Source organism: Scyliorhinus torazame, chromosome 21 (genome assembly GCF_047496885.1).
Source record: "Scyliorhinus torazame isolate Kashiwa2021f chromosome 21, sScyTor2.1, whole genome shotgun sequence".
In the NCBI taxonomy this organism is placed as follows: domain Eukaryota; kingdom Metazoa; phylum Chordata; class Chondrichthyes; order Carcharhiniformes; family Scyliorhinidae; genus Scyliorhinus; species Scyliorhinus torazame.
The window spans coordinates 10,138,594-10,207,654 of NC_092727.1; the positions used below are offsets into that span (position 1 = coordinate 10,138,594).

A 69,061-nucleotide genomic window follows, 5' to 3' on the forward strand; every position below is an offset into this window, starting at 1 on the left:
TAGTGTCCAAAAGTTAGGTGGGGTTGCTGGGTTACGGGGGTAGGGTAAAGGTTTGGGCTTAAGTAGGGTGCTCTTCAGGAACCGGTGAGGACTCGATGGGCCGAATAGCCTCCTTCTGCACTATAAATTCTATGTAAATTCCATGATCCAGCTCAACAAGTCTCTCTGACTAAACAAAATACTGTTGATGCTGGAATCGCAAACAAGAACAGGAGATGCTGGCAAAGTCCAGCACTTCTGGCAGCATCCATTAGGAGTGAAATAGAGTTAACGTTTTGAGCCCTTTGACTCTTTAACAGAATCTCTCTGAAATTTCTGTGTTCTTCCAATTCTGGCCTCCCCGAACAGGTGCCGGAATGTGGCAACTAGGGGCTTTTCACAGTAACTTGATTGAAGCCTACTTGTGACAATAAGCGATTTTCATTTCATTTCATTACTGATTTCCATTGCTCCTCCATCAATTGATTGGACTCTGGAATCCCTGCCCTAAACCTTTCCATTGCATTCTCTCTCCTTCAACATGCTCCTTAAAACCTATTTCTTTCACCACACTTTTGATCACCTATCTTATTAACTCCTTCTGAGGTTGTCAATTTTTCTTGATGATGCTCCCGTGAAGTGCCTTTGAATTTTAAAAAAACTACTTCAAAGGTGCTACACAAATGCAAGTTGTGGCTGGTCAAGAAAAGCAAGATTAGTTCAGCGATATGGCAAATACCGTGTTGAAAAATGCCAGGCAGATAAAGTGATGTGAGGCAATGTCAAATGTAGTATTTAGTACTGTAAATTCTGGGGGATCACTGAGCTTTGTGCAGATGGGAAAAGAATGATCAGTCAGGTGGTAACAAAGATCCATAAACAGATGATATATAGTTTGTAAAATTGCCAGTATTGAGAAGCATAAATTAAACCAATTTCAAAGATTTGGTCAGCAGTAGCACTGATTGATGTCCAACATTGAAAAGTTCCTGTGCTCTTAAATATCAAAGCAGCAGGTCACTAATGTCCCATAAATCAACCACTTGGCAACGTCTAGAAGAGACTGACTGAAGAATGATGAAACATTATTTATAGTTTCCATTTGGGAGGTTATCCCAATAAATCAAGGGAGGCAAAATCCAGGGAGACCTATGACACACCCACAGATCAAGGAACGTCTCCTAATTTTCCAGCCAAAGTTTCCACAGGATTGTTCCTGACGGTCTGGTGTAATTCCCGCGGAAGATTGACGGAAACTCTCGAGAAGTGGCAATAGGGGGAGTCTTTAGCAGAAATTCCACCCTGGGTTCAGAACAAAAACCCTACTCCTGTTTGTATTAAACTTTGTGAAAATAGCTAAGAGGTTGTACAGGAAGTATTTTAGGATTAAATGTTATCTGATCAAAATATCTGATCGGGCAGCACGGTAGCACAGTGATTAGCACAGTTGCTTCACAGCTCTAGGGTCCCAGGTTCGATTCCCGGCTTGGGTCACTGTCTGTGCGGAGTCTGCACGTTCTCCCCGTGTGTGCGTGGGTTTCCTCCGGGTGCTCCGGTTTCCTCCCACAGTCCAAAGATGCGCAAGTTTGGTGGATTGGCCATGTTAAATTGCCCTTTGCGTCCAAAAAAAGGTTAAGTAGGGTTACGGGGATAGGGTGGAGGTGTGGGCTTGGGTAGGGTGCCCTTTCCAAGGGCCGGCAGACTCGATGGGCTGAATGGCCTCCTTCTGCACTGTAAATTCTATGATTCTATAAATAGGCTCTTGAGGGTTCTTTTTTTCAGAATGATTTGATGAGGAACTCAAGATCCTTCATCCAGGATGATGGAAAGGGGTACCAAATAAATTAGGAAAAGGGAGATGAATAGTGGGCCAGGGAGCAGATGGAACAATGAGTCTTGAGTTTAACATTGAGGGGTGCGGAAGGGTTTGTAAGATGCTGTATTTAGAGTTGAGGAAGAGAAAGACAACAGAGCTTCTGAGCAATTACCAAGAGAAGTCTTGTAGGACAGAGGTAGATAGGACAATTTGCAACAGAGATAGTTTGGAGGTTGGAGATAACACAAGATCATCCATTAAATGACGTACTTTTCCTGAGGCCCCTCTGGAGTTTGAGTGAGGTGTTCGATGAAACTTCCCAGGCATAGAGCTGGGCATAAATCCTCAGCAGGATTTCCCCTGAAGAGGAGGAGAAATGAAGTGCTTGCTGTGAAAGAGGAAACCAAACTCTTCTGGCGGCTTATTTAGCAATGAAGGAGAAGTGTGTATGCCTTTAGCGATGAGAAATTGTGGCAATGCATTTATAAAGCAAAATTGTTGTAGTTCCTCCATTCCAGCAAAAAGTGATCAAAGAATTACAGACAAGGAGGTCATTGACATTCTAAACACTAAGTACTTGCCAGCATTCAAGACTGGTGAGATTGCCAAAAATCTACTCTCCAATTTTAATCATTGGACAAACATCTTTTCATTCATCCAGAACTCTGTTGCTCTGTTTACTTGCTATAAATATGGCAGTTAATAAGGTCGCCTTTCTTAATCCTAATTATGAGTATGCTTTCAGAGTCGCCAGGTATCTCTCGATACCGCCACAAGGTTTTAACCCGAATACCAGTCAAAGAGCCAATACACCAGTTAGTTAGTTCAAAGTCAATACTACTTTATTTACACACAGTATGATTTACTCATGCACAATAACACTACAGGCTAAACTATATCTATCACGAGCGCCTATACTTAACTTCGAGTGCCCACTTAGGTCAGAGGAACAATGGCCGTTGTTCGAACATGAGGCTGTTGGGTTCGAAGAGGTAACAGGAGTACAGCTAAGGTCGTCCGTCTGGTAGCGAGCGTTGACCTTGAACTTATTTGCTTCTGGTGGTTCTGGTGGAAGGGTCTCTCCGCTTGAGAGCCGAATCAAAGAGAGCGAACCTTTCGCGGGGGTTCCTTCTTATACTTGGAGGGGCTTTGTGCGCTTTTAGGCGGGCCTTAAACTTGGTCCCAATTAATTGGGATGCTTCTTGATTATTGTCATCGATCTGAGCCAATAAAGGGGCGGGTGCCCTGATGGCTGGGCGTGTCCTAAGTGGCCATTGGCCTTGCTTTGTTTGTGTCTTCTGGTTGGGGTAGTGGCCCCGGACTGTCTGGGACAGTATCGGCTACCTGAGCACTCGTTCTTTCTTTCCCGGAGATGGGCCATCAATATGTAAATCGATCCAGAGTTTCGGTTCCGTCTGCTGACTGCCTTCCAAATATACATTCAGGCTCTGTGCCTGCTTGTTACTTTGCATTGTCCATTTTTCCCCATAGGCTCTGCGAGTGTCCATTTTGTATACTGAAAGTGGCCATCCCAGATGGCTACAACTCAAACAGGAGAGCTGTGTGATGAATGGCCAGGCAAATATGATCATGCAAAGAGATGCTTCACACATTGCGATGTGACTGTGCCATCCCAGCAAAGGCAGTGGACGGCGAGATAACGAACTGCTCAGAGGAAGGAGCTGGATAAATATTTGATTGGAAAATGACCGGAGGTTCTGAGCATCATAAACTGAGATTGCCAAATATGCCATGGTTATGTAGCAGCGTCTGGAGCTAGGGAGGAGTCCTCTCGAGAGGGCAGCGGACCAGGTCTTCACTCAGAGGCTTGTGAATCTTTGGGATTCTCTCACCAAAGGCTGTGCACGCTCAATTGTTCAAGGCTGCAATCAATACATTTTTTTGAACCCTAAGGCAATTAAGAGAGATGAAGATAGAGCAAGAAAGTGGAGTTGAGGTTGAAGATCAATCATGATCATATTGAATGACGGAGCAGGTTGATGAAGCCATTTGGCCTCTTGCTATTTCTTTTGTTCTTATTGGAAAGATGAAGGTGGATGAACACTCTGAAATGTTTCTTCTTCACCTTTGGGGATCAGGAAATATTCCATGCAGGAGCTGGATAAATACCTGATTGGAAAATGATTGGAAGTTGGAGGGTCATAAACCGGGATTACCAAATACGTCATGGCTACATGTTATCTGGGGCTAGGGAGGAAATATGGAAAAATTTCATACCGGACCTCCTGTCAAGGGATTTAAATAATGGAGTGGAGGATAGATTTTATGAACCAAATTTAATGCAGCTGACGGTAGGCTAGTTCACAGGCTGGAAACCGGTGGCAACCTCACTGAGGTCTTTCTTCCCCACCTTAACCAGATATTGTGCCAATCAGATTGGGCTCCTGGGCATGTTCGAGGCAACTATCTTGCCTTTGAGAGCTACTGGCCAATCACAGGCCGGGATCTCTCCAGTACCAACAGCACCACCAGGAGCGGTAGCCAGTGTCAGAACTGCAGGAGGCCCAGGCTGAAGATCATGTTCTATGTTCTATCGTCACTGGAGTAAAGGCGCATGAATGGTGAATGAAATTAAGATAAAGGTCAGCCATAAACCCATTAAATAACAGATCTGACTCAAGGGGTTGAATAGCCTCCGTTTATTTGTGTGTTCCTAGGTGAAGAGGTTTGCAAGCTGGATCCACCAAGATGTGTGAATTGTTTTTCTACTTCAGGATATGGAAAAGATTCAAAACTACAGAAACAAAATAGCAGATATGAACCTTACCTGATTATGGAATTCAAGACTAAGTGGAAAAAATAGAACCAAGTTACAATTAAAATTGTTTTATTTTAAAAATACAATTTGAAAACCAGTCCTTGTTTCTTAACTCTTTCTTGGAATGAATATAAAAGGATTTTTAAAAACATATTTCTTCCTCCTCTGCAGATGCTGACTCCTACCCCATTGCTCTAGTATCGCACCTCAGAGGCCATTGTTTGTGTGCGGAGCGTAAACTGGCCTGTGATGTGATTGCATCTGAAGGAGACCCTTTCCTCCCTCAATGACCATATAGAAAGTCGAGGGCCAACTGAAAGCAATCAGAAGTGGTACCCCAGGTTGCACGGTCCTCTCTGATGTAAGTGGACACTGCAGTGGCTTAGTTGGCCAAGATTATTGAACATGCAGCATGGGAACTTATTCAGCCCAATTGATCTATGCCAGTGTTTATGGTCCATGCATCACTTCTCCTACTCCTCTTCATTTAACTATATCATCATAACCTTCTACTCCTTTCCCCAGCTTCCCTGTAAGAGCTCACTGTAATGATATGTATATATGCACGCCAGTGAAGGGTTAATTATTACATCTCAGTGTAATACAAACATTAGGGGGCACCACCAGTTCTCAGTATAAATATCAGGCCTCAGGGAATGCTGGGTAGTTAGCAAAGGAGAAAGACTGAGTACACCATGAGGAGTAGAATAGATTAGAGAGAGTTAGCACAAAGATATCATTACTGACTACTAGATTATTGATTATTGTTAGACAGATTCAATATTGCTTTATTATCAATTATAGCTCAGTAGTGTGTGCGAACTTCATTTAATTAATCGTTATCCAATAAATTAGTTTTGATTCAATCTAATGATTGGTGGTTTCTTTGTCATCAATTGATCGGACCATTCTGGATCAAAAGGGAAAGAACAATGACATATTACCACCAAAGGTAATCTAACACTTTCCATTTGACTCACCTCAATTACTCTTGGTTTCTGAGTTCCGCTGGGTGAAGTAGATTCGCCAGAATATTAGTGACTATCTTATACTTATATCCCTAGTCTTGGTCACCATCCACATGAGGAAATAACTTTTCCGCATCTCCCTATGTGCACAGCCTGCAAATTAAACCCAAGCCTTCGAACCTACAGGGGCTGGTTTAGCACAGGGCTAAGTCGCTGGCTTTGAAAGCGGACCAAGGCAGGCCAGCAGCACGGTTCAATTCCCGTACCAGCCTCCCTGAACAGGCGCCGGAATGTGGCGACTAGGGGCTTTTCACAGTAACTTCATTTGAAGCCTACTTGTGACAATAAGTAAATTTCATTTCATTACATCTCTGTCTTCCCCTGTCTGAACAGTGGATTTATTCAGCAGTGCACTGAAGTATTAGCTTATTCCTGCTCAATCAATATCCTGGAGTTTTCCAGTTGGGAGTTAATTGCAGAGTTTGTGCCTTTGGGAGCCATTACTTGGGTTTATTCACTTCCTTGAACAGATTAAACAAATTAGGGAGTGTCCATGATTGTTAAGATTGTACACGGTCGATTGGGGAATAAAAGACTCAAATGAGCAAATTGCCTTTTCTCATTTCCCTACATTTTTACAAAACTTATGTGACATAATGATCCAGCTGCCCAATTGGCCCTTTGGGAGCTGCAAGGTGTTTTTTAATTCATCAGAGAGAGACTGATTTCCCAAATCGCTCAAACACATTCTAGCCAAGGACACGGGAGGAGGAGCTGATAGTAACTACTGAAGTATTAAACCGATGAAGTATTAAACTAACTGAAGAACAATTAACGCAGCAATGTCTTTAAAGGGAAGTCACTTGCATTGTGGCTATAGACTAAAGAAATGTATTTAATCGAATGATAGCGAGGGTGAGTGGTGCTGGGGTGAACCTTCGACACAACGCAATTTGGCCAGGTCCAGTTTTAAGCCAGCAGCTGGGGTGGTTACCCCCTAAATTAGGAGCGCTGCCCATTCTGGACGAACAGGCCATTCAGCACACCTGGTCCATGCTGGTTTATGTGAACCTGCTCAATCTCTACATTTGTCAAATCTCTGCCACATATCTTTCCAGTGGGATACGATGCCTGTGAATTATTGTGCGGGAGTGATATTTTCTTTCTACATTGTCCCAACCACTCCCTCCCCCTTTCCGAACAACCAATGTACACACATTTTATTCTTGCTATGAAAGGACTTTTTCTACTGAGTTTTATCATTCAGCCCAACTGGTCAGTGTCAGTGTTTATGGTCACCTCACCAGTTATTAATGTATCATTTTATTGGAATTAAAGGGAATTAACTCTTGTTTAGTTTGATTTGATTTGCGTTTACAGTGCAGAAGGAGGCCATTCAGCCCATCGAGTCTGCACCAGTCCTTGGAAAGAGCACCCTACCTAAGCCCACACCTCCACCCTATCCCCGTAACCCTACCTAACCTTTTTTTTTTGGACACAGAGGGCAATTTATCACGGCCAATCCACCTAACCTTCACATCTTTGGACTGTGGGAGGAAACCGGAGCACCCGGAGGAAACCAACGCAGGCACGGGGAGAACGTGCAGACTCTGCACAGACAGTGACCCAAGCCGGGAATCGTACCTGGGATCCTGGAGCCGTGAAGCAACTGTGCTAACCACTGTGCTACCACGTCCCCGTCCTCCCCTCGACAATTGACAATGTTTTCATGGTCATCATTAGACCTTTAATTCCAGATTTTTATTGAATTCAAATGTCACCATCTGCAGTGGCGAGATTTGAACCTGGGAGGGCTCTGGGTCTCAGGATTACTAGTCCAGTGACAATACATCTACTCCACTGCCTCAGAGGAAATCTGATTACTTCTGAAGGCAGGCCACTCTTTATTTCATTAACCCACAGGGCATGGGCATCGCTGACTTGGCCAGAATTTTCTGAACATTCCTCATTGCCACTTGAGAAGGTGGTGGTGAGCTGCCTTTTTGAACCACTGCAGTCCCTGCGGGGTAGGTGCACCCACCGTGCTGTTAGGGAGGGAGATCCAGGATTTAGACTCAGTGACAGTGAAGGAACGGACGATATATTTCCAAGTCAAGATGGTGTGTGGATCGGAGGTGGTGTTCCAAGTTTCTGAGTCAAGGAGACCAGCAAGAGAGTGTCCGACATTTCTATAGAGCGTTCCACTGACTGGGACATCCCAAAACACCCAGTTAAGTAGATACTCCCTGCTGCAATGTGTGGGAAATACAGCTTTTAGCACGGACCTTTGGACGGCCTTGCTCTCACACTGATCCCATTCACCCTCGCTTTTCCTAAGGCCTTTATAAAAGCAGCCCCATGTGCTTCAGATGAAACAGGGGAGAAGCAAAATTAAATATATGCGAATCAGCCCAAATTTTCAATGCACATACCCTGAGATTTGTAAGCTCCAGTTTACGTTTGTTCTTGTTCATTGTGTGTTCAGCAGGTCTCACAAAGAGGTTTTGATGGTGAAACATTAACTGTTTATTGATAACACATAGCTATGTACATATATGCAGGGTATAGCCGAAGCTATAAGCTAACACTATGCTTGCTCCTACACGGTCTGTGTGCAATTCCTGGTCATATGTCTCTTAACATTACACCCTGCGGGTGACACTGTTTCTCAGTTCCACATCAACCCATGCTATGCAAAATGCCCATATACTATATCTCCCCACCCCCCCAAGTCTTTACCCATCATTTTTGCATTACAAATCTGCTACCTCTTCTCACCAACACCCCTCCCCTTCAAGTCTCTAACTTTATAAACAGTTTGGATACATTCGGATTCCATTCATTGATTTGGATAACCATTGTTGATCTGGAGTTTGAGTCGGAGTCTGTGTTTCTGGCAACTTGGTTGTCTTCTTTCTGCTCCGTGGAGAGTTGAACTTCTCTTTGTCAGCTCCCCGTCTACTCTGCTGGGGGAACCACCAGCTTGTCCCGTTCTTTCTGGAGGGAGTATTCACTCCGTTCATTCGCGGCACAAACCTGGGGGGGGGGGGGGGGGGTGTTATAGTCAATGGCCTGAGGTTTCTTGAAATTTTTTCCACACAAAAAAATCTTTCCATCGCCCACATCAAAGTTGGTCTGAGGCATTCAGCGTGAATCGTGTGGCTCTGGGTGAGGAGAGGTGAGTGAATAGAGGGCTGTGTAGTTCAGTGAATGCGCTTTGTGTTTGGCGCAGAGGATTTTGTCTTTACATGATCTCTGACCCAGATATGATCTAATGGATAAGAAACTCCACAATGCCAACATGAATTTTGACTCCTTTTAACCCCCCCCCCCCCCCCCGAATTTTATCCGCTCGACCTCTCTGGGGGGTGGATCTGCTCCTTGACGATGTGACCCAGGACATGCAGCCAGTGACTTACAGTGTGGGGGTTATTCCCCTTCCTCCCTCCCCCCAGTGTACGCAAACCAGCATCCCGCCCAAAGCCTGCTGGCTCTCGGTGTGAGAACGGGAGCAATGAATCTGCTGCACAAGAATCGCAAACATCACATTGCCCGGTTGTCCTGACATTGGAATTAATCTCACACCATCACCTCCCCCGCCCCCCACCTCTGCGATTCTCTCCATTCTTACACCTGTACAGGTGAGAACTAATTTCCAGGTAGCTTCCCCCGGGTTGTGAGTGCCCATAGGCTGCTCGACCATGTGGGGAAGGGGGTTTGGCACCGTCACGAAGACAAGTCCTATCCCCACCTGCCCACACCCAGCAGGGAGATAATCTTTATTAGTGTCACAAGTAGGCGTACATTAACACCGCAATGAAGTTCCTGTGAAAATCCCCCTGGCGCCTGTTCCGGTACACAGAGGGAGAATTCAGAATGTCCATTTCACATAAACAGCACATCTTTCGAGATGTGGGAGATTCAGCGAACCTGCTTCCTGCTCTAACCAAAGAGCATTAAGTAATCTCCAGTCTATTCATACAGCTGGGGCTGAGTGGATAGCTCTCCGACATCCCAAGCCAGAAGGCTGTAGGTCAGCGGTGGGCAACCTGCAGCCCAGGGGTCACATGTGGCCCATTTGGGTTCTGAGTGCGGCCCACGAGGCATTTTGTTGACCGTTACCCAGGGGGAGGGTTCCCACATTCCGCTTATTTCCATCCACGGAGTTGTTTTTCCCAACCGGTTTGACTGAAGTGTGTCATAATATACATCAGTACATTATGGTGCAATCACACACACACTGATGGACATGCAGTCGGACCAACCAGCATACATAACACCGCAGCCAATCACCAGTGAGAGCACACGCACTATAAAGACAGGGGACAGGAGAGTTCCCGCTCATTCTAGTAGCAGCCAGCTCGGAGCACAGAGCTCACAGCCTGCAACACAGACATTCACCATGTGCTGAGTGCCTCACCATAGCTAGTGATAGGACAGGGTCCACAGTTAAGCTGGTATTGCTTATACCCACGTTTACAGTATGTTAGCATAGTTGAACAGTTAATAAAATAACGTTACACCACTTCCAGCATTGTTGGCTTGTTTGTGAACCAGAACACCCAACACAACATTATTAAATGTATTAAATGTATTTAATCTTATTCATAGGGTCATGGTTACAATCTTGGGGCCCTTTTGAGATGAGGGAGGGTCATTCATGCGGCCCACTCACTGTTGAGGTGAGAGAATATGTAAGTCACTGTCGCAAGAAGCAACTGAAGTGAATGTATCAAAACATTTAAAGCAAAATGAGAGGGAGACAGGTACAGGTAGGTGAATTAAAATCTCGTGTGCAGCATAAACTGATGTTTACTAGTTGAACCAGTCTCTGAGCTACATGTTCACTGTATTCCCATATCGTGTAATAATATAAATGCAAGTTTTCTTCCTCTATTGGCAATTCCACTCCGCAACATGTTTAAAAGAATGCATCCGACTGCTGTGATCTTTATGAAATGCAGTCAGTCACTGTTTATGATTAGGGAGTTTGTCGCCATCTTGTGGAGAGGCATCTCAGGTACAGATCTCAACTTCACGCCAAGTGGCTGAAGACTCTCAAACACATTCTCCCACCTGTTGGCCTTAATGGGGTGGCGAGCTCCCAAAATGTCACATCTCAGGGTGTGCTAACAACCTGGGCAGGCTTGGGACCCCCCTACCTGGGTCAGGGTCCCGATGCCTGCTGGAAAATCTAGCCCCGAGAAGCAGTCTGGAATATATCTCAATTAGAATCCGTCACTAAATAGCCTGGAATTGGCTTCACTGTCATGGAGGGCACACCTGTTTTGGCCGTCTGGATTTTGCAGCTAGTGCTGGATGAACCTGTTATCAAAGCTGGGTGTGGGTGTTCCGATTGTCAAGTTGAGCTGGAAAGAAGCAAACTGACCCAGGAATAGCTGAGGATCTGGAAGGTGTTACCTGGAGGTTAAGTGATCCAATATCTCCAGGGCGCAGTGCTTACTGCACTGGATGATTGTGCACAGCTCTGGTGGCATGGTGGCACAGTGGTTAGCACCGCTGCCTCACAATGCCAGGGACTCGAGTTCAATTCGGGCCTTGGACGACTGCGTGGAGTTTGCATGTTCTCCTCGTGCCTGAGTGGGTTCCCTCCGGGTGCTCCGGTTTCCTCCCTAAGTGGAGAGCTGTGTGGGTTAGGTGGGGTTGCGGGGATAGAGTAGGGACCTGGATAGGGTGCTCTTTCAAAGGGCTGGTTCAGACTCGATGGGCCAAACGACTTCCTTCTGTATTGTGAGGATTGAATGATTCTGTAATGATCCTATGAGCTCTGGTTTCCATGAACCTTGGTCAGGTCACATTGGAGTTTGGGGAACAGCTCTTGTCTCTGTGCCACTAGCATGGGATGGAGGCAATGGAGGTGGCGTAAATAAGATTTACAGGGATGATACCAGAGCTGAAAAACTTCAGCTATTCGGCATGAGTGAGCAGGTTAGGTTTTTTTTTCTTGACTAGAGAAGACCGAGGAGTGACTTGAAACAAGTCCTCAAAGATTTTGAAAGGGAAGGGCAGCAGGGTGGCACAGTGGGTTAGCTCTGCTGCCTCACGGCGCCGAGGTCCCCGGTTTGACCCCGGCTCTGGATCCTGTGTGGGGTTTGTACATTCTCCCTGTGTTTGCATGAGTTTCGCCCCCACAACCCAAAGATGTGCAGGCTCGGTGGATTGGCCACGCTAAATTGCCCCTTAATTGGAAAAAAAAATGAATTGGGTACACTACAAAAAAGAAAGATTCTGAAAGGGTTGTATAAAAACCTTTTCCAAAAGACTTTTGAGGAGTCCAAAACTGTGAACCATAACTGACAGCGAGTCACTAATAAATCTGATAAAGTATTCAGGAGGAACCTCTTTACAGAGGATGATTAGAATGAGGAACTCACTATCATGTGGTGTGATTGAGCCGGATAGCATGGATGTTTTAGGGAAATTGGATAGGTGAACGAGGAAGAAAGGAATAGGAAGGATGATGTTGATAGACTGAGATGAAGTAAGGTCGGGGAAGCTGGTTTGGAACAAAAATGCCATCATAGACCAGATGGGCAGAATGGCCCATTTATGTGCTGTACATTCTAAGTAAGATCAAGGTTACAGATTGCTTACCTGCACAGGGTTATTGATATAGGCTGGACAAATAATTAAATCAAACTTTGTTACACTTGTTCTGGGATTTTTTATAGGTACCTTACCGGGATCACATTCCCCAATTCCATCTGTTTTTCCAGGGAAATGCAAACCGGTCACTTTGATTATCGGAAGAAATTCAAAAAGGCGAAAGCAGATATGAAGACATCTTTCGAAACACAACAGTGGAAATAACAAGCCTACACTTACAAATTAAGTTTCTCTTCCTGAGTAGCAATGTTCTTTTTTTTTTGATTCATCAAAATTAAGTTTGGTACCCTTAAAGAACCAGTAGTACCAGATACAAATAACTCTTAAACAAAAATGAAATGGAACTTTCATTGAGACAAGGAGCTATTGAGTGGAGAAGGGAACTACCTCAGGTCACAGAGACTCATTGTATTGTATATAATGGTGCTGTATAGGAGGTCCCACTGTATCTTGGATCAGTTTACACAGCCTCTTTACTTATGTTTCCTGTTATACTCTGCAGTACATCAACTCCTGTTAACAGCGCATTTGATTCACCAGGAACAAACATGTCAGGAATTGCCCTTATCAGAAACTCCTTTTTTCACTGTTACTGATTAATCCTGGAGCTGAGCCATCAGGAGAAGTTGTTATTTCACCATGAGCGGCCGATTCCATGAAGACTGGCACAGCACAACCCATTTGTTCCTTGTGTTTTAAAGGGATTGGCGGTGTAATATATTCGGACAGTTTCCATTGATCCCAGGGTAGCGGGTTACAAACGACCAAACACTGAATTCAACAGAAACCGGGAACTTGTCCGATGAGAATAACCGGTGTTTGTAACTCTCCATATTTACTGATATCGATACGCACTCCTTGAACCCATGTCTTATCCCCTCGCTGTGTCGTACCACATCTGACACTAACATCCTTTTCCCCTTCAACTTCAATCCATGAATCTTCTCACCCACTCCCTGACTTCCTGCCTCCTCCTGACTTTTAGTTACAACCTCTTGACTCATCTTCTTTGTTCCAACAGTGGTGATTTTCGGAACTTTGCCCCATGACCTATAAAACAATGAAAACTGTACGAAGGGAGCCCTTGCATTCTTTGTAGCACGTTTCAGCTCAGAGGTGTTACATTTAAATCGTACTGAGCTGTGATCTGGGGGATAGAAGCAGCTCCCTCTTCGGCTTTGCCTCTTCACTGATGTGTATTACTGTGTTTCACATGTTGTCAGTTGATATGTTATGATAGGTTAGCTCTGTAGTTCTATTGACACATTTCTAAAATCAATGCTCTGATTTACTGCTCTTATTGATTGATTGACTACAGCTTCTGTCAATATATAAACAGTAAATAACGTTACATTGATTGAATTTGTCATCTAGAAAAAGAGGATGTTGCTGCTGATCACTCTTTAGTAAAGTTGCCGTCGTCCTCGAGGCTGCTTTCCCCTTTGAGGGGGAGAGCTGACTGGTGGTAAGGGTCACCCCACACTTCAAAGAACAAAGAAAATTACATCACAGGAACAGGCCCTTCAGCCCTCCCAGCCTGCGCCGATCCAGATCCTTTATCTAAACCTGTCACCTATTTTCCAAGGATCTACTTCCCTCTGTTCCCCGCCCGTTCATATATCTGTCTAGATGCATCTTAAATGATGCTATCGTGCCCACCTCTACCACCTCCGCTGGCAAAGCGTTCCAGGCACCCACCACCCTCTGCGTAAAAAACTTTCCACGCACATCTCCCTTAAACTTTCCCCCTCTCACCTTGAAATTGTGACCCCTTGTAATTGCCACCCCCACTCTTGGAAAAAGCTTGTTGCTGTCCACCCTGTCCATACCTCTCATAATTTTGTAGACTTCAATCAGGTCCCCCCTCAACCTCCGTCTTTCCAACGAAAACAATCCTAATCTACTCAACCTTTCTTCATAGCTAGCACCCTCCATACCAGGCAACATCCTGGTGAACCTCCTCTGCACCCTCTCTAAAGCATCCACATCCTTCTGGTAATGTGGTGACCAGAACTGCACGCAGTATTCCAAATGTGGCCTAACCAAAGTCCTATACAACTGTAACATGACCTGCCGACTCTTGTACTCAATACCCCGGCCGATGAAGGCAAGCATGCTGTATGCCTTCTTGACCACTCTATCGACCTGCGTTGCCACCTTCAGGGTACAATGGACCTGAACTCCCAGATCGCTCTGTACATCAATTTTCCCCAGGACTCTTCCATTGACCGTATAGTCCGCTCTTGAATTAGATCTTCCAAAATGCATCACCTCGCATTTGCCTGGATTGAACTCCATCTGCCATTTCTCTGCCCAACTCGCCAATCTATCTATATTTTGCTGTATTCTCTGACAGTCCTCCTCGCTATCTGCAACTCCACCAATCGTAGTATCATCTGCAAACTTGCTAATCAGACCACCTATACCTTGGTCCAGATCATTTATGTATATCACAAACAGCAGTGGTCTGAGCACGGATCCCTGTGGAACACCACTAGTCACCTTTCTCCATTTTGAGACACTCCCTTCCACCACTACTCTCTGTCTCCTGTTGCCCAGCCAGTTCTTTATCCATCTAGCTAGTACACCCTGAACCCCATACAACTTCACTTTTTCCATCAACCTGCCATGGGAAACTTTATCAAAAGCCTTACTGAAGTCCATGTATACGACATCTACAACCCTTCCCTCATCAATTAACGTTGTCACTTCCTCAAAGTATTAAGGGGATGAGAAGCAAGTTTGAGAAGGCGGGGCCTTCACGAATAACCTCAGCCGGTACGGGAATTGAACCCTTGCTGTTGGCCTTGCTCTGCTTCACGAACCAGCTGCCCAGCCAACTGAGCTTGGAAACAAGCGTGTAGAAATCCGGAGCGCCGATAGGATTGGCATCAGCTCTGAAGCTTCCTCATCTCAGGTTGACTTTTTTCCGCCACCTTACGCGAGGGTCACTACAGCCAATGCAGTCTTACACTGTTCCGTTCCTGCATCGGCAGCAGATCAGCAGAGGAACGTTCCATCCTTGTGGACTAGGAGGCTTTGCTGTACACTGAACATTACATTCACATTACATTATGACTCTAATGTTCACCGCTGCATTATGTGTTGAATGTAGACATTTCAGATATATTGTATTACAGGTATTTGGTGCAGTAAGGTTTAAAATCCTAGGTTAGTGTGTGGCTCTACAGTAAATAAATCCGGTGTTGAAAGATAGCAAAGGTTTTGGGAGCCAGCGGCACAATTTAACCATCGTAAAAAGCGTGGACTAATGCAGTTTTGTTTGGATTAAGGGGATTCCCTGTGGAGTTAATTAGATTTCAGCTTGGTAAGATGATGTCATTGCTGGGTGGAGCTAAGGTATCAGGCATTTTGCAGGAAAAGCAGGTCAGGTGTGAGTCAGATGAAGCTGTGAAAAGAAGTCAAGCAGTTAGCTCTCTGCAGTCCAGTTAAATATGTGTTGGCAGAAAAAAGAGCAATGTGGTTGGAAAGGTGAACAAATTAGCTGAAACAGCTTCTGAAGAAATACAGCTAGAGTTTCTGCACGGTTCTGACAGGATTCAGATCTTTTCTTTAAAGCAGTATCACAAGATCTCTTTCTCAAAGAATATCTTTGTGAAGCAGCTTTTCCTATGTGATAATGGTAGTTAAAGTGGATTTAGAGCTGAGATGGTTTTTCTTGTTGTTTGAGTGGGAATAAAGATAGCAGTTAAGGGTATTATGTTGATTGAATTGATTGGCATTGTTTAAAGGGTAATTGTGAGCTATCTTCTGGTGTAATGTTAAATATATTTTAATAATAAAGTGGTGTTTAATATGCCATACCCCTATTTCTTTGTGAAATCATAACTGGGGAGAGTAATCCTTTCCTCACAGTCTTACAAAATTAAAATAAAACATTTGGGTTTCTGGACAGCATCCTAGCCACTGTTGGGATCTGGTCTGGTCAGGGTGGCACAGTGATACAGCGGTTAGCACTACTGCCAGGGTGGCAGGGTGGTGCAGTGGGTTAGCACTGCTGCCTCACGGCACTGAGGACCCGGGTTCGATTCGTGGCCCTGGTTCACTGTCCGTGGGGAGTTTGCACATTCTTCCCGTGTCTGCGTGGGTCTCACCCCTACAAACCCAAAGATGTGCAGGGTAGGTGGATTGGCCACGCTAAATTACCCCTTAATCGGAAAAAAGAATTGGGTACTCTAAATTTAATTTTTGAATAGCACTGCTGCCTCACAGTGCCAGGGACTCTCGGTTCAATTCCGACATCGGGTCACTGTCTGTGTGGAGTCTACACATTTTCCCCGTGTCTGCGTGGGTTTCCTCTGGGTGCTCCGGTTTCCTCCCACAGTCCAAAGATGTGCAGGTTAGGTGGATTGGCCATACTAATATTGCCCAAAAGTTGGGTGGGGTTACGGGGATAGGAGTGGGGGTTGGGCCTAAGTAGGGTGCTGTATTGGAGCAAGGGCCGGTGCAGACCCGATGGGCCGAATGACCTCCTTCTGAACTGTGGGGTTTGTATAATAATTACCCCTAACCATTCCATTAAAGTTTACCAAGTCAGTATTGTTACTCTCCCATCAATGCCTGTTCCTCCTCTGTCCTGTAGTAACAACTGCGCCAATCTTCAGATGTGGACTTGTTAATTGGCTTGAAGATAAACCTTTCCAAAAACAACTGAGAGAACGTTTGCACCGTGGGAAGTGCTGAGTTTGGGGTGAGATGTTGTTGGCTGCTCACTCAGCTGTATAGGAAAGCACCCACAATGTTGTTGTAAAGGAAGGCCGGGAGACGTCCTCGCCAGCTATTTGACCGTGATTCATTCCTCAATCAAAATTGTTCAAACGGATTACCTGGCCATCGTCGAATGTGGGATCCTGCTGTGTGCAAATTGGCTGCTGTGTCTCCTGCATTACGACAGTGAGCACCTGTCAAAAACGTTGAGCCAATCGGGATATACTGATGTTGAGAAAGGCGCTATATAAATGCAAGTATTTTTCTCCCCCCCCCCCCCCCCCCCCGTTCTTTCTAACCAGCTGCAAATATTGAAAAACTGAAATGAAAACCAAAAATGTTGGACATGCTTAACAGCCCGTCAGGGCCTGCAGTGAGCCATCACTTCAGGTGAACACCCCTCTTCAGAATGGCTGCTCTGAGGAATAAACAATTACTGTCAGTACATGAGGGAGAAAAGTACAATAAGATGCTGACAGGATTTGGTGGGAGGAAACTAGTGTGGAGCATAAACATCAGCATAAACCTGTTAGTGCTGTAAATCATATTGTAATTCCATGTAATAATTCTGAAGAAGCAGTACATCTGATACTAACCCAACTCCTCTTCCTCAAATGCCTTTCGTCAAACTTAGCAGTTTAGGATGACTTTGCAGTGCGTTTTAATGGAAGCATTACTCGTCATTTTCCAAGACTTTATTATCATTGTGAGCCATAGAAACATACGTCATTGTCATACACCATTTATTGAGCAGAGGGTTCATATTGTTCAGAAGGACATGGCAGCTACAAAATACATCAAGTTTTGGTTGAGCACGTGGACAGATGCAATTTTCATCAGACAGTGGGATTTTCCACCTCTCCACAGAGAACCCGCCATGGAGTCACATTCGGCGGGACGGGCAGAAAATCCCACCTGAGTAAAATTAGTTACAAATCTTCCCTCGGGAGAAAGCTTGCAAGCCAATCTAAGACGTCATAGGGTTAATAAACTAATAACAACTCCCTGGCTTTTTTCATAAGACGAACAAATGACTTTTTTGGGCCAGGTGGAGATTTATTCTCCTCCCACATTGACCAAGATATAAATATTAGCCATTTAGCCACAAGAAGAATCTATTTAAGTACACGAAGGAGGAAGGAATTGAAGGATACGCGGATAGGGTTTGGTGGAGTGGGTCAAGGATCACGTGGAACCAACATGGACCAGTTTGGTTGAAAGGCTTATTCCAGTTTTGTCAGTTGTTCGTGATCTATGATGGGCAGTCCGTCTCTGGTAAAGTCATAAATTAACTGCTGTAAATGTCTTTACAGAAACAACTCTGTGTAGGGCGGGAGAATTCGATAAAATGGACTACATAATTTCCAACAAATTTGCTGGTCTAACAGAACTCACGTGGAAGTGTAGTCGCTGGGTGATTGCTCCTGACAGAACTGCATGTAGAGCAGAGCAAGTCTCTGTACTACACAATCATACCGAGGAAGGCCATTTGACCACCGTGTTTGTTCAATTAGTCCCACTCACCTTAAAGGAGGTATAGTCCCACTTGATGGTATTACATTGGCCAATCGATCAAAATGGTGAAAAGAAATACAACTTTAATACCTAGTTGTATGAATGTGCAATCTGGAGGGACACAATAGATGCTACCCTTATGGAGAGTGGTTTCCACTTCACATTTTAATTAAAGGATAAATTCACACATCCCATGTCTCCAACAGGGCAATACATTGAAAGTGGTGTTAAATCGTGAAACATAGCAGTCCTTGTAATTCTCAAAACCACATTCTCTTTAATTGTGAGTGGAATTATCCTTACGTCCTTACGTTTTCTATTTAAACAGCAGATAAAATAACATTGAAAATGCATTGAAATTATTGACCATAAAGGTAGAAAATAGTCACAGCGGATTTAAACATTGATTCGCAAATGCTAATCTCTGTATCTGGCATTTGAAATCTCAGCGTTCCTCCAATTCGGGCCTCTTGCTTTCGTCCCTCCACCACTGGAGGCCCTGCCTTCAGCTAGCTGTGCAGACCAGCTCCCGAATTCCCTGCTGGAGCCCCTCTGTCCCTTCACCTCATTCTCTGCTCCTTAAGGCCCGACTCTTTGACCCAACGTTTCGGCAGCTGACCGGGTGTCTCCTTGTCGTGTCGAATTTTGATTATGTGAAGCGCCTTGGGATGTTTTACTACATCGAGGGCGCTATATAAGTGCAAATGGTTGCTAGCATTCCACACTACACTTCAGACAGATTTGTACCATTACTGAACATGGTAGTGCAAGGTTTTCAAGAGTTAATATTTGGTTGTAAAGTTCGACTGATTTGTTTCAATTTTCTCCAAAACTGTAACTCTGTTTTTACTGCACATATATATATTCTTTCTTCACATTAGTGATAAATAACTGACTCGAAACACACAGAAACTGTATTTTCTTTTTATTAATTTAGAATATCCAATTCATTTTTTCCAATTAAGGGGCAATTTAGCGTGTTCAATCCACCTACCCTGCCAGTCTTTGAGTTGTGGGGGTGAGACCCACGCAGACACGGGGGGGAATGTGCAAACTCCACACGGACAGTGACCCAGAGCCGGGATCGAACCTGGGACCTCAACTTCGTGAGGCAGCAGTGCGCTGCCCCTCACAGAACCTGTACAAAGAATCAATCAAGTTCCTGACGCATTACAGAATCACCGAATACTACAGAGCAGAAGAGGCCCTTCGGCCCATCGAGTCGGCACCGGCGCATGAAAGGCCCTGACCTGCCCACCTAATCCCACTTGCCAGCACTTTGGCCCATAGTCTTGGATGTTAGGTAAACAGGTTTACAAAGGTTACACCCTCTAATTAGTGATTCTTCGGCACTTTGTCAACTTTGTGCTCCGAGTTTATCCCGGGAATGTAAATGGGGAATTTTCACTTTCCCAGGCCCAGGTATTTCCATCCATACGATTTTAAACAGGGCCAACTTATTGAAACTTTGTGCGGGGTTTGAGGCTATTGATCCGTACATGCACAAGCTTCCAGCTCATAGCCAGAGGGAAACCTTTCTCATGTTATATGGGCCTTTATATCTGACTAATGCAGCATTAAAAATGCAGGGTTTAATTACCTCGCAAAATGATTAACCATGCCGACAACTATTGGCTGATCCTGCAATAGGGCATTTCTGAGGAGCAGATCAAGAAACTCCAAGCTCGTAACCCATCTATTAAAATGAACGGTTAAAATCAAGGCCTGTGGTTTCATGATTGCCTGACTTGTGCTCTGTTGGGACCAGGGTTCCAAGCAGAGCAAGTCAACTGGGGAAACATATCTCAAATATTAATGGGTTGTGGTGAATGTATAGTGCTAATAATTCACCAGTGCATTTCATAGATTATCATAGAATTTACAGTGCAGAAGGAGGCCATTTGGCCCATCGAGTCTGCACCAGCTCTTGGAAAGAGCACCCTACCCAAGGTCAACACTTCCACACTATCCCCATAACCCAGTAACCCCACCCAACACTAAGGGCAATTTTGGACACTAAGGGCAATTTATCATGGCCAATCCACCTAACCTGCACATCTTTGGACTGTGGGAGGAAACCGGAGCACCCGGAGGAAACCCACGCACACACGGGGAGGATGTGTAGACTCCACACAGATAGTGACCCAAGCCGGAATCGAACCTGGGACCCTGGAGCTGTGAAGCAATTGTGCTATCCACAATGCTGCCGGGCTGCCCTGTATCATGTTCTGCTGTTGTGTTATGTTGCTAACCCTGTGGACTCCGCCTATGGGCCATTGTGTGGCTTCACCCACAGGGGGATATGTTGGGACATGTACGGGCTCCGCCCATGGCTCCTCCCCTTAAGAGGAAGTATAAAGAGCAGCTGACCTGCAGGCAGTTCCCAGTTTGTACCAGTCGCAGGCAGGCACTGTTCTAAGCTGATTAAAATCACGGTTTACGTCTCCTCGTGTCTTTGAGTGAATTGATGGTCGCATCGTGGGCTAAATAGTTGATATACAAATTGTGAACATTTAGATTACACATGGACACTCGAAAGCTATCTCCATTTAGTCCTGTATTTTAGTTAAACATTTTGTCATTTTACTGCTAGCTCCCTGTATTGAGAGGATTAAGGGTGCAGTATGTTTGGTCAGAATATTGATAGAAGAAATGCCTTAGGGAACCGATTCATTCAGGAATCTCTGGCGCAAATATACTCAAAGATGAACACAGGGTCACGTGTCTCCTGCAGGAAGTAGCCTAAATTAACATCTTTAGTGCAGGGGAACTTTATTTTGAATTGAGAAGTGCAAGTCAGGGCCCTCAATACAGGACACCATCGAGGTGAACAAACATGAGCCATATTAATAATGACCAGTTTGATGACGCCAAGCTGGAGTTTTGTTTACTATCCTGCAGATTTTCAGAGGGAGGATATGAGGCAAAGTGAAGAGTTCAACGGTTTCAGGAGAAAGAGCGAGTTCAAGTTAATGCTACAATATCCCTTAGTCTCAACACAGTTAGGGTGTCAGGTCATATAGGATGGAATTTTCTCTTTCGTATCTCATGGGAGGTGGACGCCATTGGCAACCCCTTCCCAAATTTAACTGAGTGAATTGCTCACCTATTTCAGAGGGGCAGTTAAGATGCAACCGTGTTACTGTGGGGTCTGGTGTCACATGGAGTCCGGAACATACAAGGATGACAGATCTCCTTCCCGAAAACAGATTGGGGAACCAAATGGGACTTTACGACAGTTGATGGAAGCCATTATGATCACTGATGGTTACCTTTTAATTCCAGATTTATTAATTGAATTTAAGTTCCACCAGCTGCCGTGGTGAGATTCGAGCCCGTATCCCACGCTTGCGGATTACTGGTTCAGCGATATTACCACTACGTCACTGTCTCGCCCTATGTTGGCAGACAAGGAGCACAAAAGGAACGCTCTGAAGAGGAATGATCATCATCATAATAATAATCTCTTATTGTCACAAGTATGAAGTGACTGTGAAAAGCCCCCAGTCGCCTCATTCCGGCGCCTGTTCGGGTAAGCTGGTACGGGAATTGAACCCGCGCTGCTGGCCTTGTTCTGCATCACAGACCAGCTGTCTAGCCCACTGAGCTAAACCAGCTGTTCAAACATAGTGATTCAATTATATTTTGGGCCATGTGTAATATTAAAAAATGGGACAGGGTCTGAAGAGGTAAGATTTTACGCGCTGGTTATTACCAATATTAACTAACCCTGCCCATCAGGAACACGATGGAATTGGTGCAACATTGGTTTTATTGCACTTAAAATGGGTAGTTGTATATATTGCAATATTTTGTGTTCTGTTTTTGCTCTTCCTTTACTTGGAGGATAGTGGGGGGATTTTTTTCCTGGAGGCTAGGGTCATGGGGGATGATAGAGTCCGGGGGGGGGGGGGGGATTGATATGGTAATGGGGGGGGGGGAAGAGACACATGGTGAGGATGCTGTGATTGGGACAAGGGAGTGGGGAGTATGGGCCCAGTGGAATTTTATAAGAAGTTTGCGCATCAGTTGGGTCTGTTGTTGCTGGGCATGTTTGGAGACTCTTTGGCATGGGGCGTCCTCCCAGAGACTTTGGGGCAGGCGCCCATCTCGCTGCTTCTGAAGAAGGATAAGGACCCCACAGAGTGTAGGTCGCATCATCCGATTTCCCTGTTAAATGTAGATGCCAAATTACTGGGCAAGGTATTGACTTTAAAGTTGGGGATGATCCGACGGGGTTTGTGAAAGGGCGGAAGTCAAACGTGCGTCCGTTTCTGAATGGGGTGCTTACTCCTGCAGCCAGGACGGCACTGGAGGTAATTGTATCATTGGATGCGGAGAAGGTGTTTGACTGGGTGGAGCAGGGGGACATTTTTGCGGTGTTGGAAAAGTTTGGGTTTGGTCCTGGGTTTGTGTTGTGGGTGCAGTTGCTGTATGCAGCTCTGTTCGGCAGTGTTTGTACAAACACCATGAGCTCTGATCTCTTCCGGTTGTATAGGGGTAGGAGGCACTGGTGTCTGATATCCCCCTTGTTGTTTGCATTGACAATTGAGCCACTGGCCATTGCCTGGAGGACCTCAAGGTGGACTTGCAGAGGAGAGATACTCTCCCGCCGCCGTTGGCGGGCCGGATCCAATCAGTTAAGGTGAACATCTAGCCGAGATTTTTATTTTAGTGTCTCCCGGTGTGCCTGCCCAAGTCTATTTTTCCAAAGGGCCGAGCAGCTTTACTTCTGGTTTTATTTGGGCGGGTAAGACCCCGAGAATTCGGAAGGGGATGCTTCAGACAGAGAGGCAGGCAGGAGATCTAGCACTGCCAAATTTTCTGTACTATTATTGGGCGACCAATGCGGAGAAGGTGTTGGGATGGTACGGGGACCCAGGGCTCTCTTGGTTTAGATGGAGTCAGGGCCATTCAGGGGGGCTCGTTTGGGGCCATTGGTAACAGCGCCACTTCCGTTGGCTCCAGCAAAGTCCTCAATGAGCCCAGTGGTGGGATCTGTGCTAAAAATATGGAGGCAACACCACCAGCATTTTACGTGGGGAGCAGCTTCAAGACTGGCTCCCATTTGCAACTGTGAAAATCTCCTAGTTGCCACATCCAGCTAAAGGTAGTGTTTTGAACACACCTTACAAAGGCTAAGGTGAGTCGTATTTTTGAGGGGGTGATGGATAGGTGCGAGCGTTGCTCGAGGGATCCTGCACATCACACACGCATGTTTTAGTCCTGTTCCAAGTTGGTGGGTTTTTGGAGATCCTTTTTCAGCATCATGTCGGCGATCTTATATATTGAGCTGGAGCCCTGCCCCCTGGTGGCTATTTTGGAGGTTTCAGATGTGCTGGAGCATCGGACAGGTGTGGTGGCGGGTGTCCTTGTGGGGTTGGTTTAGCACAGGGCTAAATCGCTGGCTTTGAAAGCAGACCAAGGCATGCCAGCAGCATGGTTCAATTTCCATACCAGCCTCCCCGAACAGGCGCCGGCATGTGGCGACTAGGGGCTTTTCACAGTAACTTCATTTGAAGCCTACTTGTGACAATAAGCGATTTTCATTTCATTTCATTTTTCACCTTGTTGGTGGCGCAGAGGCTTATCCTGCTGGGCTGGAGGATGGCGACACCGCCAAGTGCCTTGGGGTGGCGCGGGGATTTGATGGAGCTTTTGCACCTCATGAAGGTCAAATACACTGTGAGGGGCTTGAGTGAAGAGTTCTACCGGAGATGGAGGCCGTTTATATTGTATGTACTTCAGAGAATTAGCCACTGTTGGATGGGGAGGGATGAATAGCTGGGGGGGCTTTAGTTTCTTCTTTGTTTTTATTGTTTCATGGGTTGGAAAGTTGTGGGGCGATTTGTATGGAGTTGGTGTTTCGTTAAAGGTATTTGTTTGTATGTTTTGTAATTTTGTATAAAAGGTTAAAATTTAATAAAAACATTTCCGAAAAAAAGTGCTCTCAGGCTTCAACAGAAAATAAAATCCGACTAGGCGCAAAATAAGTTCTGCACTCAATCCTGTCAGATTCCCGATTACAGGGTCAACATCGGACCAAAGGAATTCCTCTCCCTTGTGCACAATGACTTAGTCAGATACGCAAATGTTGTCCCCTTGTTCAAGAAGGAGAGTAGAGACAACCCCGGTAACTATAGACCTGTGAGCCATACTTCTGTTGTGGGCAAAATCTTGGAAAGGTTTATAAGAGATAGGATGTATAATCATCTGGAAAGGAATAATTTGATTAGACATAGTCAACACTGTTTTGTGAAGGGTAGGTCGTGCCTCACAAACCTTATTGAGTTCTTTGAGAAGGTGACCAAACAGGCGGATGAGGGTAAAGCAGTTGATGTGGTGTATATGGATTTCAGTAAAGCGTTTGATAAGGTTCCCCACGGTAGGCTACTGCAGAAAATACGGAAGCATGGGATCCAGGGAGATTTAGCAGTTTGGATCAGAAATTGGCTAGCTGGAAGAAGACAAAGGGTGGTGGTTGATGGGAAGTGTTCAGACTGGAGTCCAGTTACTAGTGGTGTACCACAAGGATCTGTTTTGGGGCCACTGCTGTTTGTCAGTTTTATAAATGACCTGGAGGAGGGAGTAGAAGGATGGGTGAGTAAATTTGCAGATGACACTAAAGTCGGTGGAGTTGTGGACGGTGCGGAAGGATGTTACAAGTTGCAGAGGGACATAGATAAACTGCAGCGCTGGGCTGAGATGTGGCAAATGGAGTTTAATGCAGAAAAGTGTGAGGTGATTCATTTTGGAAGGAATAACAGGAAGACAGAGTACTGGGCTAATGGTAAGATTCTTGGCAGTGTGGATGAGCAGAGAGATCTCTGTGTCCATGTACATAGACCCCTGAAAGTTGCCAACAAGGTTGCGAGGTTTGTTAAGAAGGCGTACGGTGTGTTAGCTTTTATTGGTAGAGGGATTGAGTTTTGGAGCCATGAGGTCATGTTGCAGCTATACAAAACTCTGGTGCGGCTGCATTTGGAGTATTGCGTGCAATTCTGGTCGCTGCATTATAGGAAGGATGTGGAAGCATTGAAAAGGGTGCAGAGGAGATTTACCAGAATGTTGCCTGGTATGGAGGGAAGATCTTATGAGGAAAGGCTGAGGGACTTGAGGCTGTTTTCGTTAGAGAGAAGGTTAAGAGGTGACTTAATTGAGGCATACAAGATGATCAGAGGATTGGATAGGGTGGACAGTGAGAGCCTTTTTCCTCGGATGGTGATGTCTAGCACGAGGGGACATAGCTTTAAATTGAGGGGAGATAGATATAGGACAGATGTCAGAGGTAGGTTCTTTACTCAGAGAGTAGTAAGGGTGTGGAATGCTCTGCCTGCAACAGTAGTGGACTGGCCAACACTAAGGGTATTCAAATGGTCATTGGATAGACATATGGACGATAAGGGAATAGTGTAGATTATCTTTAAAGTGGTTTCACAGGTCGGCGCAACATCGACGGCCGAAGGGCCTGTACTGTGCTGTAATGTTCTATGTTATATTTTACAGATAACAATAAAAGTTAAATAGGCCAGCTGTGTAGGAAATTGACATGATCGGATGATGATTTTGTACAGCATTCAATTAGCATGCTGTATAAAATGAGTGATTGTCTTGGTTTTGCCAGTTTCTCGCGGGTGTGGTGTTTTTAAAATTACAATGTGCCTTTTGTACACTTGAGTCTACCATACACACATGTACCAGCACAGGGAGTCTGCAAGGGACACATAATAATGAATCATGTTTAACAGTTCATGGAGTTCCAAATCTAAATGTCCCCATCTGAATATGAAACCCTCCCTGTCCTGAGAACTTCACAACGGGGGCAGTGGTCTACGTGAAAATCTCCCCATACCCATGACACAAGATGTGTAACTCACCATGTGCGACTACAGATAATAGTTTTAATATTTTATAGAAAATCATAGAAGTACTTCAGGGAAAGCGCGTGAGCAAGAAAGGTCTAGAAGCTTACACTGACAGATTAGATGAAGAGGGATGGGAACAGGTTTGTTTGTAGCCAGCGTGGGCCTGTTGAATTGAATAGCTGTAAACTTGACGTAACTCAATCCAACTAAAAGATACAAGGTAAACTCTGCACGTATGCTGCATCAAGTGGAGCTGGTGCCCAACCTGGGCCTTGCTGACTCAAGAGTACTGCCATATGGACCACAGAGTGCCCAAGCTGATTCCATAGGCCAGGACCGCCACCAGGTAGACGCGGAAGAGGAGCACATCCAAGACGTACCCCACCTGCAGCCACTCCTTGGCAATATCTCTGCACTCATCCCGCTTCTCCAGAAATTGGCGAATGGCTGAGATCTCGTGGAGGATGTTGTCCACCGTGAGGCGCGAGTCCGCCTGAGATACGCTGGAGTCAACCGGTTTCTCGCAGTCCATCCCGTTCTCGCAGGAGAAGTGATTCAGTTGCACTGTCAAGATAAAGATGCAAAAAGAAACACGGTTTCTTTATTTAAAATCTCTCCATGGCAACAACCCCCCCGATCTCTGTCACCTTAGCTGGCCGTAGATGTGGATAGCATGTTTCTCCTGACTGGTGAGTCTAGAATCAGGCGGCACCGTCTCAGCAAAAGGGAAAGACCATTTAACACCGAGATGAGGAGGAATCTCTTCACTCAGGGGATGCAGAATCTTTGGAATCATCTACCCCAGAGTCTGTGGAAGCTTAATTACTGAGTATGTTCAAGTCAGACATCAATAGGTTTCTGGAGATTGATGACATTAAGGGACATGGGGATATCGCAGGAAAGTGGCAGTGAGGTAGATGATCAGCCTTGGTCTCTTTGAATGGGAGAGCAGGCTGGACAGGCTGAATGGCCAACCCATGCTCCTATGTCCCACTAGAGTTGTAGAGTCATACAGCACAGAAAAGACCCTTCGGCCCATTGGCCTTTCGGCCTTTGGCCCAATAATCTCCGGCTAATCCCACTTACCTGCTTTTGTCCCTCATCCTTCAATCTGATGGTGGTTCAGGTGCTCATCCAAGTGCATTTTACACTTACCTGATTTCATTCCCAAGAACAACTCCATCGCTTGTTGGGCCTTCTACATCACAATACAAAAAACTCCCCTGAATGCATTTCAAAAAATTCACCCCATCTAAACCCTTTACACTCCGGCTATCCCAATTTATAATAATAATCACTTATTGTCACAAGTAGGCTACAATGAAGTTACTGTGAAAAGTCCCTAGTCGCCACATTCCGGCGCCTGTTCGGGGAGGCCGGTATTGAACCCGCGCTGCTGGCCTTGTTCTGCATTACAAGCCAGCTGTTTAGCCCACTGTGCTAAACCAGCCCCTAATGTTGGGGAAGTTTGAAATCCCCTAGCATAATTACCTAATTATTATTCTTAAACACTTCAGTAAATTGATCCTTCCAAGATATCATCTCTCTTCATTGCATTAATTGATTCCTTCGTTAATTGCGCAACACCACCTCCCTTTTTAACACCCTCCCCGGTCTTGCCTGAAGATCCTGTTGTGTTATTCACCTTGGGGTAACACGGACTGCAACTGGATGCAGTTGTACTGGAAAGCAGACACCAAACTTAGACGTTGGTTCAATATGATTTATTGAACTTCTCTAACAGTGCACACAGCTTGCTGTGGGTTGACACTCTACTAATCTAAGTGTGCTAACTATAACTAACTAGACCAGACTAGCACTGAGCCAGCTGTAGAAGGTGCTAACTGATATATACACCCTGACTGTCACTACAGTTGTCACCAGTGGGAAGAGGCGGAGTGCTGGTGCCTCATGTGTTTTATAGTGGGAAACCCCACTCTAGTGTTCTGTCTGGTGATTGGTTGTGTTCTGTCCTGTGTGTTGATTGGCTGTACTGGGTGTCTGTCACTGCCTGTCTATATCTCATTATGTGCATAGGTGCATATCATGGCTGATCCTATATCTTGGAATGTTAAGTTACCAGTCTTTCTCTTAACCGTGTCTCTGTGATGGCATCAATGGCACAATTCCTTGTGTCAATCCACGGTGTTAACTCATTAGTCTTGCCTATTACACTCCTAGCATTAAAGTAAAGACCACCCAGCCTTGTCGTACTCTCATGACATTCACCAAAGCTGAACTCACTCTGACTTGCTTATTTTACTCGTGTGATGTGTCTCTATTTTACTAATACTCTGTGTCCCTTCCCCCCTCCAAACTAGTTTAAACTCCTCCCAACAGCACTAACAAACCTACCTGTAAGGATGTTAGTCCCAATGTGATTCAGGTGCAGACCGTCCCTCTTGTACATGTCCCACCTTCCCCAGAAATGGTCCCAGTGATCCAAGAATCTAAAACCCTCCCTCCTTGAGCCACACATTCATCTGCCCTATTTTTCTATTTCTATATGTGCTAGCATGGCACCGGGAATAATCCAGAGATTACAACCTTAGAGGCCCTGCTTTTTAATCTACTGCCGAGCTCCCTGAATTCTTGATGCAAGACTTCATCCTACATTTTACCTATATTGATGGTACCAACATGTCCCACGACCTCTGACTTTTACTTTCCCCTTTAGGATGCCCTGCAGCCATTTAGTGACATCCCTGACCCTGGCACCAGGGAGGCAACACACCATCCTGGAGTCACGTCTCTGGCCGCAGACTACTCTGCTGATTAATGAATCTCCTATTACAATTGCTCTTCTTATCTTTAACCCGCCCCCTCTCTAAATGTGCTATCGATGTAACCCTCAGTCTCGTGGATGCGTCACACTGTCTCCAGCTGCTGCCCAAGCTCCGAAACCCAGAGCTCCAGTTTCTGCAGTTGACAGCACTTCCCACTCACTTTTTCATCTGGGACACTGGGAGGGTCCAAAGCTCCCACGTATAACACGTCACACATTCCACTCAGCTGCCCTCACCCGACATGTCTCAAAAGTAAACACTTAGGCCTTAAACTGGAACAAATCTAGAAGCAATACTCTTCCCAGCTTCAGCTATTCAGACAAAGTCCCTAATATCAGTTACTCACCAACCAATCAGCCGACCGCTTTCCTGTGACATCACTCTGCAATATTTTTCAAACAAGCACCCTGATCTATTAATTTTTGGACCAAAATGAATAATCTCACACTTGCTGACACTAAAATCTATCTGCCACAGTTTTGCCCACTCACCTAGACTATCAATATCCCTTTGTAATTTTATATGCTGTTGTCTACAATTCCACCCAATTTTGTGTCATCAGCAAATTTGGATATATGACTTTCTATGCCATTATCCAAGTCGTTAATGACTAATGGACACTTTCTGTCACCTGCCACTCAACCAATTTCCCAGCCATGTCAGTAATTTGCTCTCAATTCAACGGCTTCTACCGTAGTTAACAGTCTCTTATGTAGTACTTTATCAAATGTCTTCTGGAAGTCAATATAAATGACATCCATAATCATTCCCCTGTCCACTACCTTAGTCAACACGTCAAAAGAATTCAATGAGGATTGTCACGCATGATCTATGCTGGTTCACTCAGATAAACTGAACATTTTTAACGTGTTCAGTTACCCTGGGCGGCATTCTCTGATCCTGAGGTTAAGTGTTGACGCCGTCGTAAACCCCATTGCATTTCTCGACGGCGTCAACATGGCCTCAGGAGCAGCACGGCACTGGAGTTAGATGGGCATCAGATGGGTTCCGCGGATCTGCGCATGCGCAGTGGGACCGGCGCCAATGAGCGCGTGCACAGTGGCTCCCTTCTCCGTGTTGGCCCCGATGCAACATGGCGTAGGGCTACAGGGGCCGACGCGGAACAAAAGAGGCCCGAGAGGCCGGCCCGCTGATCGGTAGGCCCCGATCGCGGACCAGGCCAGCCACAGCGGAGGCAGCCCCCGGGGTCGGAACCCCCCCCCCCCCAACCAGGCCGCCCCCGGATGCATGCACGCCGAGGTCCCACCGGATAAAACCAGGTGTGAACGGCGCCGGCAGGACTCGGGTTTTTTTGCGTGGCCGCTCGGCCCATCCCGGGTGGAGAATCGCTCTCCGGACAATCGGCCGACCGACGTCGGGGCGTCGTCGCGCGATTCGCACCCGGCCCGCCGATTCTCCGGCCCGGCCTGGGCTGAGAGAATCCCAACTCCTAGTCTTGATTACAGATTCCATCAATTTCCCCAAATTGACTTTCCAATCCTAGTCATCCATAGCCATCAAATGCAATAAACAAAATCTTTCATTTATATTGCACCTTCTATTTTTATGTAGATTGTTTCTATGTATTTTGCACAAAGTCTAAATAAAAAGAACTTCTATTTACATTGCACCCCAGGATACCACACCATTTGGACCAGTCATCAATATACGTGAGTCAGTCCTGATGGATCACTTAGTCTCCCCTTGCTTGCCAATTCCCTTATGTAAAGGTGTGGTTATAAAATCAAGTGAGCTCATTTTTATTCTTGTTTGCCCTGGCGTTTATTCCACCAACCTGTGCTTCCTTTCCTGTCCCTGGGGTTCTCTGGTGTTTCGCTGTTTTGACTCGTGGAATGGAACCACTTTTTGTTGCGGAGACAGAGCAAGATCGTGGCCTTTTCCAGAACCAAGCGCTTCACCCACTCTGGCACATGTGGCTGGAGGTCCTGCTTGTGTACCAGCCGCACAATTAGAATGGTCTCGGTCAGGCTGATCACCAGCAGAGCCATGCACACCACAAAGTACACACCTGAGGAGGAATGGGGAAGTTGGGGGGGGGTGCAAAGAATAGGATTTGGTTACTGAAATAGTCGTTTCCCCAAGTTAAACCCTCGAGCAGAGTGACGTAAGACACCATTGTGTCATTCGATGAATTGGAGGCAGAATGTGGCTTATGTCAGGACTCCAAATATCGCAGCAAACGGTCTAGAGCCGACATAAAAAGAGTTTTATTTGAAATACAGCAAACAAAACTCATGACCAAAACTTCAGCAACACGGTAGCACAGTGGTTAGCACAGTTGCTTCACAGCTCCAGGGTCCCAGGTTCGATTCCCGGCTTGGGTCCACTGTCGGTGCGGAGTCTGCATGTTCTCCCTGTGTCTGCTTGGGTTTCCTCCGGGTGCTCCGGTTTCCTCCCACAGTCCAAAGATGTGCAGGTTAGGTGGATTGGCCATGATAAATTGCCCTGAGTGTCCAAAATGACCCTTAGTGTTGGGTGGGGTTACTGGGTTATGGGGATAGGGTGGAGGTGTTGCATCTGGGTAGGGTGCTCTTTGCAAGAGCCGGTGCAGACTCGATGGGCCGAATGGCCTCCTTCTGCCCTGTAAATTCTATGAAATCTCCAGCTAAAAGAAGGGGTGATTTCACCAGCACAATGCAAATGCAAATTATGTAAGTAAAATTGGTCCCAAACATTTACAGCAGTGACTGGCAGGGGAATTAGCCAATCATCCTAACTCTGGGTGAGATTAGTGATGCCAGATGCAGCCAAGTGTGAAGTGGCAGTGGCAGATCCTCCCGATTGACCAACACATTGACACCCAATTTAAATTTCATTTGTCATGGAGACCCTGCTGGTTTAATCAGAGAGCAGGAGAAAGCCAGGAGAGGTCTATACCAGCACCCGGGCAGTTCTTTCAGCGTCAAAGATGATGAATGAATTCAAAAGGAAGTAAGATGGGTACTTGAGAGACAATAGTCTTGTAGGACCATGGGTACAGAGCGGGGCGATGGAATTGGCTGAATTGCTCCACAGGAGAGCCCGCATCAACTTGGTTGATCAAATAGGTCCTCCTGTGCCATAATGACGCGACAGGTGGGATCTTCTGGCTTTTATAAGACCATGAAGGAGTCCACACCAAAGAGTTCAAAGAAACTTAGTTTAGTTGCAATAACCAGTATATACATCGCACGCTAGATCCCAACTGGGTCTGCCTTGCCGGTGCCGAACTGGCTGGCTTTATATCCCGACAACTATATATTGTTTAGAGTTCCGCGCCCCCTTAATGGGTGGGCTCATACTCTGCTAGGTACACGGGGGAGTTCATTGTTCACACCCGGTGAGATATTTGAGCGTTCTCACACTGGCCCTTCCCATCGGCAGTATCTTCCAATCCCAACAAATTCATCCCTTGCCACGGGGCTCACCGACGGCAGGGCAGGCCATTGATTTTGGTAGGATGGGAAGATCCCACTGCTGGTCAATGCCAAACTGCCCCCGGTGTGGGAAAACCCACCGTAAGGTGGGGAGAGGGGGGTGGGGGGAGAAATCCCAGCCTATGTCAGTTTCCAAGGTGCAGGATCTGTTGCTGTTCTTCTCTTTAAAAGATACAACACACAAGCACTTTTTGTTTTTTAACAAGCAAACTGCAGATTATTGCTTCATTCAGCACTTGACCAAACCGACAGCTGACACAAAATAAGAGCAGACTTCGAAGTGCCCATTTACCTATCAGTGGAGTGCCAATGGCTGTCGCTGGAAGGGTGTCAGACACGATGATGAGAAAGACGGAATACCCCAGAAGAAGAGTAATTTTAAACGAAACTCTCTCACCACTGTCTGGAGGCAGATAAAACCCTATGATGTCCATGACCATCAGGAAGATACTGGGCAGCAGCAAACTAACTGCATAGAACAGGGGGCGTCTTCGAATGACGAGCTAAGATAAAACAAGAGAGAAATATTGTCATGAAAATAACCTGGGCTGAAGTTATACTCCTGACAAATAACACTCTGGTTAGACCACACCCGGAGTACTGTGTTCACATCTTGACACCACATCTTAGGAAGGGTATATTGGCAGTGCAGATTTACCAGAATGATAGGCGGACTCCTGGGTTTAAACCACGAGGCGAAATTAAACAAACTCATGCAGTATCCCTGGAATTTAAAATAAGGGGTGACTTGATTTACGTTATCAGGATACTAAGGGAACTGATAGAGTTGATAGAGAGAATTATTTCCATTGGTTGGAGAGTCGGCCATAGGACTAGCAGACATAGCCTAAAGATTAAGGACGAACATTTCATGAATGAGTTTGGGAAACATTTATACCTGCAAAGGGTGGGGGAAGTTTGGAAATCCCTTTTGCAAGCAGCAATTGATACTAAGTCAATTGTTCATTTTGATTCTGAAGTTGATACAGTTTTGTTGAAGAAAGTCATTCATTAAGTTATATCACAGATCAGTCATGACTTAATCAAATGGCGGAACAGGTTATAAGGGGTAAGTGTGGCCACCTCCATGTCCCTTGTCCCTCGCCTTCAAAGATATTTGCAACCCCATTTCCCTCATGAACTCCAAATGGCATCACATTAATTGGCTGCTTGTTTCAAAAGATAAAGAAATTGAGGCTGTAATTAAGCAAACTCATAAAGAATACCGAGAAATAAAAGGTCAAAGTTCATAGCCCAGGGCGATACCCAGCAATGACAGAATCAGCTCAGGAGTAGTGATTGGGTGATGCACAGTGGGTAACACTCTTGACTCTGAGAGGGAAGATTGGGTGTTGAAGGCCTACTCCAGGACTTGAACACAAAGCCCATGCTGACATTTCGAGGTATCATCTTGCAGTTGAGCCCTTAGACTAAGGGCCTGTTTACTCTATTGTGGATGGAAGAGATCCCATGGCCCTATTCTCAAGAAGAGCAGGGGAGCTGTCCCTGGCCAATATTTATCCCTCAATTAACATCATTGCAAACAGATTGTCTGTTAATGATCACATTGCTGTTTGAAGGAGTTTTCTGTGTGCAAATTGGCTCCTGTGTTGCCAACATTACAACAGCAACTTTACGTCAAACGTGTAATTGGCTGTAGAGCAATTGAGAACATTGAGGTTGTCAAAGGGGCTATAGAAAGTCTTTCTGTTCCTTTAACAAATTTCCCTCAGTTTTCCTAATTTCTAAAATCAACCCAAGGCCGATGTTACTGCTTTCCAATTGATCTCATCTTTTCTCTTATCCTTTTTCAACCTGAGAGTCCCATACAACAATTAATACTTGTCTACTCTTAAATGGTTTGAATACAAGAGAAAGACCAGTGTCCCGTCATCTTGCGCTGTGTTTGAGCTCAAGCGCCAGATGTGGAAGAACTCTTTTGGCTGCAATTTCAAGAATCTGCTGATGTGCAGAGCTTATGATGATGGTGTCATCGTTCATGCCTGACAAAGACCAAAAGCTAATCATTAAGTGTTCCGCAAGAGGTGACTTACAAAAAAACGCATTTCTGCATAGCCATCAGACACGCCTCTCTCTAGGTTAAATTCATTGAATTGGGTATCAACGTAAAGGAGCTCCCATTCGCCTTGATTCATGAAAACGCTCCTGTCATATTTCACGACTTCCGGTGATCGCCACAGAGAGATATTAATATCTCGAACTGAAAGTATTAAAGCAAAACAGTTAGACAGGTTTGCAATCCAATTTGAGAATAATACTACAACAACAAACACAAATTTACATAGTGCTTTCGTTTAGTAAAACGTGCAAAGTTGCTTCTCAGAAGCGATATCAAACAAACCGAGCCACGAAAGGAGGTATTAGGGCAGAGTTTAATATAATCAACGCAATGCGTCAATTAACTGCCGCATTTCCCATATTACAACAGTGACTATACTTCAAAGATACTTTATTGGCTCTGAAGCACTTTGGGGGAACCCTGTGGTATTGAAAGGAGTTAAAGAAATGAAAGTTATTTCTCCCCATTCTTCGGTGAGAATGGTGAGTGCTGCCAGACAGGTTACTGACCCTGACACCAACTTCTCCAAACCACTGCTCCTGTTTAGTGAAGCATGAGACACAAGGTGAACCTCTACATTGTGCAGTGGATGTTGTCATGATATGCAGACATGCAGATAATGATATACAGACAGGCACAGACAGGCAGCTAATGAACACAGAGAACAGGACATGACCAATGATCAGGCAGGACACTCAGGGGTGGTATCTCACTATAAAAGGCACGGGGCATTCACACTCCGCCTCTTTCAACTGATGAACATCTACAGAGTGAGTCAGGGTGTATGTACAGCATCACACCTCCAGCACCTGGCTAAGAGCTAATCTGGTTCAGTCAGACAGAGTAACCACACTTCGGTTAGCAGAGAGTCGAACTCATAGAGAACTGTGCTAACTGTGCTACTGGTTCAATAAATCAGATTGAACTAACTTCAAGGTCTGGAGTATCTTTTGGTTAAAGCTGCATCAGTTGCAGCCTGTGTTATCCCAGGGTACATAACACGACAGATGTCATTGCTTGCCAACAGAGTCAAGTTAGGACTACAAGTGAGCTAAGCAACTAATCTAATAGATTTTAATTCAATTTATAATATCGCCTTAATATGACCAAAATATAGCAGATAAATAAATAACCAATAACATGATTAAAAACATTCTCCTCAAAAACAAATTGATCTCATCTGCATTGTTATGGGTTTCCTCATGATTATCTCCAAAAAATAAATGAATGTTAAAACATCCATATCTAGGGACGGCATGGTGCACAGTGGTTAGCCCTGTTGCTTCATGGCACCAGGGACCCGGGTTCGATTCATGGCTTGGTCACTAACTGTGTGGAGTTTGCACTTTCTCTCCATGTCTGCGTGGGTTTCCTCCGGACGCTCCGGTTTCCTCCCACAGTCCAAAGATGTGCGGGTTAGGTGGATTGGCCATGCTAAATTGGCCGTAATGTCCAAAGGTTAGGTGGGGTTGCTGGGTTGCGGGGAGAGGCAGGGGGGTGGGGTGCTCTTTCAAGGGCCGGAGTGGACTCGATGGACCGAGTGGCCTCCTTCTGCACTGTAAATTCTATGATTCTATTGCGTTGGGGCCATTGTATCTAATATATCAATAACATTATTTTGTAAATTAAAATAATAAAATCCCTTCCGTTCTCTCCGCACAGCCAAGAACCAAAGAACACCGATTTAAGCTGATTTGCCAAACCACCAGAGACAGGGAAAATCTTTGTTTAACAGGGTGTGGTCAGGATCTGGGTAGGTGTGGTGAGGGCAGATTGTGTCGTGGTTTCCAAAAGGAGAGGGAATATATCTCTTGCAGAGAGCTGGCGCGGACCGAATGGGCTGATTAACATCCTTCTGTGCTGTAACCATTCTGTGATTCTGTTAAATCTTCTGACAGTATTATTCTTAAACCAACCACTAGATGGTGGGCAGCAGCAGTATGGTTTATTCACAGGTTTTATTTTGTTTCCCTCCTGCCTCCAGGAAATTGATCCTGGCTATGCCTATATATGATACAGCATGACTGCTACAGTGACAAAATTATTCCCACTCAGAGACTCGTCAATCCTGTTGTAAATTGCTTTGATTAATTTTATGTATGCACTTTTTATTGTCTAAGTATCCTCCACTCGCTGATTTGAATTCATAGAACAGAAGGAGTCCATTCGGCCCATCGAGTCTGCACCGGCTCTTGGAACGAGCACCCTTCCCAAGGTCAACACCTCCACCCTATCCCCATAACCCAGTAACCCCACCCAACACTAAGGGCAATTTTGGACACTAAGGCCAATTTATCATGGCCAATCCACTTAACCTGCACATCTTTGGACTGTGGGAGGAAACCGGAGCACCCGGAGGAAACCCACGCACACACGGGGAGGATGTGCAGACTCCGCACAGACAGTGAACCCAAGTCGGAATCGAACCTGGGACCCTGGAGCTGTGAAGCAATTGTGCTATCCACAATGCTACCATGCTGCCCATTTGACTGGTGAAAAAACCCTGCTTTGCATTGGATTGGATTTGTTTTATTGTCACGTGTCCCGAGGCACAGCAAAAAGTATTGTTCTGCGTACGGTCCAGACATATCATTCCATACAGGAAAAAAAACATAAGGCAAACATAAATACGCAATGTAAATACTCAGACACAGGTATTGGGTGAAGCATACCAGTAGAGAAGATGTTTGAAGAGATCAGATCAGTCCAGACGAGGATTGTTTAGGAGTCTGGTAACAGCGGGGAAGAATCTGTTTTTGAACTTGGATTTAGATTTTGTTTGTTGTCACGTGTACCGAGGTACAGTGAAAAGTATTTTTCTGCGAGCAGCTCAACAGATCATTAAGTAAATGAAAAGAAAAGGAAATAAAAGAAAACACACAATAGGGCAACACAAGGTACACAATGTAGTAATAATGTTAGTCTTAGAATTAAATTTTAAAAGATTAGAACGATTGTAAGATAAGTAAAAAGAGGATCTGTTCAGGAGAGCTCGTAGAGAGTCGCTACGCTCCGGCGCCATCTTGTGCTCTCTCTTTAGTGCGTGTTCCAAAAATTTTGTATCTCCTGACCGATGGAAGAAGTTGCAAGAGTGAATACCCTGGGGGAGAGGGGTCTTTGATTATCCAGCCCGCTTTCCCAAGGCAGCGGGAGGTGTAGACAGAGTCAATAGTTGGGAGGCGGGTTCTCGTGATGGACTGGGCTGTGCTCACAATTCTCTGAAGTTTCTTACGGCCTTAGGCCGAGCAATTGCCATACCAGGCTGCGATGCAGCCAGATAGGATGCTTTCTATGCTTTGATCGGGAGATGTTGCTGTAGTTTTGCTTGTGAGTTCCGTTTGCTGCAGTTTACAGGGACTCTTTTTAAATAGACTCTGTGGACTATTTGCTGTGGATGGTGAATTTAAGCAGCCTGAATAAATAGGGGTAGTTTGGTGTAAAATAGACTGTTTGCTATAATTCTGCCATGAGTACCATCCCACATCCAACTCAGTGGTTGACACAAGAGGCACTCTAGACATTGTTGGTGTGGTATTATCATAAATATAAGAACTGTAAAGGTTAATGAAATGGCTAGATCAGCCAGTAGAGGGAGCTAGAGTTACAAGTATATAAGACATTGATGCTAAGCCTTGTGGGAGTAAGAAGGTAGTAGAAGATGGTTAGGCATGAGAAGGATCAGTTGTGTATTTGAGAGTTCTGTAGTTAGAGTTAGCACAGTACTTTAGGAATACGTACAAATCTTATTTAGTGGTGTTAATAAATTAGTTTTGTTCGTTAACAAAGCTTGGTGTTCTTTGTTCAACACTACGCATCCAAGCCATCCAGGCAATGCAAAAACAGAGAACAACACAGTTGGGACTTCTGAGCCATGTTATCTCGCGATTGATTGAACGGCAGTGCGGGATGATGTTGGCACCATTCTATTTCCCGAGTTCCTGAATAAATGTTTTTCCAACTGTTGCTATAATTCTCGTTCTTTTTTTGAATCCCTTTGTGGCCTCGCCCCTCCCTATGTCTCTGACTTCCTCCAGCCCTGCATCTCTACAAAGGTCTTGGTATTCCTCCAACTCTGGCCTCTTGCACAACCACGATTTCATTCACTCTACCATTGCCGACCATCCTTCCATCAGCCTTGGCCCGACATTGAATTTGGTTAAAACCAATTGTGATCAGTTATTTCTCGTAGGATTCAGTTATAACATTTTACCAGCATCATCATCAACATTTTTTACACGATTGAATATTTTCCTCAGCAAAAGGGATCCAAAAGTACAAAGAAAGCAGAACTATGAAGAAAGATGAAAGAAAATTAATATTTGTACTCCGGAGAAGAGATAGTTAAAGAAGGAACTGGATCAAGGCACATAAAGTGGAGATAAGGTAAACCCAGAATCTTACTGAAAATTAAGACAGCTAGTAGGACTAGAGAACATTAAATGAATGAAAAGAAATGTAAAATAGATAGAGAAACATTGGCTTATTTGTAAGATGACGGAAAGGTAAATTAAGGTGAAATACATGATTATGATATGATAAATGTTTTTAGTAACCTATCAAAGCTGCTGCATGTCAGGATTGGTGAGCTGGAGTATAAGAGGAATTAATGTCAATGGAGTGAATGGCCTTTCCTGGTCCTTGTATTGTTACTGTTCCTATTCTCAGCCTGTCTTTTTAAAAGCATTTAGAGTACCCGATTCATTTTTTCCAATTAAGGGGCAATTTTGCGTGGCCCATCCACCTACACAGCACATCTTTGGGTTGTGGGGGTGAAACCCACGCAAACATGGGGGGGGGGAATGTGAAAACTCCACATGGGCAGTGACCCAGGGCTGCGATCGAATTTGCTACCTCGGCGCCGTGTGGCAGAGGTGCTAACCACTGTGCCACCGTGCTGCCCCTCAGCCTGTCTTTTAACAATATTTTCAGCTGTAGTTTCACAGAAGCACCAAACTGCTCTGCTGTCCTGAATATTAACGTCAACAGCAACCTCTCGGACAGGAATCATGATCCATTTAGAATCACAAAGGTGCTTACTTTGTGCAATTGTGAACCAACAATCCCCTTTTCACCTCTTGATTTTTCTCCCAAGTCAAAAGTATCCCCCTCCCCCTCCCCCCCCCCCCCCCCACCCCCACTATTTTTCTCCCATTTTTTCTTCCAAAGTCACAACAAGTAACACAGATTTTTTTTCTCGCTTCTAGCGTTACTCACTGTTGTGCAGCCAGCTTGTGAATGTGAACGTACAGTTCTGGACATCAAACGGGAAGTTGTAAATGTCCAGGCTACAAGCGGTGACCACCTGGATGGGCTTGTAGTTCTTCACTCGGCCTCCATTATCAACGTAAACGTACGGGATTTCAGGTGATTTGCCTACGTCAACACTAAGAAAATACTTGTTTAAACGCAATACCACGAGGACTAGCTGAGGTGAATTTGAAGGGTAATTTGAGGTAGAAAGGACGAAGTAGGGTGAGAGGAGACATAAACCCCAGCACGACTGGGGAAGTGTGAGAATTTAGGGTCATTCCCCTGAACAGCAGCAACTGGTTAAATTCAGGCTGTGGTCAATGGGTCCACATGATGGCGAATCGAGTCGCTCAGTGTAAATTTGTATAAAATCATGAATGACCCCTGTTATTTGCCTTTTCATTTATCAGCTAATGCTGAATTATTAACAACCTTAAGACAAAGAAGACCAACTGGTCACTGGCGAGTTCAATGAATATTGTTAAAAATGTTACAAAGTTTCTGACGGACTGCAGGAACGTGGAGCACTCTTTCCCAGATGAACTTCTCTGCAAGTAAGCTGCCATTTCCATTCAACCCTGGAACTGGTTGCTCGAAGGTGAATGAGAAAAGCTTGGGTTGGTCAGCTGATCAGTTTTATGCCATTCTTCTATTCCCCGCACCTCGACGCAAGAATGGCAAACGCGAGTGAGAATTCACGTTACAACAAGGTGTATATTTTGGAATATGCCAAAACATCATTTTGGCACAGATGTTGACAGGTGAGTGAAAACCTGGTCAAAAAGGTAGGTTACATAAGCATCTTACAGGAGGCAGGAAGAGTGGAGAGGTTTAGTGAGGGAATTTCAGTGAACGGTCCAGTCAGCTGGAGAGATTCATAGATTCATAGAATTTACAGTGCAGAAGGAGGCCATTCGGTCCATCGAGTCTGCACCGGCTCTTGGAAAGAGCACCCTGACCAAGGTCAACACCTCCACCTTATCCCCATAACCCAGTAACCCCCCACCCAACACTAAGGGCAATTTTGGACACTAAGGGCAATTTATTATGGCCAATCCGATGACCAACATTTGTGGAACAACGAACGTTGGGATGCACTCAAAAGGCCAGAATTGAAGGAACGTAAGGGTCTGGATTCTCCGATTCTGGGGCTATGTCCCCACGCCAGTGTGGGAACGGTGGTGTTTTACGCCAGAGAAACTGGCACAAAACAGCCACCGTTCCCCGTTTTGCTGGGGGCTAGGATGCCAGCAGCGTAGTGCAGCCGGCTCTAGCTGCCGATACGGCCCAGAGAATTGGCGGGTCCGTTGCTGCGCATGCGCACCGCAGCGGCCTGCAGCGTGCTATATGGCGGCAGCCGTTCGCGGACCCGGGGGACAAAATAGTCCCCCCCTTTGGCCGGCTCGTGCGCCCCAGAACCCCCCCCCCCCCCACAGTGTCCCCAGCCCCAGATGGAGATTCCCCCCTGCCCGCAGATCGGCCCGCCCCCGACTGTGGCGGCGCTGGACTGAGTCCGCAGCCGCCACGCCGAGTTCCCGACGGATGGGACCATGAGAGACCCATGCCGTCCGGAACCCGGTCGCAGAGCATCGCAAAAGCGGCGCCACCCCAGATTTGGTCGGGAACTTTGAATCTCCACGGCCATTCGACAAAACCTGCTTATCTCTTTTTGGGAATTACATGTTGAAGATTATGGAAACACTCTGTTCCAAGACCCTTATTCCTCAATATCTATATGGTTCTCCCCAAATCTCGTTGGGTGGAGGGGATGTGAAGTTAAAGCACAAGTTCTGAGGAATTTATTTGCTCATGACAAAAAAAAAATCATTAATATAGTCAATAACTGAAGTGTTCAGAGCGAGAGGCGAGAGGAAAATTGTATCTGGATGAAAAGAAAATCAGACTTTTTTTAAATGAGTGTTTCAAAACCGTTAGAGAATGCATCCAAAAATGCTTGACTGGCTCAGAGGTGTAAAGGACAACCTTAGATACTCGCTGTAGTTTCTTCCGCACTGTTACGTTCATGCGAAGATTACTTACAATTCATTTATTAAAATATCTGGCACCCATATGTTTGCAGTGGGAATCGATATCTGCTTGATATCATCAAAGTCCTTGGGATTCCACATCAAGAATTCATCTGTCCAAACCTGAAAGACATTGGGGAACCAGTTATTCAGAGTTTGTGTCGTGATCCATGCAAGGATTCTACCTACAATGTAAGTGAGTGATTGGACTATTTTTTACCGAGATATGGACCCCAACATTCAGATATTTCAAAAATATGCAAGGTAAAATCTCCAAACTTGTGAATATTCAATGTAACAGAAGCTGAGTTAATTTGGCCGTCCCAAGCCGATCGGTAGGACTTGGTTCAGTATGAATATTGAACCTATTGTCGTGAGTCTTCACTCTCTGCCTTCAAAAGTCCAAAGATGTACAGGTCAGGTGGATTGGCCATGCTAAAATTGCCCTTTAGTGTCCAAAGGTTAGGTGTGGTTATGGGAATAAGGCGGGAAAGTGGGCTAAGGTAGGGTGTTCTTTCAAAGGGATGGTGCAGAATCTATTGGTTGGATGGCATCCTTCAGCACTGAGGAATCCTGTGATTCTAAACAGAGTTGGACCAGTTCCTGAATTGGGCAAAATCATGTCTCGGTGTTTAGAAATCTAGGTCCATGTGGATCTCCAAATTTCTGGATTGGTTCAATTGCCTGAGCAGCTTGGAGAGGTATATTTTTTCTTTATTGGTTTGGCATTCCCCTCTCTCTCTCCCCTTTCTTGCCTCTCACAAGACATTATTTGGTTGTGGGAGGAAAGGTGGGGTGGAGGGAAAGAGGGTATTTAGCCATGATGCTCCAGTCATCATGATGTGTCGGGCAGGCTTGCTTGACCAGCTGATCTTTCCCTGGTGTTTATATGATCTGATAGAAATCTCGCTACTGGATCATAGGATTTATGTACACAACCTAAGCTGATGTTCCAGGTTTCAGAACAGGATAAGAAATGGTGAAACACAATGGAACAATGAGAAATAATAATAATAATCTTTATTAGTGTCACAAGCAGGCTTACACTAACACTGCAATGAAGTTACTGTGAAAATCCCCCAGTCGCCACATTCCGGCACCTGTTCGGGTACACCGAGGGAGAATTCAGAATGTCCAATTCACCTAACAAGCACGTCTTTCAGGACTTGTGGGAGGAAACTAGAGCACCCGGAGGAAACCCACGCAGATACGGGGAGAACGTGCAGACTCCGCACAGACAGTGACCCAAGCCGGAAATCGAACCTATTTCCCTAGCGCTGTGAAGCAACAGTGCCAACCACTGTGCTACTGTGCCGCCCAATCTGTTCCCAAATGGGCTGAAGGGCCTTTGTGTCCTGAACATCACTTATGACATGTTTGATGGGTCCAAGTGACGGAAGGCTATAGTGTCACACATCAGGCACCGTGAAATGTTTTGGCAGAGGAAAGGAGAACCTGGGGCAGGATTCTCCCCTACCCGGCGGGGCAGCGGGTTCCGGTGTAATGGAGTGGCAGGAACCACTCCGGTGTCGGGCCGCCCCAAAGGTGCGGAAGTCCGCACCTTTAGGGGCCAAGCCCTCACCTTGAGGGGCTAGGCCCGCGCCGGAGTGGTTTACGCTCCACCGGGTGGCGGGAAAGGCCTTTGCCGCCACGCCAGCCGGGGCCGAAAGGTCTTCGCCAGGCGACGCATGCGCGAGAGCGTCAGCGGCTGCTGACGTCATCCCCGCTCATACGCAGGGGAGGGGGTCTCTTCCGCCTCTGCCATAGTGAAGACCATGGCAAAGGTGGAAGAAAAGGAGTGCCCACACGGCACAGGCCCGCCCGCGGATCGGTGGGCCCCGATCGCGGGCCAGGCCACCGTGGGGGCAGCCCCCGGGGCCAGATCACCCCGCGCCCCCCCCAGGACCCCGGAGCCTGCCCGCGCTGCCTTGTCCCGCCGTTCAAAAGGTGGTTTAATCCACGCTGGCGGGACAGGCATTCCAGCAGCGGGACTTCGGCCCATCACGGGCCGGAGAATCGGCGGGGGTGGGCCCGCCGACCGGCGTGGCGCGATTCCCGCCCCCGCTGACCGGCGCGGCGCGGTTCCCCCCCTGCCGAATCTCTGGTGGCGGAGACTTCGGGACACGGCGGGGGCGGGATTCACGCCAGCCTCCGGCGATTCGCCGACCCAGCGTGGGATCGGAGAATCCCACCCCTGGTTATGAACAAATACCTATTTACCATTTTTGTAACATATGTTCCAATCACAATTAATTCTTACCTGTCGATACCAGATATAGGTGGTCAAAACTTGATTTTTCTCATCCTGAAATTAGACAAATGACACCATTAACCAAAGAGATATTATCAGTTATAAATGTGGAGGGAATGATCCATAGATACATGTGTTGTGTTCTGTGTTCTTTGTCTCGCAATGAATCTATAGAACTGCTGGTGACGTTCGCCATGAGACGGTCTCTGCTGGGGTTCGCCCGGAGGTGGCAACCATTCGTCAACTTCCTCGCAGAGAACTAATCGTCAGCAGAAAGGGGGGCAGGGGGGGGAGGGAGGGGGTTAGGTTAGCGTAGGTTAGGGGGGTAAGTAATGGCAAGACCTGTGGGAGAGGGAGGTGGAATTTTCACCATGTTTATATTTTTCCTGTTATGTACAGTGTTGATTTTGTTGTTGTTGAAATGCCAAAGAAATACCTCAATAAAACGTTTATTAAAAAAAAATGAACTGCTGGTGACTTAGTCAGAACTCGGATTTATTAATGTACACGTGGTAAGGTAACAATCAGATACAGAGCGAGTTATCATAGAATTCTTTCAACTCCCCTGGAACTACCCCTATGCACGACTGTCCTCAAGTACGTCTTACAACCTTCTGATAGCCGGATGTGCACTCACTTATATCTGGCGCCATCTGCTGGTTTGAGGTCACACTGTTAAGAATATGTAATATTATCTCCAGGCATATCACCAAAACGTGTTGCTCCAAAATTGTGTTCAGCCCCAGAATAGTGGGTGTTTTGTATTGTGAGGGCAAGGGCGGGATTCTCCGGTCACTTAGCCCTGTGTTTCTCTGCCGCGCGCCGTTCGCTGGCGATGGGATTCCATCTTCCGACCGCTTGTCAATGCCATTTCCCGTTGAGACCACCCCACACCCCCACCAAAATTGCTAGTGGGGGTGTGCTGGCAGCGGGAAAAGTGAATCACGACGACTGGAGAAGCCCGGCCCATGTCTGTGTGCGTTTGATTGAGATTGGCCTTAAATATAAGAATAGAAAACCATTCAGCCCTTTGAGGCTTTTCCACCATTCAATTATATTGTGATCTCTATCTCAGATCAATTTATCTGCTTTAATCATATCCTTTACCAAAGAAAGATCGATTACCTCAGCATCCACAGTGTTTTGAGAGAGATTTCCAGATTTCCTTACCCTTTGTGAAGAAGTGCATCTTAATTTCACCTCGCCTGACTCTAATTATGTGCCATCTTGTTCAGGTCTCCTCCACCAGACAAAATCCTTTCTCTTTCTCTACCCTGTCAAACTCTTTCATCATGTTAAATCTATCGATCAGATCACCCTTCGAGCTGCAATACTCCCAAGGAACAAAAATCAAGTTTCTGAAACCTGTCTCACCCTTGCTGAGCCAATCTATCCTCACCAAGGGTCGGTGCTCAGAAGTGAACACAGTTACTCCAGATGGGGGTCTTTATACTGAGGTTTTGTACAACTGAAGCATAACCTTCTCTTCCCTGTATTCCAGCCCCAGTGAAATAAACATAGAACATAGAACATACAGTACAGAAGGAGGCCATTCGGCCCATCGAGTCTGCACCGACCCACTTAGGCCCTCACTTCCACCCTATCCCCGTAACCCAATAACCCCTCCTAACCTTTTTGGTCACTAAGGGCAATTTATCATGGCCAATCCACCTAACCTGCACGTCTTTGCACTGTGGGAGGAAACCGGAGCACCCGGAGGAAACCCACGCAGACACGGGGAGAACGTGCAGACTCCGCACTGACAGTGACCCAGCAGGGAATCGAACCTGGGACCCTGGAGCTGTGAAGCCACAGTGCTATCCACTTGTGCCACCGTGCTGCCCACAAAGACCAGGGGTGTGGATCTTCTGGTTGTTCATGCCAATGGGATCTTCCAGCCTTGCTGATGGCACTCCCCCCACCCCCCCTCCCCCAACTGCGGGTTTCCTGGTGGCATGGGATAGATTCAATGGGAAATCCCATTGACAGCGGCTGGACCAGAAGACCCCGCCATTGGCCAGTGGTGGGCCATCACCCGCCGCTGAGAAAGATGCCGGGGGAGGCCAGGAAATCTCACCCCAGCACTTCATCAGACATTGTTTTTGTTCCTGCGATTTTAATGATCACAATAAGAATAATGAAGAAAATCACTTGGTTTGCAAGATCTTTGTGCATGTGTTTAATGTGTGGACTCTTTGTCTCCCAGTTAGGTATTTAGTAAAGCATTGCCTAGTAGCCAGATACACAACAAAGGTCCCACAGTGATTGGATTGGTGGCAAATCCTAAAATTATTACCTACCCCTTTTTAGAACTGCCGACTTGCTAGGCCGCATCAGATTGGGCAGTTAAGAATCAACCACACGTAGGACTGGGGTCACATACAGACTAGACAGCACGGTAGCAATGTGCATAGCACAATTGCTTCACAGCTCCAGGGTCCCAGGTTCGATTCCCGGCTTGGGTCACTGTCTGTGCGGAGTCTGCACATCCTCCCCGTGTGTGCGTGGGTTTCCTCCGGGTGCTCCGGTTTCCTCCCACAGTCCAAAGATGTGCAGGTTAGGTGGATTGGCCATGATAAATTGCCCTTAGTGTCCAAAACTGCCCTTAGTGTTGGGTGGGGTTACTGGGTTAAGGGGATAGGGTGGAGGTGTTGACCTTGGTCGGGTGCTCTTTCCAAGAGCCGGTGCAGACTCGATGGGCCGAATGGCCTCCTTCTGCACTGTAAATTCTATCATAATCTGATAATCTATGATAATCTAGACATGGTGATGCATGTAAAGTTTCCTCCCCTAAGGGACATCTATGAATGAGATTGGATGTAAGGATATTGTTCCATCCGGCTGGGGGATGGGTCTAGAACAACGGGTCGCAGTTTCAGGATATGGGATAGGCCAGTTCGGATTGAGATGAGGAAAAACCTTGGGCGGGATTCTCCGACCCTCCTCCCCCCCCCCCGCCAGGTCGGAGAATCTCCGGGGGGCGGCGTGAATCCTGCCCCACAGCTCCGATGCTGGCTGCCATATTCTCCGGCGCCGGTTTTCGGGCGGAGGCAGGGATCACGCCGTGCCGGTCGGGGGCCATTGGCAGTGCCCACCCCCCCCGGCAATTCTCCAGGACCCGATGGGCCGAGTGGTTGTCGGTTTCTGGCCAGTCCTGCTGGCGTGGATTGGACATGGTCCCACACAGAAGGTTGTGGAGGCCAAGTCACTGAATATAGTTAAGAAGGAAATAACTAGACTACTAGACACTAAAGGCATCAAGGGGAATGGGGAGAGCACGGGAGTATGGTGTTGAGATAGAGGAACAGCCATGAACATGTTGAATGGTGGAGCATGCTTGAGGGGCCAAATGGCCTACTCCTGCTCTAATTATCTATGTTTCTTAACCCCTTCAGTTAAACAAGAGGAATGATGAAATAAAGGACAATTAAACGAGAGGGACCAGTTTGGATCTTTATGAGAAGCCAATTTTGGAATTGCTAACATTTTGATAGTATGCTACAGGGCCCAAATAGGTTGAGTGTACATACCACATTTAGGATCGCGTACACCATAACGTCGATGGCCACTGTTGTTGTTTTCCTCCAGTCCCGTACAGGGCGAACTCCCTTGGAATAATTGGCCATGAGATAGTCAGACAGCTGGAGTAAACCTGGTGTCGGACCTGCTGTTTGGTTTCCACTTTTCTGCCCTGTAAGAAATAATTGCTGGTTTTCTTATTTGCGAGGGTATCTGTTATAACCTGCCTGCTTACCATTGGCTGGGGACTAATGACAATCCCACAATCCTGTGGGAGTATGAGCTTCCCCAATGAGGGGGGCGGAGAAACCATTAGTAAACTCCAAGTATAAATAAAGCTGGCCAGTTTAGGAACCAGCAGGAAGGAGTGTGCAGCAAGGGAAGTTGCTGCTGCTGTTATATATATATGTTATTGTAAATAAATGTTATTACTTTGTATCCTTAAACCCGTGCTGGATTCTTCGTGGCCCTTACAAAACTGGCGACGAGGGTTAAAGTGAATAGCTGTCTACACTGCTGAAGCCACCTCCCTGGATTTTTGTTGGATACAGGTTGGAAGTTGTTTTCTATTATACCATGCCTCTGTACGGACGTTTGGATGTTTTTGATGCTGCGCTGGAAAGCTGGAACCAGTACGCACAGCGGATGCGTTACTATTTCTGGGCAAACAATATCACCGAAAACGAGCGCCAGGTGGTCATATTGCTCACCGCCTGCAGCCCGCATACGTTTGGGGTGATTAGGAGCCTTACGTACCCAGCTGCGCCGGACACCAAAACGTTTGATGAACTTGTGAATATAGTGGGGCAGCATTTTAACCCAACCCCGTCCACGATAGTCCAACGTTATCGGTTTAATACCGCTGAGAGGACCCCAGGAGAATTCCTTGCTGATTTTCTATCCAGGCTACGCAGGATTGCGGAGTACTGTGACTATGGTGAGACCTTGTCAGAAATGTTACGCGACCGTTTGGTTTGCGGTATTAACAATGCGGCCACCCAGAGAAAGTTGTTAGCTGAGCCAACATTGACTTTTCAACAGGCAATTCAAATAGTATTGTCCCGAGAGAGCGCAGAACGAGCAGTGCAGGAGCTACAGGGAATGGAAGTGCATGCCTTGGGGCGCAACCCCTTCCGTCCGAAAATGTCCCCCCGCGCTCCTGCGGTACCTTGGCGAGGCGACGTCTGGACCGACGCCAGTGGCCGTCGGACATTCCTCCCCGAAGGGAGCCGTCTCCAGAACCAATGGATGAGGAGCCATGTCCGTGTCAAACTTGTAGACGCCGACCCCGTCGCGGACGCCGGTCCTGGGGGCGCCAGAGGCGCCGTCGTTCCGACCGAAACTGGGACCAGCCCAGGGGCCGTACCTTCCATGTGAATGAACCTGCGGCGACTACTCCTGAGGACGTGGAGACGGAGGACGACTGCCTGCAGCTGCATTATGTGGCAGCTCCTCGTGTGGCCCCCATTAAGGTGACAGTATGGGTCAATGGTCACCCGCTTGAGATGGAGTTGGACACTGGCGCAGCGGTCTCCGTGATCGCCCAGAGGACATTCGAACGCATGAAGCAGGGTATACAGACCTTTACATTAATCGACTCACAGGCCAGGTTGGCCACCTACACGGGGGAACCACTGGACATTGCAGGAACTACAATGACCCCTGTTGTTTATGGATGCCAGGAGGGGCGTTTCCCACTTATCGTGGTGTGCGGCCATGGGCCCAGCCTGTTGGGTCGGGACTGGTTGCGCCATTTGCGGTTGCAATGGCAGCACATCCTCCAAACAGTTTCTGAAGGGTTGACTGAGGTGCTAGGACGATACCCAGATGTATTCCAGCCTGGTTTGGGGAAAATAAAAGGGGCCGTAGCCCGTATCCAAGTCGAACCAGGAGCCACGCCGCGCTATTTCCGGGCGCGCCCGGTGCCTTACACCTTGCTCGAGAAGGTAGAAGGGGAGCTCACTCATTTGGAGAGTTTGGGTATTATCAGGCCCGTCCGTTTTGCTGACTGGGCAGCACCAATTGTACCTGTAATGAAGCCAGATGCGACAGTTCGCTTGTGTGGCGACTATAAACTTACAGTGAATACGGCTTCCCTACTTGACCGATATCCAATGCCTCGCATAGAGGATCTCTACGCGAAGCTTGCAGGTGGACTCTCGTTCACAAAATTAGATATGAGTCACGCCTACCTGCAGTTGGAGCTGGACCCTGCCTCCCGACCATATGTAACGATTAATACACACCATGGCCTGTATGAATATGCACGGTTGCCCTTTGGAGTATCCTCTGCCTGTGCTATTTTTCAACGTGTTATGGAGGGCATTTTGAGAGGTTTACCACGTGTTGCTGTCTACTTAGATGACGTTTTGATTACAGGGACGTCGGAGCAGGAACATTTGGAAAATCTAGAGGCTGTCCTTAGACACTTTTCGGAGGCTGGAGTCCGTTTACGTCGCACAAAGAGCGTATTTCAGGCAAAGGAAGTAGTCTACCTGGGTCATCGGGTGGACCGCGAAGGTTTGCAGCCTGTCGCAGAGAAGGTGCGTGCGATTCAACAGGACCCCGCCCCGACTGACACTTCGCATCTTCGTTCTTTTCTCGGTCTCGTAAACTATTACGGGAAGTTCCTCCCCAATCTGGCAACTACGCTGGCCCCGTTGCACCTCCTGCTAAAGAAAAATCACACCTGGGTTTGGGGTCACCTGCAAGAAACCCCTTTCCGGCGGGTAAAGCAACAATTGTCGTCATCTGGGTTACTAACCCACTATGATCCCGGAAAGCCTTTGCTCGTCACATGTGGTGCATCCCCGTATGGTATTGGGGCTGTCCTGTCCCACAAGATGGAGAACGGGGCCGAGTGACCGATAGCTTTCGCCTCACGCACATTTACTGCAGCGGAGAAAAAGTACGCGCAGATCGAGAAGGAGGGCCTGGCAGTGGTTTTTGCGGTGAAACGCTTCCACCAGTACGTGTATGGCTGCCATTTCACTATCGTGACTGATCATAAGCCTCTGCTGGGACTTTTCAGAGAGGATAAGCCAATACCGCCCATTGCTTCTGCACGGATCCAGCGCTGGGCTTTGTTGCTTGCTGCATACGAGTATTCTCTGGAGCACAAACCAGGAACGCAGATAGCAAATGCCGACGCACTGAGCCGATTGCCTTTATCGACCGGCCCCATGTCGACCCCCACGACCATAAATTTGCAACCCTAAATTTTATGGACACCTTGCCTGTCACGGCATCACAGATCCGTGAGTGGACCCAGACGGAGCCAGTCCTGTCAAAGGTTCGGCACATAGTCCTGTATGGTGGGCAGCATAGACAGCTCCCAGGCGAGTTGCGGGCATTTTCCTCCACGCTGTCAGAATTCAGCGTGGAAGACGGCATCCTCTTGTGGGGGACGCGTGTGATTGTCCCGGAAAAAGGCCAGGAGCTGATACTAAGAGACTTGCACAATGGGCATCTTGGTGTGACCAAAATGAAAATGTTGGCCCGGAGTTATGTCTGGTGGCCAGGCCTCGACACCGACATTGAGAAGGTGGCCCAAAACTGCTCCATTTGCCAGGAGCATCAGAAGCTTCCGCCGGCCGCGCCCCTACATCACTGGGAATGGCCAGGGCGGCCTTGGGCATGCTTGCATGCAGATTTCGTAGGCCCTTTTCAAGGATCCATGTTCCTTCTATTAATCGACGCCCAGTCTAAATGGCTAGAGGTGCATAAGATGCAGGGGACAACGTCCTGCGCAACAATTGAAAAGATGCGTTTGTCCTTTGGCATGCATGGCCTCTCCGAGGTACTGGTCACGGATAAAGGCACTCCATTCACGAGTGAGGAGTTTGCGAGGTTCATGAAGATGAACGGCATACGCCATATCCGCACTGCCCCTTACCACCCGGCTTCAAATGGGTTGGCAGAGCGCGCAGTGCAGACATTCAAAAGAGGCCTAAAGAAGCAGTCTTCCGGATTAATGGACACGAGACTGGCTTGCTTTTTGTTTACGTATAGGACCACCCCCCATGCGGTGACTAGGGTAGCTCCCGCAGAACTCCTAATGGGCCGGAGACTTCGCACCCACCTTAGTATGGTTTTCCCGGACATTGGCGCAAAAGTACGCCGCACAGAAGAACGGCAGGGACAGGGATTTTCTCGGCATCGGCCGATTCGGCAGTTTGCGCCCGGTGACCGAGTGTTCGTTCGGAATTTTGCTGGTGGTGCCCAGTGGGTTCCTGGCGTAATCTTTTGCCAAATGGGCCCTATATCTTACCAGGTGCAAGACCAGGGTCGTCTCCAGCGCAAACATGTAGACCACGTTCAGTCCAGAAGACTATCCCCTCAAAAGATTCCCCGCCCCATTTCTACAGCCGCAGAGACCAGAGACAAGGGAAGGTAGTCCTCACAATCTTCCACTGGTGCCTCACTCAAAGCCTGCGCAGGTCGTTACAGAACCGAATGGAGATAGAGACGCTGACATGACGGAGGCAGCAGACTCTGACTCCGAGATGGAGACACAGGACGCATCAGAGGAGGAATCCTCGGGTCCACGGGCCGTGGATGTACAACCGTTACGCCGTTCATCACGGAAGCGCGGGTCTCCGTCTCGTTACACGCCGCCTGATCCAGCGCCGCGTGCAAATGGTGTCTGGCCTGCGGCAAAACGAGTCCGACGCCCTCTTTCGCCAGGGTCTTCAGTGGATTTCTTGGACTTTGGCGGGGAGGGATGTTATAACCTGCCTGCTTACCATTGGCTGGGGACTAATGACAATCCCACAATCCTGTGGGAGTCTGAGCTTCCCCAATGAGGGGGGCGGAGAAACTATTAGTAAACTCCAAGTATAAATAAAGCTGGCCAGTTTAGGAACCAGCAGGAAGAAGTGTGCAGCAAGGGAAGTTGCTGCTGCTGTTATATATCTATGTTATTGTAAATAAATGTTATTACTTTGTATCCTTAAACTCGTGCTGGATTCTTCGTGGCCCTTACAAAAGTATCACAAAAGGAAGAACAAGGGGAAGAAAGTTGAAGGATGGTGGGGGGAAATAGCTGGGAGCGAGAGGAACGTCATTGTTCTTCAAAAGAGGCAGCATAAACTCGATGGGCCAAATGGCCTCCTTCTGTGCTGTGCTGTTCTCTGACTCTCTGACCTGAGGGTGTCCCAAAGAGCTTCAGCCTTTGAAACACTTTTTGAAGTCATTGCTGTCGGCTATAATGTCGGAGACCTGGCTGGCAATTTGAGCACAGCACGCTCCCACATACCCTTCACCTAACAAAGATCGATTGGCCTCAGTTTTGACTGTCTCAGTTACCTCGTCATCCACAAACAACAATATGATAATGACCAGATAACCTGTATTAGAGATGTTGGTTGAGAGATGAACAATTAAATGGACTCAAACATATGACTGTAAATACGCTCAAACCTGAAAATCAAAGCATGGGGCAATAGATTGGAACATGCCTTTCAAACTCACTGATCTGCTTTTCTAACTCATTGACCCGCTCTTTCCCATTTCTCTGGAATCATTTTCCTTTCAAGTGTTTATCCAATTCCCTTTTGAATATTATTGTTTTTTTTCAATCATTCAAGGGATTTGGAATTCGCTGGCTAGACCTGCATTTATTGCCCATCCCGAGTTGCCCTTAAGAAGGTGGCGGTCAGCTGCCTTCTTGGACCGCCGCAGTCCATGTTGGCGCAACCATACAAGGCATTGGTAAGACCGCACCTGGGGTATTGCGCACAGTTTTGGCCCCCGTTTTTGAGGAAAGATGCAGTGGCATTGGAGGCAGTTCAGAGGAGGTTCACTGGGTTGATTCCAGAGATGAGGGGTTTGTCGTATGAGGAGAGATTGAACAGTTTAGGCCGATACTCTCTAGAGTTTAGGAGAATGAGGGGAGATCTATACAAGATGCTAAAAGGTCTGGGTAAAGTAGATGTGGAGCCGATGCTTCCTCTTGTGGGATATTCTAAAACGAGAGGTCATAATCCTAGAATAAGAGGTAGCAAATTTAAAACAGATTTGAGGAAAAACTACTTCTCCCAAAGGATTGTGAATCTGTGGAATTTGCTACCCCAGAGTGCGGTGGATGCTGGGACAGTGAGTAAATTTAAGGAGAAGTTGGACAGATTTTTAATTGGTGCTGGGTTGAAGGGTTATGGAGTACGGGCAGGACGGTGGAGTTGAGGCCAGGATGGGATCAGCCATGATCACATTGAAGGTGTTTAGGCTCGGGAGGCTAAATTGCTGACTGCCACTCCTAGGTCATGTGTTGTAGGGAGGAGATGCTCTGATTGATTTTGCAATCCAGCACGTAGTCTGTAATATTGTAGGTAGCAGATGAGGAAGAGATCAGCCATGACAGAATGGCGGATCAGACCTGATGGGCCGAATGGCCTAATTCTGCTCCGATATCTCATGAACATATGTGCTGTAGGTACACCCACAATGCTGTAACGGAGGGATCCACAGAATCCCTATAGTACAGAAGGAGGCCTTTTGGCCCATCAACCTACCATGTCCACTCACCCTCCCTATCCCTGTAACCCTACCTAACCTACAATTCTTTGGACACTAAAGGGCAATTTAGCATGGCCAATCCACTTAACTTGCACATCTTTGAAATGTGGGGGGGGGGGGAAACCGGAGCGCCCGAGGAAACTCACGCAGACATGGGGAGAACGCGCAAATTCCACACAGACAGTCGCCTGAGGCTGGAATCGAACCAGGGTCCCTGGCACCGTGAGGCAGCAGTGCTAACCATTACGCCACCAGGCCACCCCCAGGGGTTCCAGGATTTTGACCCAGTGACAGTGAAGCAATGGTGACATAGTCCTACGTCAAGATGGTGGGTGGGGTTGGAGGTAAACCTCCAGGTTGCAGCGTTTCCATGTATTGTTTCCCTTGTTCTTATATAGTAGTGGGTTTAGAAGGTGAGTACTTCATCATATTTATCTACACAAAGCACCCTCAGACCTTCATTTCCTGCACTGACTTGGAGCATGCTACACTGGAGCAGACATGTGTGGTGTTTTGAGAATGTTCGTTTGGACAATATTGTAGGAGAGTTTAACCTAGTTGATACTAAGCACTTGAGACCAAAGCAATAATTCCCAATAATTATTGTGGGGATTAGATAAATGTCCTCAATGAATTGTCAAGTTGACTATTCACAATTTATTGTTCAATGACAGTCCATAAATGCTCTTGCAAACAGGTCAGGATCTTGGGCGGGATTCCCCGACCCCCCGGCACCAGAGATTCGGCGGGGGCGGGAATCGCGATGCGGACGGTCGGCGAGCCCCGACCCCGGCGATTCTCCGGCCCGCGATGGGCCGAAGTCCCGCTGCTGTAATGCTGGTCCCGCCGGCGTGAATTAAACCACCTCCCTTACCGGCAGGACCAGGCGGCGCGAGCGGGCTCCGGGGTCCTGGGGCGATCTGGCCCCGGGGGGTGCCCCCACGGTGGCCTGGCCCGCGATCAGGGCCCACCGATCCGCGGGCGGGTCTGTGCCGTGGGAACTCTTTTACTACGCGTCGGCCGTGTCGGTCTCTGCGATGGCCGATGCGTAGGTAAACCCCCCTGCGCATGCGCGGGGAAGACGTCAGCAGCCACTGACGCTCCCGCGCATGCGCGGACTTCCGATGGCCGGCGGAGTCCCTTCGGCCCCGGCTGGCATGGCGCCAAAGGCCTTCCACGCCAGCCAGTGGGACGGCAACCACTCCGGCGCGGGCCTAGCCCCTAAAGGTGAGGGCTTGGCCCCTAAAATCCGCACCTTTGGGGCGGCCCGACGCCGGAATGGTTCACGCCACTCCATCCCGCCAAGACCCCCCGCCCCGCCGGGTAGGGGAGAATCCCGCCCGTGTTTAATAAATGTTTTTACTTGTTGTTAAAACCAATTTGTGGTTCTGCGACTCTGTTCCTCCAGGTTTTATGATAAAAATAAAAGTTCTGATGAGCGTAACATTCTGGGATCTTCCCATCCATCATATCATCGTAGAATTTACAGTGCTGAAGGAGGCCATTCAGCTCATCGAGTCTGCACCGGCCCTTGGAAAGAGCACCCTACCTAAGCCCACACCTCCACCCTATCCCCGTTACCCAGTAACCCCACCTAACCTTTTTGGACACTAAGGGCAATTTAGCATGGCCAATCCACCTAACCTGCACATCTTTGGACTGTGGGAGGAAACCAGTTACGACATCAAATGGGATTGTGACAGCATCAAAATTACCCCATATGAGTGAGAAGGTGAAATTGGTCTCCAAGACTTCAAAGTGGACAACAGAGGATTTGACAGCTCACTTTACACTGCTTTTACCCACCCAGCTTCGCAATTTTCTTTCCCTTTGAAGTCAATTGAAAAAAACGTTGAGCAGTGTTTAAAGCGGGCCGTCATTTGAGTATCACCTGGCGTCCACTCCCATGGACAACCAACGTCACCCCCTCAGCACTCCCTCATTTGCCCCTCTTGCCCCCCCCCCACTGTGACCATGTCACAAAGCATGTTGGAGACCAACTCCCAATGGGTAAAGACTGCGCAGAACATGGAAACCATTCTGTTCAACGTTGACCATGTCGTCAGCTCCATCAGTACAGCACTGTCGGGGTCAATAGGTAATAATGACGAGTGTGAACATTGGCTACTTTTTCTCCATCTTTCTCAGTCACAGCTGATTTCAACGAACCCAACACAGACCATGGCTGAGGCTTGATCTGCCATTTCACACTGATCAACAGGGGAGCCTTTGGAAGTCTGGTTGTTTCAATTACCTTCATTGTTATCTGTTTATTATCATTGAAGTGATGTTGCAATTCATGTATAAAATGGATCAATGTTTTTTGGAAGAAAGAAACTGTCTAGAAATTGATAGCTCCAGAAACATATCCAGAAATTTTAAACTCCATAGGGAAAATAAATGGATTTGGAGTTCAATTTGCTTTTACATTGATATGTTATAGTGATGTCCAATATCGCAATAAGTTACCAAACTGAGGAAATGATTGGCTGTCTTTTTCTCTATTTGTACTTTATTATTTTGTTATAACCGCAAGTACCTTAAGAGTGGGAACAATTAACTTCCCCGTGATTCTTGCAGAATATCAGCTCCCTCATTAACGGGGTGCTGACCACTAAACAATGTATAGTTTAGGGTATATAAAGCCGGTCAGTTAGACACTGGCAAGGCAGACCCGATTGGAATCTACCGTGTGACGTATATAATAGTTATTATAAATAAACTAAGTTTCTTTGAACTACTCGGTGTGGACTCTTTCATGACTTTATAAAATACTTGTACTTTACTCATTATTTGCATTTTGGTGAGAGGTCAGCTGAAAAACTGTGTCGTTTTCGATGCAAGGTTTGTAGAGCTACTCCAATTATAATGACCACCATTTTATCCATTAGTATTGGTTGGCCACTTAACCTTTCCAAATAGTTTTACTCAAGTTTGTCAATGGTTATCAAGCTGGCTCATGCAGAACAGCTACCGCCTTCAGTAACAAATGCTGCTGGACAAACTCAAAGGCTAAAATTCCATATTAAACTCAAGTGGTTGAATGCAAACCGGAGGGTCAATCTCGCATTCGTCCATTGCTAAGAAATCACTCCCAACTCTCTACACAAAGGATATCGAGGACACATCTGGGGCGGGATTCTCCGACCCTCCGCCGGGTCAGAGAATCGGCGGGGGGCAGTGTGAATCCCGCCCCCACCGGCCGCCGAATTCTCCGGCACCGAAAATTCGGCGGGGGCGGGAATCGCGCTGCACCGGCTGGCAGGTCTCCCCCCCCCGGCGATTCTCCAGCCCGCGATGGGCCGAAGTCCCGCTGCTGTCATGCCAGTCCCAATGGCATGAATCAAACTACCTACCTTCCCGGCGGGACTGGCGGCGCGGGTGGGCTGGGGGTCCTGGTTGGGGGGGGGTGCGCAGGGCAATTTGGCCCCGGGGGTGCCCCCACGGTGGCCTGGCCCGCGATTGGGGCTCACCGATCCGCGGGCAGGCCTGTACCGTGGGGGCACTCTTTTCCTTCCGCCTCGGCCACACCTCCGCGATGGCCGACGCATAAGAGCATGCGTGGGGATGACGTCAGCAGCCGCTGACGCTCTCGTGCAAGCGCGGACTTCCGTCGCCCGGCGCAGTCCCTTCAGCCCCGGCTGGCGTGGCGCCAAAGGCCTTTCCGCTGACCGGCGGTGCACCAACCACTCCGGAGCAGGCCTAGCCCCTCAAGGTGAGGTCTTGGCCCCTCCGCACCTTTGGGGCGGCCCGACGCCGGAGTGGTTCACGCCACTCCATCCCGCCGGGACCCCCCGCCCCGCCGGGTAGGGGAGAATCCCGGCCCAGATAAATGACAGCCATGGCCTGATTGGTATCACTGGTGCATCTTGGTCAGAAGGTTGTGGGTTCAAACCCCACTTCAGCACAAAATCTACGCTGATCCTCCAATACTGAGAGAGGTGCTGTCTTTTCAGGTGGATGTAAAAATATTGATGATACTACCTCCAAGAAGAACAATGGAGTTCTTCTCAGTGTCCAGGTCACATTTACCCCACAACCAAAAACTGATGATCTGGTTGTAATTACATTTCTGTTTGGAGGAGCTTGCTTTGCACAAATTGTCGTTTTCTTTTTAAAGAGCCAAAGCAGATCCTCAGTGCAAGCATTTGCAATTATTATACAATGGACCAGAAATGATGCCAACCTCATCCACATTTTCCTGCACCTTCGAGGTTACCACAGCTTCGTTATAACTGACCAATACAAATTACTTTGTGTTGAATTTCCTAATTCAATGAGGCAATGATGTGCCTGGTCTCTCGGTGGGCAAGTTCAGTGCTCTCAGATATTCACTATTGCAGTTCCATAATGATCAGAAACATAATGCCCCTTCCTAGCAAGAAAGGATTATTATTGAAGTGATGTTGCAATTCATGTACTAAATGGATCACTGTTTTTTGGAAGAAAGAAACTGTCTAGAAACTTGCGCTAACCAAGGCAAGATTGAGAACGCAGAGGAAGGAATGGTCTGAAATCATCCATTCTACCAAACTGTAGCTCGCTGTGCTAGCACACTATCACGGCGCTCTTAGAACCTAGAGGAGAGCTGACCTCCTGATAAACTCATTTGCCACTATTGTTTGGTAGACATTTTTTCAGAATGCTTTAATTTTTGTTCTGTTCTATTCTGGTATGAATGAGGTTCAAGGACATTGTTGAAAATGCACAATTCTGCTTAACCAGAAGTGCAGTTGATAGTTTTTACTATCACCAGTGAAAACTATCGAACAATTTAAATGAAAGAGATTACTTTCGGACAATTATTGTGAAAGGACATCAGAATACCTGTGCTATAGTTTTAAGGTCCTTCTACCTCAAGGCTCAGTGATGGCCATGGAGGACTGCTGAGACCGGCTCATTTATTGAGAAGCCATGATTGTCCTGACAGAGAGGGACATCAATGTACTATTTGCAGTCTCATATTATCAAGTTATCTTTCAATTAACCCTGCCAATAACCAATCATGAATAGCTATTTAAGTTTTAGATCACATAGTAGAATTACATAGCAGTCAATATTAGTTTATACTAACCAACTCTATCAGGATGAGCACGGCAATAATTCACATTTACATGGCCTGTGAAATACATTTTTTAGGGGTCTTCAAATGCTGGATACCCAACATGATACGTGTGGAAATTAAAGGGACAGCCGTCGCTATTTGATTTCAAAGGATTAATAAAGATTGACGTACCTTCAGAAAGCATCAAAGCCATGAGAATCAAGGGAGCAGTTGCCCAGAACCAGTAGGAACACATGTTGTCTTTTCTATCTCCTCTGGGCAATGTTAACCAGTGCCTTTCTTAGGCTCTGTGGAGAAGTGAACTGCAGATGGATCCAAAGCTCTCTGGGACAGCCTTGTGATCTCTCTCCATTAAAACTGTGTTCAACTAAAATCTGTTGGCGATTTCTTTTTTTTGCCTGGCCTCCCCATATGTTTTGGCATTTGAGGATGATTAAACTGTCGTGTAATTAGATGTGAAGGACAGATATGCATTGAGTTTCAGACAGTGTTGCAGGCTGATGTCATTCCTGTGGTCTTTATTGTACAGCCAAAGAGTGCTGGCGATTCCTGTAACTGCGTCCTCCCAGTACAGGAACCAAGATAGAAATCACATTCAAATAAAATTGGTAGCAGACAAAATAACAAACAGGCAAAAGATAGAGCAAGGACATTTAATGCACTATGATATGATCTATGTGGTAATTTGTATGGATAATAATTCCTTATTACTTGATGGTAGGATGTTTAAATATTGAAAATTTCATCGATTTGTAGAATTTTTTATTGGGCAATTGATTATGTAGTAAACAAGGGAGTCAACAATTCACAACAATTACATGGTTTGTAGTTTTATGGTTGTTGATACTGAGGGGAGAATTGGAACTAAAGCACGGGTTCAAACATTTCTGTTGCTCCATATTTCAAGATGTGGAGATGCCGGCGTTGGACTGGGGTGAGCACAGTAAGAAGTCTTACAACACCCGGTTAAAGTCCAACAGGTTTGTTTCGATGTCACTAGCTTTCGGAGCGCTGCTCCTTCCTCAGGTGACATCAGGTGACAAGCTAGTGACATCGAAACAAACCTGTTGGACTTTAACCTGGCGTTGTAAGACTTCTTACTGTCCATATTTCAAGGACAAGGTTTTTTTTTCACAAATTCATTTTCTTGTCAACCTTTCGCAAGAAATGATTTATATTTCTTCTCAGTTCTCCAGGAGCATGTTGCATTGAGGAATGCGGGGGGGTGGGAGGGGGGGGGGGGTAGCGTGTTAGAGGCAAGAAACAACAGAGAGGCTTAATCCAATTGTTCTGCAGCTTACTAATGGTGCTAATGGGTCGACCTACCTATCTTTATAGTTGGCCTCTTTCAATAATGTAATAAAACAGAACCATATAGCATCAAGTTTCATACAGAGAGGGAAAATTCAATGATGTGTGTTTATCTGTCTGTGCTCTGCACTTGATATTTTCCCACAGGAATCTCTCCCCTCAAGGCTCGCAGCAGTCGGGCCTACCAGTAATCAGGTCGAATGTCTCACAGAAAATTTACTCGGCAGATCAGCTGTAACCAAATCTTATTAAAGTGACCAGAAATAAGATCGGTTTCTGGATGAATCAGTGAGATTCATAGATTTTAGAAACAGCACTTTTTATTAAAAAAAACCCAATATTAATTAAATTTGTTCCAAAATGACTCGGAAAATTTTCATGATCAATAACACAAGGAACAGTATGATCCTATGAGTAGGTTTATAATATCATTTAAATGAGTTATTAAAACATTTTCTTTCAATCTCTGGTGTCCTATTTTAACTTACTGGCTCCTAAACATTAATAGATGTGCTCTGAGCGCAGCAGTAAGGTTGTCAAAGGTCGTGCCTCGTGTAAATTTCAGGCAAGCTGCTCCAAGTATAATGAGTCGGGTTCCCGGCCAGTTGTAGGACCCCATCTGTAATTAACCTGTAAGGTGCAAATGGTGGAGTGAGGCAGCTGCAACCAGCTGGACTATAGCCATAAAGGGAGCAGGAAAACTTATTAGATCTATTATGGTGGTATAACACCAAAGAAAGGGACAGCGGGAAGCATCTCAGTCAGCCACACATACCTTTTAAATTGTCACCTTTGTCTTCAGGGGTAGTCAGAAGATTAGAAGCTCCTCACTCCACAGACACAATCTGGGCTGGTACTCCAGTGCTGTACTGAGCGAGTGCTGTAACTGTTGGAGGGCCCAGCTTTCGGATGAAATATTAAACCAAAGCCCTGTCGAAAAAGAACGGAGTTTGTCTTGTGCCCTAAGGACAGCACGGTGGCACAGTGGTTAGCACTGCTGCCTCACAGCTCCAGGGTACCAGGTTCAATTCCGGCCTCGGGCGAATGTCTGTGCGGAGCCCGCACTTTCTCCCCGTGTCTGCGTGGGTTCCCTCCGGGCGCTCCGGTTTCCTCCCACAGTTCAAAGACGTGTAGGTTAGGTGGATTGGCCAGGCTAAATTGCCTCTTGGTGTCCAAAAGGTTAGGTTGGGTAACTGGGTTTCGGGGATAAGGTGGAGGTGAGGGCTTCAATAGGGTGCTCTTTCCAAAGGCTGATGCAGACTCGATGGGCCGAATGGCCTCCTTCTGCACAGTTTAATTCTATGAATCGATGACCATAACCCTGTCTGCTCTTTCAGGTGGATGGCTAAATCCAATGGAGTTATTTCACTGTCGAACAGGGGTCCTTCCCCTCCAAGCTCGTCAATCCCTGAATCAACCTCACTGAAACAGACTGCTGTGTTTCTGTTCCCACACATAATGGTACGCAAGGCAGATTTTCTTCACACGCTCCCCTTGGCCATTCTGAGATGGGACACGAACCCAGGGCTCCAGATTCAGCAGCAGGGAGGCGACCCACTCCTCCACCATGCCTCGGGTGCTAAAACAGATAATCTGGTCATCATCACATAGCTAATTGTGGCAGAAGGTGTGTTGGATTGGATTTGTTTATTGTCACGTGTACCGAGGTACAGTGAAAAGTATTTTTCTGCGAGCAGCTCAACAGGTCATTAAGTACATGGGAAGAAAAGGGAAGAAAAGAAAATACATAATAGGGCAACACAACATATACAATGTAACTACATAAGCACCGGCATTGGATGAAGCATACAGGGGTGTAGTGTTAATGAGGTCAGTCCATAAGAGGGTCGTTTAGCAGTCTGGTAACAGCGGGGAAGAAGCTGTTTTTGAGTCTGTTTGTGCGTGTTCTCACACTTCTGTATCTCCTGCCCGATGGAAGAAGTTGGAAGAGCGAGTAAGCCGGGTGGGAGGGGGCTTTGATTCCGGGGGCTGGCGTCAGTTGTTAGGCGGGGTTGGGAGCTCCGAGGTCCGGGTCGGCTCCAAATCGAGGTTGGGGCTTCACTTCCGGTTTGGGCCCGATCCACTTCCAGGTCGTGGAGGTCAGGTAGGGTCGGGTCAAAAGGTCTCCATGGGCCTCGGAGGATGTTCAAGCCTGCAAGAAAAAATAAAAGAGAGAGGTTAGTAATAATGTTAGTCTTAGAATTAAATGTTAAAAGATTAGAACGAGTATAAGTTAAGTAAAAAATGGATCTGTTGGGGAGAACTCGCAGAGCGTCGCCTCGCTCCGGCGCCATCTTCTGTTCCGTGTTAATTAGTAGTGTGTGCTAATTGGCTGCCATGTTTTCTACATGGCACTAGTAACTATACATCTAAAGTACATCATTGATTATCGAGTGCTCTGGGGAATCCTAAGGTTGTGAACGGTGCTGTATAAATACAGCTCCTTTTCCCTACCCACGTGATTAAAAAAACTCTGGTCATTCACCACCATTGCTCGGTTCAGAGACCTTGCTGTGTGTAAATTGGCACCGTGTTTCTCTACATTAAATCAAACACTTCAGAAGTATTCCATTGGTGTCAAACACTTTGGGATTTCCTTGGGAAATAAAAGATGCTCTAGAAATACAAGCCTTTCTTTATTGGATTGAGTCAGACTTGAGAACGCATCTTACCATCCAATAGCCATTCCATAAACTAGGAATTCCTGAAGCGGAATGATTCCAATTTCCCAATGAGCGAGTCTCCAAGCCAGTGGTGAGGTCATGAAAGGCACAATATAAACAGAAAACAAAAAAGAAAATGCTGGAAAATCTCAGCAGGTCTGGCAGCATCTGTAGGGAGAGAAAAGAGCTCACGTTTCGATTCCAATGACTCTTTGTCAAAGTTAACAGACAGAGAAAGTGGGAAATATTTATACTGTGGAGTGAGAATGAAAGATGAGTCATAGCCACTGAAACCCAGGGAAACCGGGTGCTAATGGCCACGGAAACCAAGGGTAAGAGTGCTAATGACAGTCCCCAGAGAGGACGAAAGATGTGAAAGGTCAAACGGCAGGGAAACTAACATCAGAGGGTAAACTCTGGCAGATGTAGATGTGGGGGGAGGGGAAGGGGGAAGCAAAGTGGGGAAAGGGTAAGGAAAGGTGGATAAGATGGTGGTGGGGAGGGTTAATATATATTAAGAAAGACAAGAAAGAAATGGTAAAAGACAGTTAAAATGAAATGGGATGAAAACAAATGGGTCAAGGTGGGGTAGAGCTAATCATCTGAAGTTGTTGAATTTGATGATGAGACCGGAAGGCTGTAGCGTCCCTAACTGGAAGATGAGATGTTGCTCCTCCAGTTTGCGTTGAGCTTCACTGGAACATTGCAGCAGGCCAAGGACAGACATGTGGACATGGGAGCAGGGTCTTGTGTTAAAATGGCAAGCAACGGGAAGGTCAGGGTCCGGTATGCGCACAGACTGGAGATGCTCAGCAAAGCGATCGCCCAGTCTGCGTTTGGTCTCTCCGATATTGAGGAGATCACATTTAGAACAGCGAATGCAGTAGACCAAATTGGAAGAGATGCAAGTGAAACGCTGCTTAACCTGGAATGAGTGTTTTGGGCCTGGGATGTTAAGCATGGAAGAGGTAAAGGGGCAGGTGTTATACCTTCTGCGATTGCATGGGAAGGTGCCATGGGTGATGGGAGAGGTACTGGGTATGGTGGAGGAGTGGACTAGATTATCTCGGAGGGTACAGTCTCTGCAGAATGCTGACAGAGGGAGTGAAGGGAAGATGTGTTTGGCAAAAATGGCAGAGGATTATGCTTTGCATACAGAAGCTGGTGGGATGAAATGTGAGAACGAGAGGGACTCTATCCCTGTTCTGGGAGGGATTAGAGGGGGCGAGGGTAGTGCCGCGGGAGATGGCCCACACACTGTTGAGGGCCCTGTCCACAACTGTAGGTGGGAAATCACGGTTGAGGAAGAAGGAGCACATTTTCGAAGCACCATTTTGGAAAGTGGTATCATCGGAACAAATGCGACGGAGGTGAAGGAGTTGAGAGAAAGGGATGGAGTCCTTACAGGGTGTAGGGTAAACAGAAGTCCTTTCTTGTCCAGGTATATTGCCCACTTCTCTAGTAATTGTTTATGGATTCAGCCCATCGTTTTGGACACTGGCCGGAATTCTCCCGCTGGTCTGATTCACTTTTCCCGCCGGGAGTGCACCCCCGACCGTGGCTTTCCTGGTGGCGTGGAGTGGCTTCAATGGGAAATCCCATTGCGAATCGGCGGGAAGAGAGAATCCCGCTGCCAGCGAATGATGCGCAGCCAAGAAACACGCGGTTAGGGGACCGGAGAATCCAGTCCACTAAAAAATGTTTGGTCTTAAATTAAATTGATTGTCATTTTGTTAATCGCTCACCCAGCAATAGACCTAGTATTCTTTTCCTATATTTACCTTGTCAAGGTCCTCGGTGTACCGACGTACAGTGAAAAGTATTTTTCTGCGTGCAGCTCAAACTGATTATTTAGTACAAGAAAAGAAAATAGCTAATAGGGCAACACATGGTACACTATGTAAATGCATAGCACTGGCATTGGGTGAAGCATACAGGAGTGTAGTATTAATCAGATCAGTCCATACGAGGGTCATTTAGGAGTCTGGTGACAGTGGGGAAGAAGCTGTTTTTGAGGCTGTTCGAGCGTGTTCTCAGACTTTGGTATCTCCTGCCCAATGGAAGAAGTTGGTAGAGTGAGTAAGCCGGGTGGGAGGGATCTTTGATTATACTGCCCGCTTTCCCCAGGCAGCGGGAGGTGTAGATGGAGTCCATGGATGGGAGTCGTGTTTGTGTGATGGACTGGGCTGTGTTCACGACTCAGACGTTTCTTGCGGTCTTGGGCCAAGCAGTTGCCATACCAGGCTGTGATGCAGCCAGATAGGATGCTTTCTATGATGCACCAATAAAAGCTGATAAGAGTCAATGTGGACATGCCAAATTTCCTTAGTTTCCTGAGGAAGTATAGGCGCTGTTGTGCTTTCTTGGTCGTCGCGCGACGTGGGTGGGCCAGGACAGATTTTTGGTGATGTGCACACGTAGGAATTTGAAGCTGTCAATAATCTCCACCTCGGCCCCGTTGATGCTGACAGGGGTGTGTACGATACTTTGCTTCCTGAGGTCAATGACCAGCTCTTTAGTTTTGCTGACATTGAGGGAGAGATTGTTGTCGTTACACCACTCCACTAGGTTCTCTACCTCCCTCCTGCACTCTGACTCGTCGTTGTTCAAGATCGACCCACTATGGTCATGTCGTCAGCAAACTTGTAGATGCAGTTGGAGCCATATTTTGCCATGCAGTTGTGTGTGTATAGGGAGTATAGTAAAGGGCTAAGTACTATATGTACTCCCTTCTCTGCTTTGCCATTGGATTGGGGTACAGGGGACTAGATGTCATATGGGCAAAATTGTACCGCCTGGCAAAGTTGGACCATTCCTGGCTGGCGAAGCAGGGGCCATTGTCCGACATAACCGTGAGCGGGATGCTGTGTCTAGCAAAGGTTTCTTTACATGCACAAATGACTGCAGACGAGGTGATGTCGTGCAACCGTATCACCTCCAGGTAATTCGAAAAGTAGTCCACGATCAGGACATAGTTGTGGTAGTACCAGGTATTGCGGTACCTGAGAGGCTGATGACCATTGGTTAGACCCGAGTCTACCATTGGCTGTAATGCGTAGCTCCACCCGGAAGGCGGGGTATAAGAGATGGTGCCGTCCCAGCAGCCTTCACTTTCTGTATCGAAGCTGCTGGGGAAAAGGTTCTAGTAGATTAAAGCCTCAGTTATGGAATCACTTCATCTTGAGTGTAATTGATTGCACATCAATTTAATCTGCTACAACTTAAGTTGGAAGGATGGATCCCCGCATCAAACCGGAGTGCCTCCAGATCAGCCCCCACACGGTTAACTCTGCTGCTATTTTTAAACACTGGCTGGCGTGCTTTAAGGGCTAGCTTGATACGGCCATAGGCACCCCCACGGAAGGACAGAAGATGCATCTCCTGCGCTCCCGGGTCAGCCCTGGGATCTACCCCCTTATCAAGGAGGCGGCGAACTATGCTGCCGCTATTGAACTGCTGGAAGGACATTACATCCGCCCGGTAAACCAGGTCTACGCTCGTCACCTGCTTGCGACTAGGCGGCAAAGCCCCGAGGAAACGTCGGAAGATTTCTACCGGGCGCTACTGGTGCTGGGCCGAATCTGTGGCTGCCCCCAAGTTTCGGGGAGCGAGCACACGGAACTTTTAATCAGGGATGCTTTCGTTGCAGGTATGGCCTCCCCCGATATCCGCCGAAGACTCCTAGAAAGGGACACTCTGTGACTTACAGAGGCACGGGCCCTGGCAGGGTCCATGGACGTTGCCTATAAAAACGCGCTGTCCTTTGCACCCGATCACGCAGCAGCCCCCTGGGCTGCGTGGCAGCCCGCAGCGGCAGCCCCTCAGACCTTACCCCTGACCCCGCAAGCCTGCGCGGCGAGACGGCCCGCTAACGCTGCCGGATCCCGCTGTTTCTTCTGCGGGCAGGCAAATCATCCCCGCCCGCGCTGCCACCTGCAGAGGGTGCGGCAAGAAGGGCCACTTTGTGGGGATCTGCCAGGCCCGTGCCGTGGTCGCGGTCTCCAGCGACTATGGACCGCCGCGGCAACCCTCCCTTCAAGCCCCGACCGGCCACGTTCACCGCCACCCCCTATCCTAACGCCACATGCGACCCATGGGCGTGGCCATCTTGACCCCCGGACTCCACGCTGGACGGGTGGGTGCCGCCATTTTGTCCATCGCCGCCGCCATCTTCTTCATCCCCGGACACCATGTGCGACCCATGGCTGACGCCATCTTGGATGGGGCCCCAGGCCCCCAGCTCGGTCGACTACACGCTGCCCGATCAGAACTCGCAACTGCTTCATCTGGCCTCGGTGACACTGGACCAAAGTCGACCTCAGACACTCGCAACGGCTACAACGACGGTCCTCATCAACGGCCACGCGACGTCGTGCCTGATTGACTCTGGGAGCACGGAAAGCTTTGTTCACCCCGACACGGTAAGGCGCTGTTCACTTGTAACCCACCCTGTAATCCAAAGGATCTCCCTGGTCTCCGGGTCACACTCGGTGGAGATACAGGGGTTCTGCCTAGCGAACCTCACTGTCCAAGGCAGGAAATTCAACAATTTCCGCCTGTACGTCCTGCCGCACATCTGCGCGGCTACCCTCCTGGGGCTGGACTTCCAATGCCATTTGCAAAGCCTGACTTTTAAATTCGGTGGCCCTATACCTCCCCTTACTGTCTGCGGCCTCGCGACCCTTAAGGTCAACCCGCCTTCCCTGTTTGCGAACCTCACCCCGGATTGCAAACCCATCGCCACTAGGAGCAGATGGTACAGCGCCCAGGACCGGACCTTCATCAGGTCTGAGGTCCAAAGGCTGCCGGGGAAGGGGTCATCGAAGCGAGCAACAGTCCCTGGAGAGCTCAAGTAGTGGTGGTAAAGACCGGGGAGAAGCATAGGATGGTCATAGACGACAGCCAGACTATCAACAGGTTTACGCAGCTGGACGCGTACCCTCTCCCCCGTATAGCCGACCTGGTAAACAGGATCGCACAATACAAGGTCTTCTCCACGGTGGACCTCAAGTCCGCCTACCACCAGCTACCCCTCCGCACTAGTGACCGCAAGTACACTGCCTTCGAAGCAGATGGGCGGCTCTATCAATTTTTAAGAGTTCCCTTTGGTGTCACTAATGGGGTCTCAGTCTTCCAGCGAGAGATGGACCGAATGGTTGACCGGTACGGCTTACGCGCAATGTTCCCGTATCTGGATAACGTCACCATCTGCAGCCATGACCAGCAGGACCACGACACCAACCTCCACAAATTCCTCCAGACCGCGAAAATCTTTAATCTGACATACAATAAGGATAAATGCGTGTTTAGCACCGACCGTCTAGCCATTCTAGGCTACGTAGTGCGAAGTGGAGTCATAGGCCCCGACCCTGAGCGCATGCGCCCCCTTATGGAGTTCCCCCTCCCTCACTGCCCCAAGGCCCTGAAGCGCTGCCTCGGGTTCTTCAGCTATTATGCACAATGGGTCCCCAATTACGCAGACAAAGCCCGACCCCTGATCCAGTCCACAACCTTCCCCCTGTCGACGGAGGCCCGCCAGGCCTTCAGCCGCATCAAAGCAGACATTGCAAAGGCCACGATACGCGCAATCGACGATTCCCTCCCCTTTCCAGGTCGAGAGCGATGCGTCCGACGTAGCTCTGGCCGCCACCCTCAACCAAGCGGGCAGACCCGTGGCCTTCTTCTCCCGTACCCTCCATGCTTCTGAAATTCGCCACTCCTCGGTCGAAAAAGAAGCACAAGCCATAGTTGGAGCTGGAGACATTGGAGGCATTACCTGGCGGCAGGAGATTCACTCTCCTCATGGACCAACGGTCGGTTGCTTTCATGTTCGATAATGCACAGCGGGGCAAGATTAAAAACAACAAGATCTTGCGGTG

General features: G+C 47.2%; 1 protein-coding gene across 1 annotated transcript; it reads right to left on the minus strand.

The window, feature by feature from the left end:
* Window positions 1–26,301: 26,301 nt before the first annotated feature.
* On the minus strand, window positions 26,302–59,540 carry LOC140397951 (5-hydroxytryptamine receptor 3A-like). The gene is made up of 9 exons (XM_072486205.1): window positions 59,380–59,540; window positions 47,639–47,799; window positions 44,118–44,162; window positions 41,871–41,980; window positions 39,795–39,964; window positions 34,555–34,721; window positions 32,793–33,003; window positions 30,859–31,092; window positions 26,302–26,841 (listed from the first exon to the last, which is right to left on the minus strand). The coding sequence occupies exons 1-9, from the start codon at window positions 59,441–59,443 to the stop codon at window positions 26,558–26,560; spliced, it is 1,446 nt and encodes a 481-aa protein (XP_072342306.1). The 5' UTR covers window positions 59,444–59,540; the 3' UTR covers window positions 26,302–26,557.
* Window positions 59,541–69,061: the final 9,521 nt, after the last annotated feature.

Coding starts and splice junctions, on each gene's coding strand:
- LOC140397951 (XM_072486205.1), bottom strand. CDS start 59,443: ATGTGTTCCTACTGGTTCTGGGCAACTGCTCCCTTGATTCTCATGGCT. Junction 34,722..39,794: donor CACAAGCTGGCTGCACAACA/GTGAGTAACGCT, acceptor TAATACTTTCAG/TTCGAGATATTAATATCTCT. Junction 31,093..32,792: donor CATTGGCACTCCACTGATAG/GTAAATGGGCAC, acceptor ATTCCTCCTCAG/GTGTGTACTTTGTGGTGTGC.